Here is a 60,948-nt window from a genome sequence, read left to right as displayed (position 1 = left end):
CACTTCTGTGACGGGTGGGGGTGGAGGAAGGAGGACAGAAGTCAGTGTTCTGGTTCTGCCCAGATGCCAAACAACTCCTGGGTGAGGATGTAAAAAGGGTGAAGGAGAGTAGGAAGAGGCCAAGGTTATCCTTGGAAAAGGGGCTTCAGGAGCCCTGCCCACCACAAACTCAGGCCCGTGCCTCCCCTGCTCCATGCTTCTGCAAAAGTACTACTGCCCCAACTGATTCTGGAATGGGATTCTGGGGTGGTGGGGGGGGGGGATGAAGGCTTGCCGAGTCCAGGGATGGCTAAAGATTCTGCAAGATCTGGCTGGAGTGAACACTGCAGGAGGGTGGGGCGAACTGTGTGTGTTTGGAGGAAAGGTGGGGGGTGGGGGCAGAAAGGCCGCCTGCGGGGGAGCAGGCTTCTTGGCAAACGCCCCAGTTTCCTGAGCTGATCCCTGCTCCCTGCCACTGCTCCCAATTCTGTTGTTTCAATAACATCATTTTTATCCACCCCACAGAGAGACTGTGTCTTGGGAAGGAGAGACAAGGGGCAGGACTAGGGCATGGGGGTGGGGGAATGGGGAGAGGCTGGGGTCTGGAGTCAGCAAAGAGTCGGTTTGGGGCGCTCCCTCTTCAGGCCGAGGCTGGGCGATCCCAGAGCCCAGGTCCCCTGATGACAAAGACAAATACATTAAAATTCTTGCCTCCGAGAAGAATGCAGGACTGAGAAAGCATTTCATAACCTGCAATAACAGTAGCAGGGTGGGGGCAGGGGGCTTGGAACCCAAGTGCTGGCTCCCAGGGGGTCTGGTCATTGGGCACCTGCACCCTCTAGGGACCCTCAGAGTCTTCTAGTTGTCTGCTTGGCACCATTTGGCCTGGGTGTGTATGCAGCCTGAACCTGGATGTGTCTTTGAACGTGCGGTGCCTAGGATTGGCACTGTCCAGAAAAAGGAAAAGCAACTGTGCACAAAGTTCCTAGTGTTTGCATTGGGATGCTGTTAGAGGTTAAAACAGGAGGGGCGCAGAGCTGGGACCATTATCTCCGAGACCCACTGCCCGCCTCTGCTAGTTCTCCTTCCCCAGAATGCCCCACACCCTTTTCTCTCTCAGCACCCAGTTCAAGGACTGCACTGACCTGGGTCTCCCCTAGGCCAAGGCTTCTCCATTTCTTTTCCTCTTTACCATATATCGTCTTTCCTCAGATAGTCCCCTGTCCTGAGGTAGGTATCTGTGGTCTTTTTTTTGTCTCTCCTCCCGCCTCCTACTCCAGCGTCATTTCATCCACTTGTCCCTTTTCGCGGGGGGGGGGGGGACGACGACATTTTTTGGTAGTAGTCTCAAACTCCACAGATTGGTTCCTACCACAAATGACAAGTTTTTTTTCCCCCTGTTGCCAGAATGTTCTGGCACGTGGGCTTGAGGTCCTCCTTTTATAGTTGATGGCCCCTCTAAATGGTGGTGGCAGGGAAATTGGCCCTTGCTTCGGAATGTCCGCACCACCTGTTCCTCTGCACTCCTGGGGCACCTCAAGGGCGGGGGGGGGGGGGGCGGGAAGGGCCTCTGCCCCAGGTCGGAGGAACAGGGGTTGAGGCCTGCTGCCAGCTTCTTGGCTTGATGAATGGGGCTGTCCCTCCTCCCCACGGGGCCTTTGATCTCTCCCTCTCCCGTGGGGAGGGGGCCCAGGGGCATCAAAGACATTTTTGTGGCATTACAGAATCAGATAAACGCCACCTCACCTGCAGCTGGTTCTCCCACCCGTCTCCAGTCCTGGCCAAATCTGGGGAGGAACTCCAGGCAGGGGACCTGCGGATAATCGGGGCTGGGCTACAGTAAATGCGGAGCCCTCATCTCTTCGAAGTTCGCCACCTCACTGTCTGGCTCGCTGGCGCTGGAGAGCAGGCCCTTGCAGAGGCAGAGGCTCCCTTGGCTTTCTGGTCTCCCCCCCCCCATCTGTCTGTCTGGGACACGGGCACGAGGTGGCGGGGGGGCTGGGGGAACAAGACCCCCGAGGCTCGGGGAGAGGCCGAGGAAGGGGCGTACCACGCCGAGTTGGCAGCCTGCGAGAAGCGACCTCCGAGGTCCGCTGGGCGGGCAGTGGAGTTAGACACCCCTCCACGGAGCATCCCTCGCCCCGGGCCGACTTCCTCCCCTGGCCCCCGCCTGGATCTCTCTCCGCACAGTTCCCTCCCCTCCAAACTCCCTCATTCCAGGGAAGTTTTCTCTCTTTACAGTCAACAAACCTGTCAAACGTCTCCCAGCCAGCAACCAGCCCCCCCCCCCACCCCCGTCCTCAGCTCTTCTTCCTCCCTCCGCTCCTTACCCCTCTGGACTCTTCTTCCCGCCCCCTGCGTGCCCTCCACTCCCGACAGCCGGGGACTGCGGGAGGCCGTCGGAGCCGAGGGGCACGGCGGGCGGGCGGGCGCGCGGGCGGGCGACCCGGAGCGCGCGGGCCCCGCCCCAGGACCCGGCTCCCGCCCTCCGCCGCGCTCGCTCCGCGCCCGCCGCCCCGGGGCGCACGGCTCCCTCTCCCGAGAGTCCCGCCGCCTGCCTGTCGCAACTGCCACCCCCGTGGCCTCCCCGGTTCTCTCTTCTCTCCCCCCCACCCCCGCCACCTCCTCCGCCCACGCCCGGGCCCCGCTCCCCTCCCACCTCCGCCCCCGGCTCTGATTTCTTCTCCCGAGCGAGCTCGGCAGGAGACACAGGCGCTGGCTGCCCGGTCCGCTCTCCGCCTCCGCCGCGCCCTCCAAGCCCGGGATGGGCGCCCCCTCCGCCGCTCCAGCCGTCGCCTCCCGGCCGCCCGCCGCTCCGACGCCGCGCTCCGCCTGAAGCCCGGCCGCCGCGCACCCCGCTGCATCGCCCGAGAACCGTCACGATGCTGCCGCCGGTGCCCTCGGCTCTCGGGCTGCTGCTGCTGCTGCTGCTGTGTCCGGCGCACGTCGGCGGACTGTGGTGGTGAGTGCCCCGCGGGGCTGTGCCCCCAGCCAGGCTCTGGGGGAACCCTGCCCCCCCCCCAACTATGTCTCCTGCTGCCTTCGGGCTCTACCTGCTTGGGGATGCCAGCCGCAGGGTAGTCGCTCGAGGTTGTGGGGGGGGGGGGGTTGCTGGACGACAGTGCATCTGTGTCCTCCTTCTGGCTTCCCTTGGCACTTCTGAAGTGCCACTTTGACGTTCCCAACGCGTGGGCACATCCTATTGTGTTTCTCCCTCCCTTCCCCACCACGAAATGCGCTCCGTTCGCATTACCAAGGTATGGGCAGGTAGGTAGGAAAGAGCGGCTGGGGAACCCCGGAGGTCTGGAGTGGGAGACTGGGGGCAGGGAGGACCCTGGGAATGGGGAGCCGAGAAGAGGAACAAGGTGGAAAGCTACATGGCAGAGAGGGACAAACAGCTGCCCATTCTCCGCTCCTCTTTGCCCACCAACCCACCAGCTAAGTCTGGGGGCGGGGGCAGTAGAGAGAAAAGGGAGAAACTGAGTCAGAGACCCTTGGCTTTCTCCACTTCGTCCTCTCCTATCAAGAAAGAAAAAACAGAATCCCCGGGGGGCCAAGCGCCCGGCTTTTCCTTACGGGGGGGGGGTGCGGTAAGGATGAAAACATTAAAAAGTGCAGCTCAGGAGATGGGGCGTTCCGGTGCGAGGGAAGAGGGGCCTGACCAGCCCAGAGGAGAGGTGGGACGTCTTCTCAGACCGGGACTCTGGGCTTGGCCCTAACAGGGCAGACACCTAGACTGCAGAGTTTGAGCCTTGGGGAGTAGGGAAGGTGGGTTCCCAGCCCGGACAGTTCAGATCTAAATCCTGAAGACTTTTTTTTTTTCTCTTTTCTTTAATTTTCCTTCGGAGTTTTCAGAGCTGCAAACACCAGCCTGGAGTAGCTCAGTGTTCAGAGAGGAAGGATTTGGGCAATAGTGCTGCTGGGTGAGCCAATCCTAAGAAGGCAGGGGCTTTTCTATTTGCATATCGGCACGTCATTGGCTAGATTCCTACCCTCCAGCCCTCTCTCTTTCTCTCTCCCTCCCTCCCTCTCTCTCTCTCTCTCTCCCCCCACCCCCAGTTTGGAACCAGGGGTGGGGCAGGTCAATCCCTCTCTTCTATAAGATACAGTACCATGCCCACACAGGAAGCTGCTGGCCGCTAGCCTTCCTTCCGCGATGCCTGCGAGACATCCCTCGTGGGTGTCAGGGAGAGGGCAAGTTCAGGACGACCAGGTCTCCGCTCCGGAACATGCATCCTTGGGTTTTGGCTCAGCACAAGGCAATGGCAAAGCAGCTTTGACACAGACTTGAGATCCAATCAGCCCTTAAATCTGTGATCTTGGGCGAGTTACCTTGCTTTCCTGCCCCACAAGGTCTGCTTTTAAAATCAGAACAACTTCCCTAGTTGGTAAGATTGCTGGGAGAATTTGGTGGGAAAAAATCTATAAAATTACATTAATAGGTATTCTTCCAACTCATCCTGTCCTGCCCACTGCCTTCCCCCCTACCGCAGAGTGAAAAGGGGGATTTATTTTTTGAGATAGGCAGATAGAGAGAGAGAGAGAGAGCTCGAGAAAAGGCACACCAGGGCCTCTAGCCACTGCAGATGAACTCCAGACACATGCGCCACCGTGTGCACCTGGCTCACGTGGACACTGGGGAATCAAACCTGGGTCCTTAGGCTGCCCAGGCAAGTGCTTTCACTGCTAAGCCATCTCTCCAGTCCAAGGGGGATTAATTTAAATTCAAAATCTAATGCCATAAGCAAAACATAACAAAGAGTTCTGGTTCCTCTAACACATCTTTCCTAATTTTGCTCTCCCCCCCTTGCCTTCCCTCTCCTCCCTCCCCATTGGTGTAAATTGTTCTCCTTAGAGTTAAAATACCACTTCCTCCACAAAGCAGTTGTCTTTGTGTTGTGTATGTCCTGATCTCTGGGCAACTATGCAGTTACTGCATTTTATTGGCATCTGTCTTCTCTGGAGTCTCTTTTTTCTGCTCCTGGAGGGCAGAGCCTTTATCTTGAGGGTCTTACAGGCCCAGGATAGTTTAGGTCCTAGAGATAGGTGTAGAGCCTAGCTAAAGGGGTTGATTCACCTTTCTGGGGTTTGTATCTGTGGGGGTTCCTTTGTTCAGGAGGGAATGCTGGGTGGGAGCCAAGCCAACAGAGAGGGGCCTGGTCCCTTGGAGACTGACCCTGAAGCCTGGAGGCAGAGAGTGGGGGAGGAGGTGAGGAGGGCAGGTGTGGGAGAACACAGAGGCCTTCATGACCACAGCTGCAGGGGGAGCTGGGTGAAGAGTGAGGGGCCCGGGTGATAAGGTGGCCAGCGAATGCTTCTCTCAGATGTGTCTCAGAGAGAACCTGTTCCTCCCACCTGCCTCGGCCCCCTCTCTTTCTTCTATTTCTGACACTTCATTCCTTTGGCTTGAGCCCAGGCTTCCTTTCACATAGTTTTTGACTCTGCTTACAACTCCTCTCTCCATGCAGTGCCATCATTGCCCTCGAAAGTCAGGTTTAGTCTGGTAGGTGGGCTCTTGGCTTGGTCTCCCAAGACTCTTGCCACTTTCTCCCTCACTTCCTCAGCCTTACTTGGACTGGAGTTTCCAGAGTTGATGCCCAGGGCCTGCTTCCCTGGCTCTCTTCTCTCTGCTTCTCGGAGGACGGTGGCCAGGCCAGAGCTTCAGGGGTACACAGGAAAGTGGCAGGACTTGCAACAGTTATTCTGTTTATTTTTTACTAGAGAGAGGGGGGAGAGAGAGGGAGGAGGAATGGGTGTCTAGCTCCTACAAATGAACTCCATCCAGTTGTGTGCACCACCTTATGCATATGGCTTATGTGGGTACTGAGGAATTGAACTTGGGTCCTTAGGCTTCGCAGGCAAGCACCTTAATTGCTGAGCCATCTCTCCAGCCCTGCAACAGCCATTCTGACATTCTAGCCACAGGCAGGCTGGGGTCCAAAAGGACTGTAGGGACTTTGAGTGTCTTGACTGTCTGGGTTAGGAAAAAAGGGTCCTGGGGCCTTGACTAGACCCAGAAACCAGCTCAGAGACCTGGCTCCAGGTCCCAGAGATGTTCCTCTTCCACTGTCCTTTCCTCTCTACTCCCCCCCCGCATGCAATGCGTGATTTCTATTTCTATTTTGATTTTATTATTTTGAGAAATGCATGCTTTTTAAACTCTGCCACCAGCCTCTCTGTGTCTCTCTCCATCTGTAACCATATCTTTATGAATCACAGATTCCCAGATTGCAGGACATTGGCTAGGCCCTTTTGAGGTCATCTTGTCCAGCCCACTGCCTCCAGGCCACCCAGCCTGTGCTGTGCCCTTCCCCCTCCCCTGCAGTCCCTGTCCTGGGAGTGGGGCAGGAGAGAAAGGCTCTGGCTCCCTGGTCACCAGCTCCCCCATCCTTCACTGCTCTCTGCTCCTCCCAGAAGTTCTCCACAATGCCTGATCCATCTTTATTTATACCTTCCATCAGTGGGTGTGGAAAATACCTCACTTTCATAGAAGAGCTAAATCCATCTCCTTTCTCTCTTCCTCTTTCTGCTCTATATTTTCTAAGAAAGAAACTAACTCCCCTCCCCACCCTGCCTTGCTCCACTAGGAAAAATACCACCCGGTTTCTCCCTCCCCCACCCCAGCTTTCCCTGGTCCTCCTTCCTTAGGGAAAGGAAAAGGGAGCCAGAGGCCTAGGGCAGCCTCAGTGCTGATGGGCGCAGAGAGGCAGGGAAGGGACACAGGCATCTTCATAGGTCTCCTAGCTGTGGTGGCTACACATGCCCAGCTTCAGCCTGGCCACCAGGCCATCCTGTCTATCTGAGGCATCTGACCCTTCCTGGACAGTGCTATTGCTGGCTCCCACTAAGCCCCATGGTGGGGTGGGGTGGGGGTGGGGTAGCCATCCATTCCCCCGCCTTTAGGCCTCTGCCTTGGCAGCTTCCTCTCCAGGGAGACAAAGGGGCTGTGAGCTGAAAAGGGCAGGGGCAAAAGAAGGCTGGCTTGATCAGGGCCAGAGCATGCCCTGGGCCTACCAGAGTCCTGGCACTGTGACATTTCCTGGGGGGGAGCAAACCCCTCCTGCCCCTTTCTCATCAGAATTGAGCGTTGATGGGGAGAGGTCAGTGGGAGGCTCCATCACCAGGGCCCTGCAAGGGGCATTCCAGAATGTGTACTTTGATGGGGAAGTGCAGCTGTGGACAGGATGAGGCAGGGTAAGGTTAGCAGTCAGCTCTGGGCAGCCAGCAGGAGGCCTCAGGGAACCAGACCTCTGTCCTCAGCAGACTGGTAAGGACATGAGAGCTCCCCCTAGCCTGGGACCTCCTTCCTGACCCTCTGGCAGCTCTGAAAAGTTAGGGTAAAGACATGTGGCCAGGAGGCTTCGTGGGCCGGTTCCACCTGCTCTGAGACCTCTGTTTAATCTAGAACTAGATCTAGAAAGGACTGGGAGATCATCTGGTCTACTGTGCTCACAGGTGAGGGCAGGAGGTCCAGGGACAGGAGGGGACCTGCCCAGTGCCAGCTAGAGTACTGGTAGCTGACAGTGGCACTATGAGTGAATCTACCTCCTGCTCAGTGCCTTCTCCTTGTGGGTAGTGAGGGTGGGAGGCAGGACTGCCGTTCCAGTACCCCACCCTCAAATGAGTGCTCTCCACTCCACACGGAAGAACAGAAGACCATGACAGCAGCCTACCGGGTGTCCAGTAGAGGGCCAGCCTGCCCATTGCTTTGACACCCAGTATCCTGGCCAGTGGAAGGCCCTTCTGTATGGTGAAGTCTTTCAGGGAAGGGCAAATCCCGGCTTCTCTCAAGAGTGGTAAGAAGAAATTGGGTCCGGGTGGGAATAAGATGGGATAGGGGCTGCAGGTGGGCAGTGGGGAGGCAGGAGTTAATGGAGCTGGGGCATCACTGGCTTTGATGTGGTGGTTGAAGTGGGGCTAGGGGCTGGGGGAGGGGAGCAGTAATTACCGAGTTAGGAGTTAGACAGAGCAGGACAGGACAGGCGGGCGGGCACAGGCCCGGCAGCCTCAGCAGCAGTCAGGCAACATTTTTCTGCCCCTTCTCCACCACCCACCTCCCCCACTCCTGTACACCCCCACTCACAGCCCCAGGGCTTGGGGCTCCCTCTGCTGGCTCTTGGGAGGTGGGGTCAGTCGAGGGACCTTGGGGGTGGGGAAATCGAGAGAGGCAAGCTGTGAGATCTTTCAGAGGAGGCAGGACATTTACATGGACTGTGATCCCTCTGGCCTCAGTATCCAGCAGGGTGCTTCTGGTCCCTGGGCCTGCTGAGTGGAAGAGGAGATCCAGCTCCAGGCTGGGAGAGGAAGACAGAGTTGGACAGAAGGACATCCTGCAGGCCCTAGGGCAGAAGGGGGCGTGTGTAGGGAGAATGAGAGCACTTGTGGAGAGCCACCATTGGGACAGATCTTGCCCACGGAACTAGGGAAGAAGGCAAGCATTAGTATTTCCATTTTCTCATTAAGGCGCCGGAGGCCCGGGAGGCTCATCCGTTCAGCAAACACTAGGTGATGCTTCACATGTGGGGGACTCCCTCAACCACCCACAACTAGCAAATGGCAGAGCCCAGATCCGTTCTAAGCCTGGGATCCCGAAGGCCTTGAGTGTGCTTCACTGATGACATGTCCGCTTGTGAGATTTGTGTCTGCTCTGAGGCTTCTGTCCAATTGAGGGATGAGACACACAAACACCGTGGCAGGACAGTTCCAAACGAGTGACGCCCAGAGGGACGCGTGTGGGCCCAGGGCTGGTGTTTCTGAGGGGCAGCGGGAGCTGAGGTATGCCTGAAGAGATGCTGGCCAAGAGCATGTTAATGACTTGGGGGTGCAGAGGGAGTGGCTCCGAGTCTAGAAATGTAGTGTTTGGTTCTTGGATGGGGTCAGAGCTCTAGAAGGAGGAAGGGACTGCGTGGACCACACTGTGAGAGGCCACTCGAGATCTTCCCATGACTCAGGCAGCCACTTTCTTCTGGTCCTGCTTAGGTTTTATCTTATTTTATTTTAGCAATACTAGGGATTGAACTCAGGGCCTCAAGCATGCTAGATAAACATTCCTTCACTGACCTACATCCTCAGCCTTGTTTTTTGTAAAAATTTTTTGCTCATTTTTATTTATTTATTTGAGAGCGATACACAGAAAGAGGGAGGGAGAGAGAGAGAGAGAATGGGCATGTCAGGGCCTCCAGCCACTGCAAACAGACTCCAGATGCGTGCGCTACCTTGCGCATCTGGCTTATGTGGGTCCTGGGGAATCGAGCTTCGCATCGGAATCCTTAGGCTTCACAGGCAAGCACTTAACCACTAAGCTATCTCTTCAGCTCCTTCAGCCTTGTTTTAACGTTCTATTTTGAGGTAGGGGCTCACGAAGTTGCCAGGCAGGCCTTGTATTTGTAATTCTCCTGCCTAAATTTCCTGAGTTGCTGGAATTACAGGCCTGGGCCACCAGCTCCAGATCCTGTTTGGGTTTTAAAACCACCTAACCTTTTCTGTAATGAGGAATCCCTCTATCAAGTGGCCAGTGTCTGTCATCTCTCTCCTGATAGTGCTCACGTGTGTGACAGGTGAGGTGGATGGGGTGGGGGTGGGGTAGATGGTTTTTGACATTCTCTTTCACCTTCTGAATCCCAAGGTAGAAAGGTAGGTTCGACCAGAGAATCTTGGGGCCTCTGAGGCTCAGGTCTACAGGTGTTACCAGTAGGTAATGACTGGTCCCTGATGCTGTCTTGCAGAACCACTGATCCTACCAACTGTGGTCCTTGGAAGGGAGCATTCAGTGCAGGCCAGGCTGGCTGGAATGGCCAGCTAGACTTATCCCTTCCTGTTTGCATACCGACTTCTTTTAGGACTAGCCTCATTTCCCCATTTTTCTATGCCCAGAAGTGGCACTTTGATTTATTCCCAGACCCTATATATTATATATTCCCTACCACCATGTCAGTGCAACCTCTGAGCTGTGCAAATTGCCGTAGAGGAGCTTGTCTTCTGGGGCTCCCGCGAGACCAATGCAGCGCAGAAGCTCCCACAGCAAAGTTCATTCCTTAAGGAGTCAGAAGGGGAGGAAGGAAAGGGAAGGGGTACTGAAGACTTGGTTCTAGAAGTAAAGTCAACCGTTACATCTGATGGGGAGGGCTTGCATTAATTCAACATTTTCCTAAAGGCAAGAGAGAAAATTGAATTGTCTGAAGGGCCTCAGCCCACCCACAGTTGATAGAAAACAGGGTCAGAAGCGTTGCAGGATGTCTTGCTCAATGCCTCCTGCCATGTTCTTTCTGGAGTTTCATTTCCTATGTATTTAGGGTGGGTGTGAAAACAGGAGGGCAGGGAGCAAGCAGGTCCCTTGGGATCCTAGCTGCTATCGCTGCCCATCCCTCCTCCTGACCAGCTGGTAAACAAGCCTAGTTCCCAGGAAGCCAGCCAGCCCCACTTCCTTGGGGCCCTCTCTTCCTAGCCCCACTGATTCCTCTCCTATCTCTAGTCCCTGGGAAGCAGGCAAGGTCACGAGGTTTCTGCCTCTCTCCCTTACTTGTCCAGGCCGCCTTCCTGCTTTCCTGGGGTGGGGGGGGGGAGGGAGAGGAGAGGGATGGGGCAGAGTGACCTTGGGAAGATAAATCCAGTCAACCTTGGAAAAGTAGGGAGTGTGCAGAGGACGGGGTGCGCTGGGGGTGAGGCTGAGGAATGGGGGGTGGGGGAGATAAGTCTGCAGAGCTCCAGCCAGGAGGACTCAGGATGCACAGGTGGTAGCAGGGGAGCTGGCCAGCCATGGAGAGCCTTCCACCCCAGAGGGGAAAGAAAATGAATTAAGAGTTATGAAATAATAACATGTCCACAGGGCCTGGGTTCAGGGGAGGACCTTCTCCCTGAGTGCCTCATACATTCACTTAGAAACACATGTTAAATATTCACCAACATATTATGTACCACATGTGATGCAGAAGTTCATGATCTGCAAAATGAGCAAATATTGTGGGGAGGAGGTGGGTGTGAATTAGGCGTCTAGAAATCTAACGGAGGAGAGGAAGGAAAAGAAGAGAGTCCTGACTCCCAAGAAACTCATCATCTATTGTACCAGCCCTGAACAGCCGTGCTGGAAGCTTCTCAAATCCTTTTTATAATGAGGTGGATGGAGGGGGATGGATAAACAGATAGTGGATGGACAGAGGCTGACTAATTCTCCGAGGTCACAGAGCCATCAGGAGCCACCTTGGGCTCCCTTAGCTTAGGCCCCACTGCTCACCATTCCATCTGTCTCTTGTCTGGGGCTGGGACTGGACACATTCCAGGCTCAGTGCAAGGAAGGTGCGCTGTGTGTCTCTCCACTGGGATGCTTGGCTCCTGAACTGCATGGGTAGGGATGATGGACGGCCACCTGAGTGTGTGTGTGTGTGTGTGTGTGTGTGTGTGTGTACGTGTATGTGCGCGCATGCCCTTCAAGAATGAAGCTTTCACATCTTCTTGCAAACACCTAATTTTTCAGTGTTGAGCATTCTACCTTAAGACTCAAATTCCTCTTGCTGCTATTTAAGACCATTACATCTCAGGACATGCCTGGGCAGCCTGTACTTGTGGAGCGAATGGGGACAGTGGGGCGGATATGCACTGAAGCAAAACTGAAAAGTAGGCCACCTTGACCTTTCACGCCCATCTGCCAACATTTTCCTCATCCCTCCCATTTCATGACCCCCCCCCCAAAAAAAATCTTCTTCTGCCCTCTGCTGAAGGCTTTTGGGTGGTCTCAAATTACCCCCCCCCCAGTGCTCGGCCCACATATTCCTTCCAGCCTGGGCTCTCAGCTATGTTCAAATAGGAGCCATCTGATTCAAGTGGTTTTCCCCCCAGGTGTGAATTCCTGGCTGACAACTTATGGAAACCAAGTGGCAGCTCTCTCTTCAGGTGGAATGAAGGTGGGGTGGAAAGGTTTCTGACAGAGTGCAGAACTTCCCATGAGTTCTCTACCCACCCCTCAGCCAAATGTCACCCCTCCTCCATTGCTCAATTGGTTAGGTCACCCCAGTGCACAGACTTGGCTTGTCGCCATCTTACTCTGGAAAGCCAGGCACCCTGGAGCAAGAGAGGGCTCAGTGTCCTTTACCTTCCAATGTGCTGAGAAGTTCAGTCTTCAGTTCTTTCCTCCTGCTGTCTGCTCCAAGGCAATAAGGAATATCAGGGTAGGAGGGCCCACCTTAGTGACCTAAGCTGAATTCTCCCATTTGACAGAAAGAGAAAGTTAGGACTAGAGGAGAGGGCTGGAGAGATGACTCAGTGGTTAAGGCGCTTGTCCACAAAACCCAACAGTTCGATTCCCCAGTACCCATGTAAAGTCAGATGAACAAAGCGGCTGCATGCGTCTGGAGTTTGCAGTGGCTGGAGGCCCGGGTGCGCCCATTCTCTCTGTATATCTCTTTTCTCTCTATCTCCTTGCAAATAAGTAAATTAATTATATATATATATATATTTAAAGATGACAGAAGGGCTGTGACTTTTCTCAGAGGTTCTTTTACCTAGACAGTCTAGCATCTCATGGTCCCTGGGAAAGCCCCGGCTTTGCATTAGGGCTGACATGCCTAGCATGTGGTCCACGAAGGCCAGAATCTTTCCTGATAGTACTGCCTGCATCTCTTAGATGTCCCTCCATGGAGTACACTTCCTTTTCTTCCACAGCCTTCCTGATCTTTCTTCTGTTAGTTTCGTCCTTGTCTTTCTTTCTTTCTTTTTTTCCCCTTTGGCTTTTCAAGGTACAGCCTCTCTCTAGCCCAGGCTGACCTGGAATTCACTATGTAGTCTCAGGCTGGCCTCGAACTCACGGAGATCCGCCACCACGCCCGGCCCCTTCCTTGTGTTTTTTGAGCAAGGCCTGTTAAATTTTAATTTTGGCCTACCACTAGGTAGCCCTTCACCTTGAGTCAAGGTCCTCTAAGTATTGATCAATGAAGATGTATGCAGAAAGATAAGTCTAAATCCTTGTAGTAGATGAATTTTCAGTCTAGACTAGTTGAGAAGGAATGCAGATGTAGAATGGTGAGAGACTAAGACAGGACCATTTCAGTCTCTGTTGGGGGTAGGATGGGGGAGGCTTGTGTGGATCCTGGCTGTAGGTTTAGTGGGGTTGGTCTTTCTCTTCTCCACTCCACCCCCATCTCCACCTTTTTGTGAGTTACACCCCTGACCTGCTGTTTTGTTCCCCCAGGGCCGTGGGCAGCCCCTTGGTCATGGACCCTACCAGCATCTGCAGGAAGGCCCGGCGCTTGGCGGGGAGGCAGGCCGAGTTGTGCCAGGCAGAGCCAGAAGTGGTGGCCGAGCTGGCACGGGGCGCACGGCTCGGGGTTCGAGAATGCCAGTTCCAGTTTCGTTTCCGCCGCTGGAACTGTTCCAGCCACAGCAAGGCCTTTGGGCGCATCTTGCAGCAGGGTCAGTGTGGGGAGCAGCGGTCCCCTGAGGGAGGTGCTTTCTCCCGGCTGGAGGGATCAGAGGAGAGGGGAGCAGATGTGAGGAGTCCTATCTCCTGGTCCAGCTACGGGTACCCCGCTCCCTCCGCCCCTCAGCGGAGCAATCTCACACCACCCTGCCCTGCCCACCCCAGCGCAGCCCAGGCCCCAGCGGTGGTCCTCAGCACCCACTTTGCCTTCCTCCGCAGACATTCGGGAGACAGCTTTCGTGTTTGCCATCACCGCGGCCGGTGCCAGCCACGCGGTCACGCAGGCCTGCTCCATGGGCGAGCTGCTGCAGTGCGGTTGCCAGGCCCCCCGCGGACGGGCTCCACCTCGGCCCTCCTCTGGCCAGTCGGGCACCCCCGGGCCCCCAGGCCTAGTGGGCTCTCCATCTGCTGATGCCAGCGCGCCCTGGGAGTGGGGAGGCTGCGGTGACGACGTGGATTTCGGGGATGAGAAGTCGAGGCTCTTCATGGACGCGCAGCACAAGCGAGGGCGCGGGGACATCCGCGCTCTGGTGCAATTGCACAACAATGAGGCCGGCAGGCTGGTGCGTGCGCGCGGACGGGAGGCGCAGATGCTCTGAGTGTGGAAGTGTGTGGGTGAGTGTGAGTTTGCGGGTGTGTGTGGGTGTTTGTGGAAGCGTGGGCGCGAGCGAGGGTGGGAATGTGTGTGGGGATGAGCGGAGCACGGGAGGGCTTGGGGGAGGGACATGGGTACGTGTGGGATGTCCGGTCTAGAAGCGCACACCACTGGGGAATTGGGAGGCTCTATGGACAGGGTTAAGACTCGTGGAATGTCCAAAGTAGGGACGTGACAGGTGAGGCAAAGTTTGGGGTGGTTGGAGAGGTGGATACCACGCAAATGCAGGAACTGGAAAAAAGTAAAAATTATGTAAAGGTCTTGGGTCTGGAGGCAGGGAAGCCAGGGGAAGTGAGGGAGGCCTGGGCAGGGGCTAAAACATGTCTAAGGAAACTGGGCTTGGAAAGAGGTGAAGGACCAGAAGCTCAGGAGGCTGGTATGGTAGGAGGGGGGGCGGTCAGTGGAAGGCTGGAAAGTGATTTTGAGAACTTATTGCCTGGCTGTCTTCAGAGTAGGTCTCACCTGTCCCAAGCCTTGGCCGCTTTCCCAGTCCCTTTGCAGTGAGGAAGACCCAAGGAGCTCTTGGTTCTGGGCAAAAAGTCTCCCTGTGTCAGATGGTTCTAGAAAGGAGCGGTGGAGTGGGGTGGGGGGAGGAGTCAGGTCTGTGAGTTTCCACTGATGACACTCCTGGGTGATCTAATGGGGCTGTGGATGTTAGAGATCCACAAACAAGGGGAAGGGCTCCTGGGTTCTATTCTCAGTGACGCATTCATGGGGAGCCCTCCTGCGCGCTATACAGCGGTTCAGAGACACCCCTCCACACTTTTCTGTGTCCTTTAGGGTTCAATCTAATGCCTTGGGCGGAAGGAGGGGGCTGAGAGGGGAATGTCAGGACAGGCCCACATACCTGTTGAGGGGGCTGGGGAGGAGGGTAGGGGGCTGGCTGAGTCTGCTCAGCTCTGCCTTGGGGCACCACAAGGGACAGGAAAGAGGGGTCTGGGTTGGAAGGAGGGTTATGCTGAGAATCCATTCTATTCTCCTACATCCTCGCTTTGGACCCCGGAAGCTCCGCCCTACCTACTTAATGTCCTACAGTATTCTTTTGTTTTGTTTTTTGTTTTGTTATTGTTCACAAAAACTCCTTCCTCCCTTCTTTCCTTCCTCCCTTCTTTCTTTCCTTCTCATTTCTTTCTCCCTCACTTTTGCTCACTGCCCTGCCCGCTTCTCAACTGTCAATCTTGACCTTTCTCCGCCCTTCCCATCTGTCCACTATCTTGTTTCCTGCAGGCAGTGCGGAGCCACACGCGCACCGAGTGCAAGTGCCACGGGCTGTCGGGTTCGTGCGCGCTGCGCACCTGCTGGCAGAAGCTCCCTCCATTCCGCGAAGTGGGCGCCCGGTTGCTAGAGCGCTTCCACGGTGCCTCGCGCGTCATGGGCACCAACGATGGCAAAGCCCTCCTGCCTGCTGTCCGCACCCTCAAGCCGCCTGGCCGCGCCGACCTCATCTACGCCGCCGACTCGCCCGATTTCTGCGCCCCTAACCGGCGCACGGGCTCGCCCGGCACGCGTGGCCGCGCCTGCAACAGCAGTGCCCCGGACCTCAGCGGCTGCGACCTGCTGTGCTGCGGACGCGGACACCGCCAGGAGAGCGTGCAGCTCGAGGAAAACTGCCTGTGCCGTTTCCACTGGTGCTGCGTGGTGCAGTGTCACCGCTGTCGCGTGCGCAAGGAGCTCAGCCTGTGCCTCTAACCCACCACTTGCCTCTGCAAACTGGACACAGCCGCCCCTGGACACCGCGAGACCTATGGGTTCCAGCAGGGGGCGCTGCATGGGCCCAGTTGCTCCCTGCAAAAAGTCTATCTCTCAGGTCTCGGAAAACTGGGGGGCGGGGGGGGGGGTAAGGGGTCCTCCAGGAGTTTCTGTGTGATACAAAGCAGGCCCTTCCTCTCTCCTTGCGCCTTCCCCCCACCCCCAGGAGAAAACCAAAAAGCCAGTCTATAGCCTCTGGAGACCAGACTCAGAACTGCTGGCTATGGGATGGGTGGGTGAGTTTAGTATCAATAAAGATATTTAAAGCAATAGCACTGGATCCACAAGGGAATATGGAATCTCCTGCCAGCTGTCAGAGGGTCAGAATTTGGAAGGGGTGTGTAAAGGGGATATGTATAGACACAAGTACCACTTTGTGCATCTGGCTTCACAAGGATACTGAGGAATCCAACCTGAGCTGGCGGACTTCACAAGCAAGCACCTTTAACCACTGAACTTTCCGCCCAGTCTGGGAGGTACTTCCAAGGGCACTAACTTCCTAGGATTCATCACCCTGTGTCCTTATCTTCCCCCACACTACAAGGGGGGTGGTCTGCTGGAACCATTTTCTCCCTTGGCACACTTTTATGCACTCTTGTTTCACATCAAGGGCCTGGGTCTGGGGTAGGACTAGAGGTTCATTTTGAAAGGGATGGGGCATGGGGCTTAGAAGCTTCTGACAGTGTGCTCAACTCTCAGAGCAGCCCTTTTTAGGGCATTATGTCTGTTTCTGTAGCTCCTGGAGGAAATCAAGACTTTGGGGCCACCCAAGGTCTATGAGATTAAAGCTTTCTATAAACTGTAGAAAATAACAAAAGTACTTGTTAGGAATGGTAGTTTTTGTTGCCACTAAAACTAACCACACCCCGAAAGCATTGAAAAGGCTGCCCCAAACCAGTATTTCTCCCCACCCCCCTCTGTTGTTTTTTTGTTTTTGTTTTTGTTTTTAGGTAGGGTCTTGCTCTGACTCAGGCTGACCGCTGACCTGGAATCCACTATGTATTCTCAAGCTGGCCTTGAACTCAAAGCAATCTTCCTAACTCTGCCTCCTGAGTGCTGTATTTCTGATCACACCCCAAGGGGAAGCAAGGTTGTCCCAACATCGCTCTTGGCACCCAGCCACATTATGGCCTTCCTTCTGGCTCCTTGAAGGAAGCTGATAGGGAAGGAGAAGGAACATGGGTGGCTCTCTGGAGCTGAAGCTCCTGCCTCCATTTTCTCCCCAAGAGAACAGGAGGGGGAGGATGCAGCCGAACTGGGAAAGCAAAGCCTCAAATTGCCCAAGTGCAAACACCTCAGTGGGGAGTGACTTTCCCCTCAAGGTACACAGTGCAAGGCGTGAGTTCTGAGTTCAGATGATCTGGGCTGAAGCTGACAGACAAGGCAGCCTCAGTTTCTCTACCTGTACAGTGGGGTAGCACCCCATTCAGTTGTCTATTCTGGCATAGCAAGTAACCCTGAAGTAACGACTCAAGATTCTTTTTGGTCAGAAATGTGTTGGAACCTCAGCTGGGTGGTTCTGCTCATCGGGCAGATCATGGGCAGAATGACTGAGGCTGGGAAGTCCATTCCTATGACCTCAGGGCTCCTCTACTTATCTCCTGTCTACGTGGCTGGCTTGGGCTTCCTTCCATCATGGTGGCCTTATGGTGGCAAAACTTCTTCCCTAAGGCTGCTTGAAGGTGGCCCATGTCTTTTTGAGGTCCAGCTATAGAAGTGACATATCACACTCCGTGGACTGAAACAGGTTACAGAGAGCCAAAATCCAGAGAGGGGAATAGACTCCAGCCCTTAGTGGGAGGAATGGCAATCCCATCTGGGATTCTCCTGGGTGGCACAATTTCTTTTTCTTGAGAAATGAAGAGCACTTAGCATGGGACACATAATTATGTCATTTACATTTAATAAATAGTAATTCTTGTGAGAATGGGCTAGACTGCTGAGGCTCTGCAGGTATTGGGCAGCTCCAATTGCAAAGATGTCTGACTGGTAGACTAGGCAAGAAGGAAGTAAAGAATGGGAAGTCCAGGGCTAGAGAGATGGCTTAATGGTTAAGCGCTTGCCTGTGAAGCCTAAGGACCCCGGTTCGAGGCTCCATTCCCCAGGACCCATTTTAGCCAGATGCACAAGGGGACACACGCGTCTGGAGTTCCTTTGCAGTGGCTGGAGGCCCTAGCATGCCCATTCTCTCTCTCTCTCTGCCTCTTTCTCTCTCTCTCTGTCTCTCTCAAATAAATAAAGTAAACCAAAAAATTATTTTAAAAAAACAGGATTGTTTAAAAAAAAGAATGGGGAGTCCATTCACTCAGTTTAAGTTTAGCCACAACTTACCCCAGAGGCTCAAATGGTGTAAGTGCCCTCGGTCTCATCCCTCCCTCCCTACTTTACACCTTTCTCTGTTACACCTTTCTTTGCTTTTATATTTTCTCTGTGTGATATCTCTGTGCCTAAGTGCTTAGAGATCACGATTAGAAAAAAAAAAAAAAAAGAATAGCTTCTGAAGTTATATCCAGCAACAGTCCCAAGGAAGATGCTAGCTATTTGCCTAGCCCAGAACCAGTTATGGCGTCCAGAGAGATCTATTCTCATGACTGAGATGGCAACTCTTGGGACTACGGGGACTAGGGAGACACAGACTTCTTCAAATGGAACAGAGACTTCAGCTGTGACAGACCCAAATGGTGGCTTCCAGTACATGCATCTTCTCCTAGTGTCTTTGCATCCACTGGATGACATCGAAGGGCTCAGTCCCCAGGGACCACAGTGGGCAGGGGCTATCTGGCTGTGGTGCAAGGAGGGAGCATTGGTCCTTTCCTTCCTGCCTTGTCCAGGCTCCCTCTGATCAAATGCCTGGGCTTCCGGTAAAGCACGCTGAGAATTTAGACTCGTAACTTCCCAGCCGCAGCAGGTTCTTTTAACTTTTCAAGGCGGGGGAGTAGCAATGGCATTATGGGCCACACAAGGAGAATAAAAGGTTTGAGGGACAGGGTTTATAGCCACAGTTTTGTCTTCCCCAGAACTCACGAAGGGTCCTCCCCTCTGGTATTATCCCCCCACCCCTTCTCCCACTCCTTTCCTCCCCTCCTTCCCCACTCCCTTACTCTTCTACCCTCTCCCTTCCCCAGAGCTGGCAGCTAAATTCTGGGCCTCGTGAGGCTATGGCAGGGCTCCAGCGCCCAGCTACAGATTTTTAAATCTCCCGAACTTCTCAAATACACCACCAGAGGGCGTACACAGTCCAGCTTCTCTATTATCAGGAGTAGGACAGCTAGGGAACTCAGAGCCGTGGATAGCACTGAGAGAAATCAGAGAGGCCCACAGACAGCTTAGGTCAAGCTGCAAGGATTCCAGGCTGTCTTTGGGACCTGTGCGCTGGCCAGACCTAGGGCTGCAAGGCCAGGTCCTAGTCTCTATTATGGTCCAGTCCTCCTTGGGAGTACTGAGATGAGCTAGGTGACAGAGGGCATTTTCCTCTGTGATGCCAGAAAAGCAAACTGGGACAGTGGCATGAGCCAATACCATCTCCAGCTATGTTGAAAGGAAGTGTCATGGTACAGAGAAAAGGTCCTAGGCAAGTCAGTTAACCTGAGCCTCAACCTCTCCATCACAAAACAGGCTTTGCCTGGGAGCTTCTTAGCGCGCTGTGAGCACGCGCTGAAGTCATTACATTGCTAGTCACCCAACAGTGATCCATCTTCTGCGACCAACTCCCACCGGGGTCTCGAAGCTGCCTTAACATAAGGGTGACAGTCCAGGAGGCATTGTTGGGACCAGGAGTCCATTTGTCAGAACCCCAAGCTCTGTTCTTGGGAACGGAGGGAGGAGCGGGACCCAGAAGTGCCCTCTCCATCCCCCTCCCTTTGCTCACCCAGATGCGCAGCCCCAGGCACAGGCTGGGTCCCCTGCTGGCTGAGTGGCAGGGGACATGTGGAACTGGGACAATGGGATAGAGCACAGAGGAACCCCAGATGTTCGCGTGACCACACCAAGGAGAGCAGAACAGGCAGCTGGAGGAGGCCAGGTGGAAGGCTTAGAACCAGCCTGGGGCCAGGGGCACCAAACACATCTCCCTGTCCCTTCAGTGACCACACATTAGGAATCTGGAGACAATGACACAGCAAGATGTTCCTTTTACCTTGCTGAAGCCTGGACAACAGGACCAAGGACCCTCTTAACTGTCCGGGGACACCTTCCCTGTTTTCATCACCAAGATCAACTTCTCCAGAGCTGTGCGTCAGGATCAAGCAGGGCTGGTCTGGACTAGGCTGCAGCCTTGAGGGTCCCACCTGTTCTCACCCTGTGCCTCCCCTGGTCCTCCTTCCCTGCGACCTGCCCCCACCCACCCAGTTGCCACAGCTGGAACCATTCTCCAAGATGCCTTTCATCCTCCTGGCTGTCCCCCTCCACCCCCCAGTGGCCCCTGTAATTGTGGTCTCAGGCAGTGGCTGCGGGGGCTGGGGCTGGGCTGAGGCCCAGGGCCTAGGACAGGGCTGGAGTGGGGACTGGAGGATGCTGGTGTTGACAGGGGGCTTGGTCATGGCTTGGGTAATCAGGACTAGGACCCCAGCTGCTCACTGTCGACATATCTCATCTACATACGGGCCATGGTCTGGTGCTCACACACATGGGCAGCCCAAGTCCACCGTGAGGTCAGGCCAGATCCATGGTGGCCCGAGCCACGGGTGTTCCCAGAGAGAAGGTTCCTCTCTTGCCTTTGCTCTGCTGTCCTGGGTCTCACAGACAGTGGGGTGAGGGAGCAAAGAGACTCACACTCTCTGTCCAGGGGGAGGCCAAGAGCAGAAATAACTCAGCATCTCTGCTAGGTCAGCATTTCCCAAAGGTTCTCTCCCCCGCCCTCCAAAACACTTGAGAGAGAGTTAGACATGCAGGACCCTCCAGCTGTTTCCCTGTCTCCTACTATATAGTCCCAAGCTGTCCCTGCTGCATAGTGGGGGAGAGCGGGGCGGACAGGGGGTGGCTAAGGTCAAATAAGGCTCCAGTGACGCAGTCTGCTTCCTGCCCCCGGCTGTTTTCCTGCTGTCCGGCCAGACTTTTCCCCCATGGCCCCACCCCCACCCCCAGCAGCCTCAAGCCCTTAATTCCTGACAGCTGCGGTGGCTGCCGGCAGAGATGGGGGAAGAAGGGGTGGTGTGTCGTCAGCTTGCCTCTCGCTCAGGCCACCCCCACCACCTGATAGTCTGGGGACCAGGAAGGGCCCTCCCCTCCCCTCCATTCCCCAAGGATGTGCAATTCCAGGAAAGCCCCCCCCCCTTTGTCTCAGAGCCCAGTGGCTCTGGCTGTTTTGTCCCAAAGCCAGAGAGGGACCAAGGGGGTGGGAGGGATGTGGGTGTGAAGACTGGAGGGCTGTGCCCATTGCACAGAGAGGAAACCACCGCGGGAGTTCACCGTCAGGGCCAGCGTTCTGCCCAGAACCACAAGCCAGACCCCTCTTTTCCCCCACCTTCGGGTCCTCTAGCCCTTGCCTCAGCCACTTGCCTCTGCCCCGTGTTGAGGAAGGACCCAGTGCTCAGCCAGTGGGAGAGGAAGAAGGGACCACAGAGGTCCGTGCGCAAAGAGGGCCAGGGGCAGTTCCAAGAGCAAGGAGCATCCCTCCCTGGGCAGCTCTCAGTACCTGGGCCACTGGCAGCTTGCTGGGCTGGGAGTCTACTCATTTGCTGAGTGACCTTAAGTAAATCACGGACCTTCTCTGGGCCTCAGTATTTTCTTGTAAAATAAAAGGGGGCGGATGAAAATGTCCTCAGGTCCTCTTCTAGCACTAGGAAACGCGCTAATCCCTCCACCCAGCGTGAGCCAAGGCACTCCCCGGAGGTCAGTGGCTCATGGACTAGATGCGGTGGGCCTCGTTAACCTCTTTCATAAAGGAGCAGAGGGTGTCTCCGTGGAAGGCTGCCAAACCCCTTTCGCAGGACCCCACACCTGCCTCCCAAGGCCGACTGGGGGGAAGTTCAGCCCCTCCCCTCGAGCCCCCGCAGGTGTGCGCCGAGGTGGGGTGAGACGTTCCCCAGCAGCTGCGTCCCGGGCCGGCGCACGGGGCACGCACACCTCGCGGTGACACACTCCTTCCCCACACACAGCGGCGCACACGCACGCATTTCCAGGGGCAGGTCCCAGCACCTCGCCTTGCTCCCTCTCTCCCACCTCCAGTCCAGAGCGATGGACGCGGTGGCCTCGGGACGCGAGCGCGCCTCCACTCCCCAATCGTGACGTCACGTGGGGTAGAGCCCCAAGACACTACATGCAGGGTGGGGTGGGGTGTGTGTGGGGGGAAGCCACAGAGCTCCCGGAGCCGGGACAGTCACTTACTCCCCGGGCTGTGGGGCCGGGCCAGACAGCGCCGCCCTCACCCCCACCCCGCCCGCCTCGCACACCCTCGGAAGCGCAGGCTCGCGGGCGCGGCGCTGGGGGGGATCCCCCGCACCCCAGTCTCGCGTCCCCAGCCCGCTGCACCTCTGGAGCTCTCCCCCCCACCCTTGAGAGGCACCAGAAGTTGTCGCAAGGGGGCCTCGGGAAATTCCCTGGACCCCTGTGCCAGGAGGTGCCCGGTTCGCCAGCTTCCCCCCCCCCCGAGGGCGGTGCCCGGGGGCGCTGCCCCATGGTACGGAGAGGCGGGCGCCGTCTGCTCCGGGAGCCGTGACCCGAGTTGGAGCAGTGTGTCGCAGCCGCCCTGACCCCTGCCGATCATGCGCCGGCGCCCCTTGCTCGCCAGTCCCACCGGGCTGTGAGCCCCCCACTCTCGGCCTGTCACGGCCCGCGCGCCATGGGCAGCGCCCACCCTCGCCCCTGGCTGCGGCTTCTACCCTGGCCCCAGCCGCGGCCTGAGCTCTGGGCGCTGCTGTTCCTCCTACTGCTGCTGGCTGCCGCTGTGCCCAGGTGAGCCCTCACCTCATGCTCCGCCCTCCAGAAGAGCTGGGACCCTCGCCTGGGGAGCTCCGGTGCCTAGGGCAGGGGAAGGGACTTTGGAATGAGGGAGGGACAGGGACCCAGGGAAGTGCTGATGTCCCCACCAAAAGACTTGGAGCTCCTTCCAAGGAAGAGGTTAGACCAGTGACAGGATATGGGCAATCCAGGCAGTGAGGAGGGAAGTTGATGGCAGCTAGGAGGGGAAGTAAACAGATGTGTGTATGGGGTGGGAGAGTGGCAGATTAGAGTCCCTGTCACCCTAGGGCAATATGCCCCCACCTCAAATTGCCTCCTTCCACCTTGCAGATCACCCCCAAGAAAGAGCATAAGTGTGTGTGTGTGGGGGGGGAGTAGAGTGGAAGACCCATCTCAGGTGAGGTCACGCACAGCGGTGTGTGCGTGTGTCCCAGAGGCTCAGGGCTGGGTGAGCAGCAGTTTGCATGTGTATCGAGAGCGCATGGGTTAACCCACGTCATGGCAAGCACATGTGTGCACTGTCTTTGTGTCTGTAACTGTGCCTAATGAAGTGTGCATGGATGCAAGTGGTCCACACCGTGTGCAGAGCGTGTTTGCGTAAGCACCGCTTACTGAAACATGGCTTTGGGGTGGGCTCCTGGGGCACCCTTTGAGGCATCTGTGCCTGGGGGGCTGTGCTTAGGAAACGCTGTTTGTGCAGGCATAGCGGGTGTTTACCTGTGTGGGTGTGCAGCTGGGTGGGTTATGTGGGAGGGCATGAGGAAAGGAGTGTACTGATGGCCCTGCTTTCAGAATCAGGAGTTGGGGTAGAGAGTGATTATGGCCTTTGAGACAGAATGTGTTATTAAATAGAGCCCTCATGGTGCCCCCCCCCCCACACACACCCTACCAAATGCTTATCCATCCTGTCTCCCATGCCTGCAGGTCAGCACCCAACGACATCCTGGGCCTCCGCCTACCCCCAGAGCCTGTGCTCAACGCCAACACCGTGTGCCTGACGTTGCCCGGCCTGAGCCGGCGGCAGATGGAAGTGTGTGTGCGTCACCCTGACGTGGCCGCCTCAGCCATCCAGGGCATCCAGATCGCCATCCACGAGTGCCAACATCAGTTCCGGGACCAGCGCTGGAACTGCTCTAGCCTCGAGACTCGCAACAAAATCCCCTACGAGAGTCCCATCTTCAGCAGAGGTAGCTGCCCTCCCCTTAATCTCTGCCAGACTCCAGAAACCCTGCATCTGCAAGCTATGAAGCTTTCCTGCTTTCTCTCTCTTTCTCTTTCTCTCTCTCTCTCACTCTCTCTTTTTAAAGATTAAAAAAAATTTTTTTTGTTCATTTTATTTGAGAGTGACAGTCAGAGAGAGAAAGAGGCAGATAGAGAGAGAGATAATGGGCACACCAGGGCCTCCAGCCACTGCAAACGAACTCCAAATGCTTGCGCCCCCTTGTGCATCTGGCTAACGTGGGTCCTGGGTAGCCGAGCCTGGAACCGGGGTCCTTAGGCTTCATAGGCAAGCGCTTAACCGCTAAGCCATCTCTCCAGCCCTTAAGGTTTATTTATTTAAGAGCGAGAAAGAGAGAGAGGGAGGAATGGGCATGCCAGGGCCTCCAGCCACTGCAAACAAACTCCAGATGCATGCACCACCTTGTGCATCATCATCTGGGTTACATTGGTACTAGGGAATCAAACCTGGGTCCTTAGAGGCAAGTGCCTTAACTGCTAAGCCATCTCTCCAGCCCTCCTGCTTCTTCTTCTTCTTCTTCTTTTTTTAATCTCAGAAAAGCAAGGGTTTAGGAGCAGACCCAAGTGACTGAAGGTGGCAGGTTCCATGCCTGAGCCCCTGGCTTATCCCTCCCTGTCATGTACCTCAGGCCCAGGAACTACCCTTGTCACTTGCCTCAATTTACCCTATACTTAAGCAGATCACTTACTATGGAGAGCCTCTGAGAAGGCTCCCAGGGCCTGCTAGGGACTTCCTGGTGCATGGTGCGGGTATGTAAACCTGGGCCCGCAGAAGTTCTGCCCACTGTGGTGGGGTCTGCACACCAGCCTGTGTGTCATGCTCACTGCCCCCCCACCCTTTCTGTATCAGAGCTCTGGGTGTGTGCGGGCTTGTGTACAGGCCTGACAGCCCTGTCGACCCTTGCTCAGAGGAGCCACAACCCTCCCTTTGCTCTCTCCCCAATTTTTGGGTGGACCAGGGCCCACCTAGACAATCCCTTGGGAGGTCGAGGTGGAGACTGCGGGAATCTGTGTCACTCCATTCCAATGCCACCCACCTCTCAGCCTCATCTAGGCCTTAAAGCGGGTTTCTGGAGCAAGATGGGCGCCTTGGTTCTTGGCTTTGCTACGCATTACATGCCTGCAGGTCAGCCCCCAACGACCTACCTCTCCTCCTCTCAGCTACTTGGGTGGGACAGTTGTGGGGACCAGAAGATCCTGGCTCCTAGGGGCTGAAGTGACCTTATTTGATCCCGGAGGACCCCAAGAAGCCTCTGAGCCTGCTGGCTTCTGGTGACTCAGCTAGGCTCCTTTGGACTCCAGCTTCCGAAAGAACTCCGCCAGGGCCTTTACCTTTCCACCGGGATCTTTGCTGCTATCTCTAGAGACCCCCCCCCACTCCAAGCCAGGGAGCCACCCCACTTTCCCGGAGCCCAGCCCCAGGCCGCCGCCCCGCCCCCGCGCGCTCCCTCTTCCCTCCCCCGCGCGCCCCGGGCGCTGTTTCTACCCGGCCGAGCCCAGCCCGACGCGTGTGGCGGCATGCAGCCGCGAACTAATCCCCGCGGGCCTCGGCGGACGGCTCGCGGGCCCAGCCGCGCGGCGCTCCGAGAAGGCGTCCCCGCTGCTCCGCGCTCCCGCCTCTCTGGCCCCACGTAGCCCGATCCCTTCTAACCCACCCCCGGGAAGAGCGACGCTGCCCGGATCCCCCCCCCCTCGCCCCCGCCCCAGATCTGCCGGCCGACCCCCGCACAAGCCGCCAGCGCTCGCTGACACCAAGTGGCAGACAGGCCCGAGCATCATCCAGGCCCTGTTGGGCCGGGCCCGGCCGGCGCTCACCGCCACCGAGCGCCCCGGGGCCACCCTCGAGGGTTTGAGGTCACCCGCGCTCCCCGCAGCTCCGGATCCCGCCGCTTCTGCTCTCTTGGGGCGCAGGCCCGAGCTTGAGATTGTCCACAGGCTTAGCTCTTCAGCCCTCTCCTCGGCCACAGTATCCCCTCTCACCCTCCTGTTCCCTCTAGGCTGGACCCCAGGCGTCCTGATGGGCCCAAGCGGCCCCGGAAGGACCTGGGGGTCTTTGAAAGCTGGGGGCGAGTTGGGAGCAGTTGGAGCCTGGCGGGTTTGGCGCAGGGCCAGGTGCTCTGGGTTCACCTGCAGTTTAATAAGCGGGAGGTGAGCTGGGGGGACCTGGAGGAGAGAGGTTAAGGGTGGAGGGGGAGACTTGCCAGGGCTAGCCGGGGCGGGGCGGTGCCCAGCGGGGGAGGAGGCGGGACAGCGACTCCTGGGCAGCTGGGCTGGGTTACTTCCCTGGGCCTAGGAACTCCGCCTATCTCCGTGGCTTTTGCTCCCCCTTTTCGTTGCAACAGCTCATTTCTACCTCTCCCTCCTTAGAGGGGTTGACTGTAGCTTCTGGAAAGACAACTGCCACTCCCCACACCTCCGCCTTGCCACCACTGCGCCCCTGCCTGCCTTCGCTTCTGGGCTCCTCTAGACTCGTTTACGGGCCCATCTGGGTCCTTTCTACCAGAACTAGCTAACTTTGTCCCAAGAGGCCACTCTTGGTAGAGGCTCTCTCCTGGTTGTCTGGTTTCTTTCCTGAATCACTTCAAGCTAAAAACTGATCCTTATGGGACCAAGTGACCTGGTTTTCTTCCAAGTGGAACGTCAGGGCACTGACCCTTCGGACCCAGGCTGTTAAAGAGGTTCTCTTGAAATGTATTCTGCCATGTTAATTTCAGAGACTGCTGGAGGAGACATATTTTCCCTTGGGTCTTGCTCCATGTTGTTCATATCATAGACCCCACACCTCCCCAGAGATGGGGTTGAGCTGGATGGATATGTTTGGAGAGGAAAGGAGGGCAAAAGGTGGTTGAGTTCCTGGGGTGTACAAGCTGGGGAATAGCCCTTACCTAGTCAAAGAGACGCTAGGAACCAGAAGAAAGGTGGGAACATGGACAGGAGTCTTCAGGGTGATAGAGAGGGTCGGAAACAATCGTGGGAGGGTTCTAAGGCCATTCTAGATGTTTTGCCCAGCCCAAGGGCAACAATGGCCTAAGTGCCAAGGGCATGGTAGCCTCAGCTTATTGTACACGTTGGTGGCTGAGCTGGGTACTGAGCAGAACATGTTAGAAGAGGAACAGAGAACCCTTCTATCTGTCACTCAGGAGGTAGGGGACAGGGAGGACATTTGGAGAAGGGGCACCAGGGCTCAAGCTGTGGTATGAACAGGAATGGGAAATCAGGGAGAGGCTGGAGGAAGGGAGCATGGTATATGGACAAAACAGATTCTGGGAACTTATAATATTTAGGTGTTGCCCTCTCCCAAAGGCCCGGATGTATTTGAAATGGATGGAAAGTGGGAGTCTGCCCCCTCCAAAACCAGCAGTTTCAAGGGTTCAGCTTCTGCTTTCTCACCTACCTTTTACCTTCATTCTCTTTGGGAGTTATGGTTTTAGAACCAGGCATCCAGAGCTTGGGGTATGTGGTGGCACTTAGATGGGGAAATTGAGGCACATCCAATTATATCAGAATCATATAAAATTCTACTATTCTAGGGCTGGAAAGATTGCTTAGTGGTTAAGGCCCTTGCCTGTAAAGCCTGAGGATCCAGGTTCGATTCTCCAGGTCCCACATAAGCCAGATGCACATGGTGTCACTTGCATCTGGAGTTTGTTTGCAATGGCTGGAGGCCCTGACATGACCATTCTCACAGTCTCTCTTCCCCTTTGTCTCTTAAAAAAAAGAGTCCTTATTGCTGAAGACTGCACATGCTTGATGTGGTGGTTTGATTCAGGTGTCCCCCATAAACTTATGTGTTCTGAATGCTAGATTTCCAGCTGACGGAGATTAGGGAATTAATGCCTCCTGGAGGGAGTGTATTGTTGGGGGTGGGCTCATGGGTTTTACAGCCAGTTTCCCCTTGCAAGTGTTTGGCACACTCCTCTGTGCTATGGTCCACCTTATGTTGGCCAGAGGGTTATATCCATCCTCCTCTCATGCCATTGTTTTCCCTGCCATTATGGAGCATCCCCTTGAGCCTGTAAGCCAAAATAAACCTGTTTTTTTTTCCCCACAAAAAAGTCCTACTATTCTAATGACATTCAAGGAATTAGCAAACAAGTATTGCATATTTTGTATGTGTTGGGAACTGTTCTAAAATATACTCACCAAGCAAGGCGTGGTGGCACACGCCTTTAATCCCAGCACTCAGGAGGCTGAGGGAGGAGGATCCCTGTGAGTCCAAGGCCACCCTGAGACCACATAGTGAATTACAGGTCAGTCTGGGCTAGAGCAAGACCCTACCACAAAAAACCAATATGTATATTCTCCATACTTTAGGGTCCTCAGATGATCCCCATGCAATAGATTCTATTATGATCCTTATCTTTAAACTGATGCTTAAAAAAAAAAAAGAAAGAAACTGATGGTATAAAAAAATGATGCTGAAAGCTGGGCATAGTGGCGCACACCTGTAATCCCAGCACTGGGGAGGCAGAGACAGGAGGATCGCTGTGAGTTTGAGGCCACCCTGAGATTACATAGTGAATTCCAGGTCAGCCTGAGCTAGAGTGAGACCCTACCTCAAAGGGAAAAAGAAATGATGTTGAGAGATTGGGTAATTTGCCATTAACCATATTTTTGCTTTATAAGTGAGAAGGAGAGCCATAATCCATGCAGACCATCTGACTTTAGAGCTTGAAGCCCATTCTCTGCTGTTCTGCCTCCCAAACTTCAAGGCCAGTATGAACACCCACCATGGGCCCAGAGGTGGGCTTGTGCAATGAGAACATTCTCCAAAAATAAAGCTGACATGCACACACAAACACACAAACCTACCCATGTTTGTGCAAACATGTAGACCCAATAGTGTCATGCCTAAGTGTTCTGCAGGCACACAACTCCCCCGCCCTTCAAGCACAAGGAACACACAGCACAGATTCTTTTCCCAGAGGGAATGGGGACCAGACCTCTCTCCTTTCCTCCCTCTTTGACTCTTATGGGAAGGGCTTCATCTTCTCTAACCCCTCCTGGTTCCCAGGGGCCCCCCAAACGTTTCTTCCTCCATCCTCCCCTGCCCTTCAAGCCTCCCCCCCCCACCCCAGCCCCGTCCTGGCCGTTGGCCGCAGCCTGTAGCAGCTGACTCCACTTAGATGCTGGCAGTCCCTGTCCCAGATCAAAGGCAGGGCGGCTAATTGTGCGTCTTAACAAGCCCCCCCCCTCTTCTGCTCCGGGCAGCCCAGCTGGCCATGGCCCCACCCCTTTCCCCCTCCAGCTGGCCAGATGGCACACTGCCTGCATCTGCCCCAGACAGTCGGGGCCAGGACCGAAACTGGGGCCCTGAACAGGAGCTGGGGGAAGACCCAGTGGGCAGGACTTCGCTGAGCCTGGATGCTTAGAGTGGAGGGTGGCCACACAGGCCCAGTCACCTCTACACGTGGCTGTCACAGCTGTCAGGTGCCATGGGGTGGCATAGGAGAAGGCATCTTGAGCTGTATGGTGTAGGGTATTCTTTATGGCTGTGTAGGGCTGTTTTAACCGTGACAGAGCCTCAAAGATGGTGGTTGGTCCCTTGTACCTCCCTACCAGGACCAGCCTTCTGCCCTTGCCTGATGAAAAGTGTGGACAGGAGCCGGGTGTGGTAGTGCACGCTTTTAATCCCAGCACTCAGGAGGCAGAGGTAGGAGGGTCACTATGAGTTCAAGGCCACCCTGAGACTACATAGTGAATTCCAGGTCAGCTTGGACTAGAGTGAGACCCTACCTCAAAAAAAAAAAAAAAAAAAAAAAAAAGCTGAAAAAGAAAAGTGTGGACAGGGCTATAAGAACTGGAAACTAGGATACCTGGGTTTCTTTGTCAGCAGCAGGATTCTCTTGGAACTGGTGTCCTTCAGTAGAAAATTGCTGGCCCTGGGAACTAGGAAAATTGGGTACATGTCCAGCTTTATAATCTTTGTGTCCTTGGATTTCCCCAGTTTGTGCAGAGTGTGTGTGTGTGATGATTTCTGATGTTCTAAAGCAGGCAGGAGGATGACTCTTGCAGCAGTAAGAGAAGTGTGTGGAGCTTCCAGGATAAAAGGGAATGGATAAGTGCAGGGTGTGCTTCCTGGGGACTTGGGTCTACCCTTAGGCCCCAGAACTCTGTGGCAGCTTCTATTCCCCTGGAAGCTCCTGCCAGTTCCCAGCATCCTTTTTGAAGGCTCCAGCCTCATCCTCATGCCCCTCTTGTCTGCTCCTAGCTGGGCTCTTTATGCACAAAGGTGTCACAATGCCATGGGCTGGAAAGGGAAGGCAGAGGAGTGTCTGCTTCATAGGCTTCTACTAACCCACATGGTTATTTTAGACATGGGTCAAGAGCTGCTGTGCTGTCTTTGATCAGGGCGCAACAGAAAACAATGACCTCAAAAATTCAGCAGGATTGAATGAGCTGACAGCAGGAAGAACTTCTCAACGAGAGCTGTGTTTATGTAGTACTTACTAAGGCACTATTTCAAGCATTTTAAATTTAATAACTGATTTAATTCTTGGAACAACAATGAGGCAGATGATAATAACATTGGTTTATAGATGAGAAACTGAGGCATGGGGAGGTTAAGTCACTTGGCCAAAGTCACATAACTATTAAGGAATCAGTGGAAGAGCCAAGATTTGAACCCTGGCAATTTGACTCCAGAGATCAATTCTTAGTTATAAAAGAGCTTGTATCATTATTGTAATTTGTCTGGGCAAGAAAAGGACAGGCGTCTATGAAGTGGGGTGGGTGAGGATTAAAGCAGGAATGGGCTAGGGCTTCTGTCCAGTCTTAGATAGCTCTCTAGGGCGCAAGAGGCCTCTGAACGCAAGTCCTCCCAGGCTTTGATGCTGGTAAGGTCATAAGCCTCCAGCCAGGTTCTGGGCTTCTCCCACAAGCACTCCTGGCTCAGGCAGAGTCTCCTCATTGCATGGGAGCTGACCTTCCTGGCTTCTCTCCTGCCTGCCCTCTTAGGGGTCCAGAGATTGCTCAGAGATTTGTACTGCAAACTGCTCCTAGCAAGTCTTTTTCTCAGTTGCAGAATAAGCATGAAGTTGCCTGCAGGAGCTGTGGGAGCTGGATACACCTTCATAACTAGACCTCCTCTGGCCCCGGGGCCACAGCACTGGGCCCACCTGTGCCATAACTGAAATAACTTCAACTGACCTAGACAGAACCAAGGCAGTGCGTGTGTGCGTGTGTGCAGTGGAGGACGCTCATTTCTGAGTGGCTTTTAGCCATGTCCTGTGATTAAGGATGGGAACATCTGGGAGGGTACTGGGCTGGGCCTAAGGTGGGGGCACACAGTAGTAGGCAAGCTTAGGGTAGTATAGATTAGGGTAGATGATCTTGTCTTACCCTCCTGCCCACTGGCATCTCCGAAGGCCTGGAATTCCACCACTCATAATGTGTCCTTTGGGTAAAACGTTACTTTCCTTCTTCAGGCTATTTTAAAATAATTGCAGATATCACCATGAAAGGTAATAGATTAAATCCCTGATCTTAAAAAGAATGTGTTTACCAGGTATTTTCTGCCCTAGAGGAGAGATTTAGACACACAAATTCTGAGCTTTGCTAAGGGGTATTAATGAAAAAGAGAAAGGAAAGGGAGTTGCAAAAAGAAAATTGCTAAGGGGAGACCTCCCCTATATTCTATGTGCAGAATGATCCCCCCTCTTTCTCTCCCTCTCTCTCTCTCCCCCCCCCCTCTCTCTCTCACACACACACACACACACGCACACGCACACCCGTTTGGTATTGAACCCCTTGCAAACAGCAATCCATCTATCATTTCTGTCATTCAAGTGCATTTCTCGCCTCCGCTCCCTCCCCACTCTGGGTCCTTAGTACGCGACCTTCCCTACGTTGGGTCTCAGTTTCTCCTCCTGGGTGTGATGGCAAGGTTGAGCGGGCTATCAAGGCCTCTCCAGAGTCCCTGTTTTCCTGGTATCTAATTGTAGGTTTCCGAGAGAGTGCTTTCGCCTACGCCATTGCGGCTGCAGGAGTGGTGCACGCTGTGTCCAACGCGTGCGCTCTGGGCAAGCTGAGGGCCTGCGGTTGCGATGCGGCGCGGCGAGGGGATGAAGAGGCCTTCCGTCGGAAGCTGCACCGCCTGCAGCTGGATGCGCTGCAGCGCGGTAAGGGCCTGAGCCACGGGGTCCCAGAACACCCTGCCCTGCCTCCCGCCAGCCCAGGCCTGCAGGACTCTTGGGAGTGGGGCGGCTGCAGCCCAGACGTGGGCTTCGGAGAACGCTTCTCTAAGGACTTTCTAGATTCCCGGGAGCCTCACAGAGACATCCACGCGCGCATGAGACTCCACAACAACCGAGTGGGCAGGCAGGTGAGAGTCCCCTAGGCTCAGTCCACGTCGCTCTGGCCAGCCCACCTCTTTTGGGGACCACATCGCTCTTTCCATTCCAGTAACCTTCTCACTGCCCCCTCTTAAAAAAATTATTTATTTATTTGACAGAGAGGAGAGAGAGAGAGAGAGAGAGAATGGGTGCGCCAGGGCCTCCAGCCACTGCAAACGAACTCCAGACGCGTGCGTCCCCTTGTGCATCTGGCTAACGTGGGTCCTGGGGAATCGAAGCTGGGTGCTTGGGCTTCGCCTCAGGCAAATGCCATAACCACTAAGCCATTTCCTCAGCCCTCACTGCCCCCTCTGAATGCAGTTAGCAAGCATTCTTAGCCAGGACTGGACCTGGGAATTAGGAGTTGAAACAATCCACGCTGGGGTCAGTGCACACCCTGCTGAGCAGCCTGACCTTTCCACTTTCTCTGCCAACCACGGGAGGAAGGAGCAGGCTCGTCGTCAAGATCTGGGCTGCTACACTGTCTCCCATCCTGTAGAGCCGGGAAGTTGTCAGGTCCCCTAGCTCTAGTGAGGGGACTAAAGTGAGGTACCTAGAGGCATTGTAGATCTATACTGTAGAGCCTTTCTTCTCTCCTCTTTGCCCTTGAATGCTCATGCTAAAGGTCATCCGTGCAAAATAAAGTAATACCTGCATAGAGACTTAGAAGGCACGCTGGACTGCATTTGTGGAGTGTCCACCATGAGTTCTGAGCATCTCACTCCATAGCAACCTACTTTGGCCTTACCTGTGACGTGAGCACTCATTCATCATGTGCTCACATATGGAAACTGAGGCACAGCTTGACTAAGGAGCTTGCCCGAGGTGGTGCAGGTAGTGAGAACGTGGTAGAGGCAGGCTCTGTCTCCAGGCAGTGTGGCTGAGCACTTTCCATTCCTGGCGATCCCACTCTCATCTTTCCCTTGACCCAGCCCCCACCTGCTCAGGCCCTGCTCCTGGGGCTTCCTCTCCCAGCATTCTCCTTTCCCTTGGCCTTCTTGCCCACCTCTCACCATCTTGACTTAGAGGTGGGGTAAACTGAGGCGCCCCCTCTTAGGTCTCATCTAGCTGCCACCCAGCCCTGCCCTGTACATGGGACTCTTTCCCTAAGTTTCTGATACCATCCCAGCCAGGACCGACAGTGCCTCCTCCTCGTCCTCGTTAACTGGTTAATTAATGGTTGCAGCCTGTGGGAAACAGATGTTCTGGAGCTGTTGGCCCGGGGAGGCCTCAGGCTGGTTCCCACGTGGTGCTGACACCGCGGACCGCGCATGCAAGCTGTGCAGCCCCCCGGGGCCCAGGGCAGCCGGGCTCTGCCTCTTATGCCTCTCTCAGTTTTGAGGGCCCCAGATCCTCTCATAGGGCTGACGGTCTGGCTATCTGGGTTCTGTCTCTAGGGAGTGCTTGGCCCCCGTTGTCATTCAGCAACAGGCAGAATAGGCCCCAGTTACCATAATGAGGACAGGTCTCTTTGGTTTCTGTCTCTATAAGAGGTTGCAGGCCTTTCTCAGACTCTTTGGAAGCTCCCCCCCTCCCCCCACAACTCCTTTACGTCCTGGAGGGATGCCAGAGGGTTTGGGGCGGGGCTATTATGGCATGTGCACCCCCTCCCCCATCCAGGAGTGGGAGAAGAGGGAATTTCCCTAAAGACCTGGGATCCGCCAGGGCTCAGGAAACAAGAGCCCCCAACCTCAAGGGCCTCCTGCAGCTGCTACTAAAGCCGTCAAGGATAAGGCACCCAACAACCGAGCAGGAAGGAGGGAATTCCTCCCGGGCTTAGCCTGGTGGGAGGTGGATGGGAGCCCGCAGGAATTCTGACTGCGCCCCCTACGCGGGCCTCAGTGTTCGCTTCTGCTCAATGGGAGCTGGTTTCCAGCCTCGGTGTCAGTAAGGAGAGGGCTAGGGCGCTGGCCCGCCAGCCTCAGCCCTCACCGGCGCCTCCCTCCGCAGGCGGTGATGGAGAACATGCGGCGAAAGTGCAAGTGCCACGGCACGTCGGGCAGCTGCCAGCTCAAAACGTGCTGGCAGGTGACGCCCGAGTTCCGCGCGGTGGGGGCGCTGCTGCGCCACCGCTTCCAGCGCGCCACGCTCATCCGGCCGCACAACCGCAACGGCGGCCAGCTGGAGTCCGGCCCCGGCGGGGCACCGTCCCCAGCTCCGGGCACCCTCGGACCTCGCCGCCGGGCCAGTCCGGCCGATCTGGTGTACTTCGAGAAATCGCCCGACTTCTGCGAGCGCGAGCCGCGCCTGGACTCGGCGGGCACCGTGGGCCGCCTGTGCAACACGAGCAGCGCGGGCCCGGGCGGCTGCGGCAGCATGTGCTGCGGCCGCGGCCACAACATCCTGCGCCAGACGCGCAGCGAGCGCTGCCACTGTCGCTTCCACTGGTGCTGCTTCGTGGTCTGCGAGGAGTGCCGCATCACCGAGTGGGTCAGCGTCTGCAAGTGAACGGCCCAGGCTCCCCCCTGGTTCTCAAGGAAAGCCCCCAACCTCCAGGAGCCTCTGGCAACCTCAGCCAGGCACAGCGTCGCTGTTGGTTGGGCCTCCCAGCTCTGAGGGTCTGGAATCACTGGCGTAGTCCAGCCAGTGTCTGACCCCCATCATCACTTTTGTGGGCTCTAAGGTCGACCGGCCTCTTCTTCCTGCTCCGAGCTCCGACAGCCAAGGGGCTAGAGACTGCCCCGCGCTCTTAGGACGCGTCAGCAGAGCAGCTCTGCCCTCCAGGCCTATCTCCTGTCATTCTCTCATTCCTTTGGAATGGGCGCAATGAACTGAAGCCGATGGACACTGGGGAAGATTAAAATGAAGAAACGGGCATGATCGAGCTGCAGGGATTCCATCAAGGCCCCAGAGGCCCTCCCCCACTGGCTTTTGCCTCATATCATCCTTTCACCATTCATTTAAGGGATATTTATTTTGCACTCTCGTTGTGACACTGGGGGCGGGGGGGGGGGACAGGGGAGAAGCACTCTTGGAGTTTACATGCTTGCTGAGGGTGATGGACAATAAACCAGTAAATGTATAAACAAAGCCATTTCCGACATGGGCCATGAGGAAAATAAAGCAGGGTACTAGGCGTACACTGATTTGTGGGGGATGGGACCCTTTCAACTAAAACCACTGGCCAGGGAAAGCCCGATCTGTGATACGCATGCTGAGACCTGCCAAGGTGGGAAAGCCGTGTAGAGATTGAGAGGAAGGGCTTTCCAGACAGGCCAGAGAAGCCAAAAGCTCTGGAGGAACAGAGAAGCCACTCTGACTGGAGAGAAGTAATCTAGGGCTGATTGGCCAGAAAGGAGCATAGAGGGCGGGCAAAGGTTATATGCTAAGGAGCTGGGGTTTTTTGAAAAATATTTTTATTTATTTATTAGAGATAGAGATACAGAAATAGGCAGGGAGAGAGAGAAGAGCAGAGAAAGAGGGAATGGGCTCGCCAGGGCCTCCAACCCCTGCAAACGAACTCCAGATGCATGTGCCCCCTTGTGCATCTGGTTTACATGGGCCGTGGGGAATCGAACCTGGGTCATTTGGCTTTGCAGGCAAGAGCCTTAATTACTAAGCCATCTCTCCAGCCCAGGTTTTTATAAAATTTATTTGAGAGAGACAAAGAGGGAGAGAGAGAGAGAGAGGGAGGGAGAATGGTCACACCAGGGTCTCCAGCCACTGCATATGGCTATGTGTGTAGTGGGGAATAGAGCCTCGAACCGGGGTCCTTAGGCTTCACACGCAAGCGTTTAACCGATAAACCATCTCTCCAGCCCAGAAGCTAGGATTTTAAGGGAAATCTGCAGTCTTAAGCAGGGGTGCGTTTTGCTCTGATTCTCACATTGATGGTGAACATATGGGAACTGGATGAAGGGAAACAATGTGATACCTTGAAGGACAGTTGCAAACACCCAGAGACAGGTCTGGATTGGATTGGGTGGTGACAGTGGAGAAGGGACGGGAACCATGTCAAGAAGGGTGCCAGAGCTCTAACCGCCCACTTGGTGCCTGAGACCTCTGCCACAAGCCGGGACGAGTGGCCGTGCCCAGCAGCAACTGTCGGTAGAGACAGGAGGCACTCTGAGGAGTAATCCTGGGCAAGACCCAGCTCAACCCAGCCCAGCGCCTGGGGGAGCAGGTGGGGCCGGGAGGTGCGGCTGGGAAGAGGTGAGTGGGGGAGGGTGGCAGACTCACTGTCTGGAGCTGGGTTCTGGAGTCCGGGCAGAAAGGCTGTGTGTGTGTGTGTGTGTGTGTGTGTGTGCGCGCGCGCGTGCGCTGGAGTAATTTTCCTGAGCTTCTTGTGCCCCCCAGAGCCCCACATCAGGGTACTCCTTAGGAGGTCAGTGATCCCTCTTACCCTTGTGCCCCCACCAGGTCACCGCTGAGCTGGAAGTTTGGGTCCGGGTTGGCTTCTCTTTGGCTCAGGTTGGATGCCTGTCTGGAACAGATCCTGGGGATCTGAGTGAGGCGGTGGGTGGGAGGAGAGCACCCCAAGTGCTTCACGCAGGCCCAGGCCTCCTATTTCCTCCAGGCCTCCTGCTACTCGCACTGCTGGCTACCTCAGTTCCTGAACTAAGGGCATCCTTGATAAACCAAACGTGGACAGCCTCGTTCCTTTCCACAACGACTAGCCTACACAAACCCCAAATCTTTCCCTGCCCCTGTCCCATTCTCCCTACCGCTGGGTGGGGGGGGGGTGAGAAGAAACAAAGGAGACTCTGGGATGCTGCACCCCAGTTGTCCCTGCAGCTGGGGGGATTTACCTCACTAGCTGCCCCTGGCTCCCTGTCCTCTAGCTGTGGCAGGCACACCAAAGGCAGCAAGCCCTCTCACACAAGCAGGGTGCAGCCTCGGTAGAGGACAGTTTTTCTCCCCCTCCCCCAAAAGACAGCCCCAAAGGCAGGCGGAGAGAGGTTGAGAGTCCCCGGGAAGGGAAGGAGGGGTGGGCAGGAGCAGTCAGACACACCTGCCTCATTCCTTTCCTCTTGTTCACCTAGGAGAGAGCTGTGGGGGCTGGGTTCCCCGCCCCCTTCCTGCCTCCCATCCTCAGGAGGAGGAGAGGGGTGCTGGGGGAACTGGGACACCTTGAGGGGGGTAGTCCCATCCCCAGCAGTGTCCATTACAGCATCAGCCCTGACCTCACCCTCTGCTTTCCAGGCTTGCCAAGGACAGGGCTGGGGGAGGGGAGACTGGACATGAGCGCTCTAGGATCAAGTTGATGGACTACGACGGGGGTAACCGCACAGCACAGGCGTTGGGAAAGGAGGGTGGGTGATGAGGTAGGGCGGGGGCTGGACACTGAGGAGGGGAGGGGCATGTTTTAGTGAGTCGTCAGTGATCTGAAATATGCCAGCATGCCCAGGAAGGAGGAGGAGGAAAAATTGGGAAGGGGGTCAGATCGAGTGTTGCCCGCTCCCCAGCATCTCCTAGAACCAAGCAAGTTGAGGCTTTAGGTCAAGGGGGTCCCACAATAAAAGGGGTGTATGGGACACTGTAAGGGCTCTAAGGGACACATGAAGACGATGGAATTGAGAAAATGGGGCCCAAGAGGTGCTGGATTTATGAATACTGACTGAAGGGCGCTGCAAGGAATAATGTGCTGGTTGGAGACAGGGAAACTGAGCTAAAAATAAGTTGCAGCATAGAGTTGAGGTGGGCAGGAGAACTTGCCAACAGCTGGGGAAGCATGAGGTGAGACACGGAATGTGAACAGAAAGTGGCAAGAGTTCATTTCGAGGAAGATAGGCCCTCTCCTGTCCCCCCTGCACCTCTGACCTGATGGGCACTCGATTACCTCTGTATAGGCAGACATAGAAGTAGGGTCTAATGGAGCCTAGATAGTCCCCCAAGGAGAGAGGTAGTAGGGAACCAAGAGAATGAAGGTGGTGGACCGATCGGAAGAGGCAGTCAGTCAGACTAGAATGGGATGAGAAATCAGGCTGCCTGCATTTCAGACGACCCCGCAACGTGGGGTGGGCATTCAAAGGTGCACTTGGGAACTGCAAAATGCGCCCTTGTGGGAAGCAAGGCCAAAACTATCCACGCGTTCCCTCTTTCCTCCGAATTGATGCGCCCCGAGCTAGCCCCCGGCAGGGGCCCTTCCACATTGGACAATGGCCAGGCCCCCCTCCTCCCCTCCTACCCCCTCTCATGTGGTTGCCGGCAGCTGCCTGCGGTCGCCGCAGCCCCTGCGCTCAAGGCACGGGGACTTTCCAACAGGGGAAAAAATGACTTAATGAGAGTGGGAGCCGGGGGCGGGAGGGACAGGTCCCTGTAATCACCGCTCGGCAGTGGGGCCTGCGCGCCTCCGGGTCCTGGCCCGGCTTCCTGCTGCCAGCGCCCCCCGTGGGTTTTGCTGGGGGAGGGGGCAGGTTCCCGGCTCTCTGAGGCCCTCGGGCTGCCTTTTTCTTCCTGGGATTGCTCTGGTGTGGAAGCTGGAGTACCCCAGGATCCCTCTTTGGACCCCGTCAGGTCCCTTGCTGGTGGATCGGCGGGGTAAAGGGTCGGAAAGAGAACATTTTGCCACTTTGCGACTGCGCATTGCGAAACGCCCGCGGTTGCTAAGGCAACCAGGGCAGCCGAGGTGTGTCCGCGGGGTTGGGAGGCGTCCCCCCCTTTCTCACCGCCGCTGTGGTGCGCGGGGGTGGGGGTGTGCCGTTACCATGGCAAGGGTGAGCTAGGAGGGCACATTCTTCCCCAGGGTGGGAGCGCCCTGGGGACACGAGAAGGGGGGTGACGGGGGCGGCAGCAAGAGGAGCTGGGGATGGTCAGGACAAGGGAGGAGTCTCGGACGAGACCGAGGTTGGGACGGGGGAGTCTGGAATTCTGTCTTCCACCTCCCGTAGCTCTCCTCCAGAACCATTGCTGGGGCTTGACGCCCCCAACCTCTAGTTTCCAGGGGAGAGACCCTCTCCTTCCCCAACCACCGACCCAAGGCCCTGTGGCTGCTTGCAGGTCCCTGTCTGCCGACCTGAGCCGGGCCCGCCCCGCTCCCAGACAGTGGGCCAAAGCCCTGCAATTAAGCCCCTCGCCCGCCCCTGCGGCGAGCACGGGTCCTCCGCCGGCCCGGCCCGCACCGCCAATTACCGCGGCGCGGCGGCTGATTACTGCCGAGCCCAGGGAGCGGCCAGGGGTGGGGAAGACGGGCAGGTCAGGAGGGTGGGGTCGCTGGGGGTTGTCTACTGACCCCGGGGTCCGTAACTGGCCTGCAGCTCTGGACCCTACGAGGAGATGGGTCTACTGGGGGACAGTCATGGTGCGCCTCAGTTGCTCACTCTTCGAGTGCATACCGCGCCCAGGGCAGTGAGAGCCCGGGAGGATCTGGTGTGTTTGTGTGCATGCGTATGTCTATATGTGTGTATATGTGTATGTGTGTGTTTGTGTGTGCATGTGCATGTTTATGTGTGTGTGTGCGTGCATGTGTGCATGTGTGTATATGTGTATGTGTGTTCGTGAGTGTGTTGGAACGTCTGGAGGCCAAGGCTGTGTACTCTGAAAGTTCAAGGCCTTCAAGGCCGGCTGATGCCTGGTCTCTCGCAGCCCCACGCCCGGCTCCACGGTCCCAGCTCTGTCTCGGGGCTGCAGATGTAGGGCCACCGCCAGTGTCCATCGATGTTTTGCGGGTTTCGGAAAACGGCGCCCCCTCTGGACAAAAGAAAAGTCATCCGGGAGTCTGTAGAGAAGCGGCCGTGGAGCATTCTGCCACCACCCCGGCCCTCTGTCGTTCCTTCTTCGCTCTCCGCAGCCGGCTAGTCTGCAGGGGATCGGGTAGAGCCTCGCGCCTCCCGCAGTCCAGCTGCCCACATCTGGCCAGCAGCTGGAAACCGCCGGCCGCAAACTGCTGAGGACAGCGCGCCCTCTGTCGGTGCGGCGCGGCGGCGCACCTGCTTTCTGGCCTGGGGCCGCCTGCCACCGCCGAGGTCTCGGTGCAGGAGTGTCCCGCCCCACCCACTAGGACCCTCTGCTCGTGGAAGCCACCGCCCTGTGACTCGCGTGGCTCCTAAACCGATTCTTCAGGCCCGCTGCTTTCTACTCTCCGAGGGCTGGCTGAGCCTCCTTTCTCCACCCCTGCGCGCCTAAAACCGGGTCCAGAGACTTCGCCGAGCCGAGACCTCCCATTTTCTCTAGGCCGCAGGTTCTGTGAGCGATCCCTCCGCGCCTCACAATCACTCCGCGCCCATTAAGTCCTAACATAGGAGCACTGTTACATAAATCATCATCCAGCTTGCTCAATGAAATTCCATACCTTGTCCTTAAAATAAATGAGGTACTTGAAGTATACTTAAGTGTCTGAGACGGCGCCTGCTCTACACCGAGGAGGAAGGATGGCAAACCGCAGGATGGTGAGGGGCAGGGTCCCTCTTTCACTGCAACAAAAATACGCAGATGTGACCTGCATTTTAATAGTCTCAAATAGGCATCGAAGAGCTAACACATTATTTTGGATAGGGGATTGCTGGTGATTGAATTTTTTATTCTCTGATTATCTGCATTTTCCATTTGCATGCAATGAGCATGGTAATTGGACATGGTAATGATTTTATGAATGGAACATTTTGGCTCAAATGTGAGCATCACATTATATTATTAAATATATTAATTTTGAGGCTGGGTGTGGTGGTGCACGCCTTTAATCTCAGCACTTGGGAGACAGAGGTAGGAGGATTGATGTGAGTTTGAGGCCACCCTGAGACTACATAGTGAATTCCAGGTCAGCCTGGGCTAGAGTGAAACTCTACCTTGAAAAACTATATATATATAAAATGAGAGAGAGAGAACTCTTTTAAAACTAGGAATTGGGAGACCTTGCCTCCTCACAAGAAGTCATAGGATTATGTCACTGGGATTTTCTTTTAAAAATTGTAATGGCTTGTAGTTGGGACAGGTTTTCAATATCTGAATCTCTAGCCCTAGGAAAGTCAATGGGCAATAGGTTCTTAGAAGGGTCCTTAAGTCTATGCATTGAGTGTTGTTTGTAGATGGGACAACTGATTTATTTTCCATCACAAGTCTTACATATTTCGAGACTACCCTAATTAACAATATAGAAAATTGATTTTAAAAGTTTAATTCCTTCTCAGTCTCCACCCTCCTCTGTCCCTATATATCAACTACCTGTTCATATGACCTTGTATGTGTCCTTGGATGGTTACTGTTCTGTCATTCTCTCCTGCCTCAGCCATTACATTCTTGGTTTTGTTTTTTTTGCCTCCTCACCTCCCATACTAGGGGTTAAATCCAGAGCCTCAGGAATTCTAGACAAGTGCTCTATCACTGAACTACATCACCATTCATACCCCTTTAAAAATTTGTTTATTTATTTACTTGAAAGAGAGGAAGAGTGAGAAGGAGAGAGAATAGGCACACCACGGCCTCTAGCCACTGAAGATGAACTACAGATGCATGTGCTATCATATGCATCTGGCTTACATGAGTCCTGGAGAATCGAACCTGAGTCCTTTGGCTTCACAGGCAAGTGCCTTAACCGCTAAGCCATCTCTTCAGCCCCCATGCCCTTTTAAAAGATCATTTTTATTTATTTACTTGAGAGAGAGAGAATGGTATACCAGGGCCTCCAATCACTGCAAACAAACTCCAGAGGCATGTGCTACCTTGTGCATCTGGCTTATGTGGCTCCTAAGGTATCAAACCTGGGTCCTTTCACTTTGCCGGAAAGCACTTTAACAGCTAAGCCATCCCTCTGGCCTCCCTTTTCTTTTGAAATAAATTCAAAGATTACAGAAAAGTTTCTACAAATGTACAAAGAACTTCGTTTGTTGAACCATACAAGTCAGCTGACTACATGCTGCCCCATTGTTCCCTAATGCTTTTGGATGTGTTTCCTACAAACGGGCATTCTCTTTCTACCCAACACAGTGCTCACAATCAGGAAATTAACAAGGATGCATCAATTCTATCTAACTTATCTAACTTTCAGCCCCAATTAAACCTACATCTTTTTGGCTGATGATACCTTTGTAACAAAAGGATCCAGCTCAGAATTACTCATGGCACCTAGTTATCATGTCCTTTTAGTGTCCTTTCTTTTCTTTTTCTTTTTTTCTTTTTTGATTTTTCAAGGTAGGGCCTCACTCTAGCCCAGGCTGGCCTGTAATTCACTATGAAGTCTCAGGGTGGCCTCAAACTCACAGTGATGCTCCTACCCCTGCCTCCCAAACGCTGAGATTAAAGGCATGTGCCACCATGCTGAGCTCTTTTCTCTTTTCTCTTTTCTCTTTTCTCTTTTTTCTTTTCTCTTCTCTTCTCTTCTCTTCTCTTCTCTTCTCTTCTCTTCTCTTCTCTTCTTCTCTTCTCTCTCTCCCTCTCCCTTTCCCTCTCTCTCTCTCTCTCTCTCTCTCTCTCTCTCTCTCTCTCTCTTTCTTCAAAGTAGGGTCTCACTCTGGCCAGGCTGACTTGCAATTAACTATGTAGTCTCAGGGTGGCCTCAAACTCATGGTGATCCTCCTACCTCTGCCTCCCAAGTGCTGGGTTAAAGGCGTATGCCACCACACAGGGCTCTTTCTTTTCTTGTCTTTTTTTTTTTTTTTTTTAAGTATTTGTTTAAGGGACAGAGAAGAAGAGAAAAAATGGGTGCAACAGAGTCTCTTACCACTGCAAACAAATTCCATATGCATGCACCACTGTGTGCATCTGGCTTTATGTGGGTAATGGAGGATCAAACCTAGGCCTTCAGGCTTTACAAGCAAGTACTCTCCTTCAGTGTCCTTTCATATGACACAATTTCCAGGCCTTTTCTTTTATGACTGGGACAATTTAGAAAATTCAGACCAGGTGGACTGTAGAATGCTCCTCATTTCGGGTTGATCTGCTGTTTCTTCATGATTAGATGTGGGTTATGCATCTTTGGCAACAATACTGCAGATGTTAAATCTCTTCCTTGTTGCCTCATTATTTATTCTGATGCTTAAAATTTCCCAGATTTGATCCAGCTGCCAAGCTGGTTTCTATCTCTGTAATTCATTGAACACATCCCTGCTCTCTGACATGACAAGATGTTCCAGTCTCATCTTGTACGTACTCTGTCCCAGCCCCGACATCAGCGATTTCTGCAAGGGACTCTTGTTTTCTGATGAAAGATAAATGTAGAAATGAAGATTTGGATGCTAGATAATTCATTGTTCTTGGGGGTTTCATAATATGTTGTCTTACACAAATATCTATTTATCCACCCAACCATCTGTCATTATTGATCTATGTAGGAAAAAAAAATGATTTCACTTTCAATTCCAATCACTCACCATATAGTTGATTTTCATTTTCTCCTCTTCCATTTTATAGCTTCCTTCTCCATTTTTTTCCTTTGGCTTTTTGAGGTAGGGTCTCTCTCTAGCCCAAGCTGACCTGGAATTCACTATGTAGTCTAAGGATGGCCTTGAACTTGTGGTTATCCTCCTATTTCTGCCTCCCTAGTGCTGGGACTAAAGGTGTGTGCCACCATGCCCCACTCTTCTCTATTTTTTTTTTTTAAAGAATTTATTTGGCTGGAGAAATGGCTTAGTGGTTAAGCCCTGGCCTGTGAAGCCTAAGGACCCTGGTTCGAGGCTCCATTCTCCAGGACCCACATTAGCCAGATGCACAAGGGGGCACATGCATCTGGAGTTCCTTTGCAGTGGCTGGAGGCCCTGGCACACCCATTCTCTCTCTCTCTGCCCCATTCTCTCTCTGTCTGTCACTCTCAAATAAATAAAAAATTTAAAAATATATTTACTTATGTGGTGTGTGTGTATGCGAGAGAGAGACATGCCAGAGCTTCTTGCTGCTGCAGATGAATGAATTCCAGGTGCATGTGCCACTTTGTGCATCTGGTTTTACATGGGTACTGAGGAATTGAACCCAGGCCATCAGGTTTTGCAAGCAAGTATTTTCCAATCTCTCCAGCCCCCTTTTCCATTCTTACTCCTGTAGACACTAGCTTTAATAACTTCTACCCACCCCACATTCCCTCCATCCCACATGGATGCCTCATTATGGCTTTTTGTTTGTTTGTTTGTTTTGAGGTAGGGTCTTACTCTATCTAGCTCAGGCTGACCTGTAATTCATTATGTAGTCTCAGCGTGGCCTCCAACTCACGGCAGTCCTCCTACCTTTGCCTCCTGAGTGCTGGGATTAAAGGCATGCGCCACCATGACCGGCTTTGGGCTTTTGAATGAAATTATGCAGAAAGAAAGTCAGAAAGAGAGGACAGCTAGAAACAATTCCACTCACTCTTGAAGCTTTAGGGAGATGTCTCAACTCTTCCCATTTAGTAAGGGACAACTGCTCTTCTAGATCTTCCCATCGAAAGCCCTGGAATAACAGATTCCATTATTTCACTGATGTTTCACATCTAGTCCACCAGCAGATCGTGCTGGTTCTCCATTAGTTTTTATCTGTTCACACATCATCTCCTCCACCACTACAACCCTGGTTCCAGCCCCATCATCTTTAGCCTTGATTGACAAGGCAATCATCTCCTAGTTGACCTCTCTGTTTCTGCCCTCAGTCCTCCACATCTATCCTATACCCAGCAGCCTGAGGGATTCTTTTAAAGTGTCAGTCATAAGGGTTCCTCCCTCTACTCAGGCTTCTCTGATGTCTTCCTGTCTCACTCAGAGTCAAGGCCAAAAGTACTCATCATGATTACAAGGCCCCACAGATGTGGCTTCTGCTCTCATTCTTCATTTATCTTCTACTACTCCTTCCCTATTCTGTTTGCTTCAGCCCCAAAGGCTTCCTGAAAGTTCTCTGAGCTGGCCTGCCTCAGGGCCTTTGCACGTATGATTACCTTTGTCTGAAACAGGTTCCCTCCAGATAACTATAAGGATGTGCTTGTAAGAGGGCCTTTGCATAAAACCTTACTTAAAATAACAAGCTGGGGCTGGAGAGATGGCTTAGTGGTTAAGCACTTGCCTGTGAAACCTAAGGACCCTGGTTCGAGGCTCTATTCCCCAGGACCCACGTTAGCCAGATGCACAAGGGGGTGCACGTGTCTGGAGTTCATCTGCAGTAGCTGGAGGCCCTGGCGTGCCCATTTTCCTCATCTGCTCTTTCTCTGTCACTCTCAAACAAATAAATAAAAATAAACAAAAAATTAGCAAGCTTCCTCTTACCTTTACTTTGTTTCAACTTTTCTTCATACTACACATGTTTATGTATTTGTTTACTATTTGCACTCTTTGCTAGAGACACCATTAGTGCTCAATCTCTCTCTTTCTCTCTCTCTGCATTTTTCATGTCACAAATGGTATTGAGTACACAGTAGTTGATTAGTAAATACAATTGAATAACGAATGGATGAATGAATGTCTATGGGATGATGGACTAATCTCTGCCTTCAGCCAAGATGTTTTTCCTCAGCTCTTTCTTGAAGTTCCTAGCGTCTAGACATGTTTTGCTGTGAGTCTGTGACATCAAGAACCAATTATTAACATGCACTTATTTCCCATGCGTGTATTTGTTTGTTAATTGAAGCACTGAGACTTTGCTTGCTCACTATTTTCTCAGTGCCTCTCCCTTCCTGGCATACAACAGGCATTTGATATTTGTTGAATGAATGAATGACCTTTGTCTTCAAGCCCATTCCCTCTCCCTTGTTCATTTCTTTGTAGCTTCAATGTGTAAGTTACCAAGTCTTCAAAACTCCTGTCAACTTGTTCTCCCCATCTCTTCTCTTTTTCATGTCGTCAGTGGCCAAGACCGTCCCATTCTCGCATTTCATCCCAAAGTCGATGTCCCAGTTGTCCACAGCCATCAGATGTCACCATGGCCTCCTAACTGGCTGTCCTCATTCTTTTCTCCATCTCCCATTCATCTCTATCATCTATTTTCCTGTCCCATGAAGTGCTCTGATGATGTCACTTCCTCTGACTGAAGCTTTCAGTTGGTCTTTGTATCAATTAAGGCTCTTAATTACGGACTTGAAATGGTTTCTGGTTCACTTACATGGAAGGGAAATTTCCTGAATAATATCAGGGAACTCCCCGAATTGACAGGAAGTTTCAAGAATCAAGCTGGGTGGGGGGTGTGTAGGCAGGAGTGCCCAGAAGCCAGACAGCCAAACTCCGGCCAAGTCCTATCTGGAGAGCAGCCTGAGTAGGGACAGCTCTGACAGGGGCCTGTTGCTGCCTCCGAGGTGAACTGTGAACATTTCTCACCTTCATGGGTCACTTAGTGAAGACCCCCAAGTCTGAGTGCAGCATTGATTTGGGTGTGATTTTCCTGTCAAGGGTCAGGGGAGCAAGTATCTGGTTTCTACTGAGGCTCACACCAGGGAAAATTCTCCAACATAGAATGGGGCTCAGATACAGGGCAGCTAAAGGCCCCCAGCGAGTATCTACACACAGGTTCCTCCTGAGCAAGCCACTGGGACTCTCCCATCATCTGCACTGTCACCTTGGATTTTCCCCCTTCCACACCAGGTTTTACTGAAGCATAGCGCCATGTGATTTTTTTTTTTTCTTTCTTTGCTGCTTTGGCCTCTGCACCAGCTGGTCTCCAAAAATTGGCCCCCCAACTGATAATGATTCCCAGTGCTACGCAGTGTCCTCTCTGCTTGGATCTAGGCTGATCCTGTAATTCGTCTTCACTGACAGCATGCTGTGGAAGCAGTGTCGCCTCACTTCTGAGATTGGCCACTAAGAATGCTTGTAGCTTCTGCTTTGGTCCCTTGCAGTGCTGCAAGCCAGCCACTGGGTGTGAGATTTATCTGACATCACGGTACCACAAGGAAACCTAGGCAAGTCACATGGGAAAGCTGTACAGATCGAGAGAGAACAAGGCCTGGGGCGCCCCCACCATTCCAGCCAATTCAGGTGATGCACCACACATATGAACAAGAGCTGTCTAAGCCAGGTGCGGTGGCACCCACCTTTGATCCCAGTACTCGTGAGGCAGAGGTAAGAGGATCGCCGTGAGTTCAAGGCCACCCTAAGAATACAAACTGAGTTCCGGGTCAGCCTGGGCTAGAGTGAGACCCTATCATGAAAAACTAAAAAAAATAAATTAAAAGCTACCTAGGGTCTGGGGAGATGGCTCAGCGTGGTTAAAGGCATTTGTTTGCAAAGGCTTACTAAGCTTGCTTCCCAGGTTTGATTCCCCAGTACCCATGTGTGGAAGGACTCAGGAACCAGAGGAACGCCATGACAGGCTTCAGAGTCACCAGTAGGCCTAAGTTTCTGTTTCCCAGAAAGGTTTAAATAAGAATTTAACAGTTACTGAAAAAAGATCACAAATTGCTTATGCCATACATTTCTATAGTCATAAGACAAGTTGCTTAAGTTCTTCAAACACACATAGCCAATCACAATAAAGGTTACCTAATCTGCTTGAAATTCCCCTAGCCCCCTGCCCACCAGCTCTGCCCCCCAGCAGCCTAAGCCTATCAGAAAAATACAAGTGCAGTTACTACTTAAATCTACCAATCATGGAACCATTCCCCTACTTCTTTGTTCAAATCCATAAAAAAAAACCTGCCCCCCTGCTGCTCAGGGCTCTTGTATGGATCCACGGCACTGGTGAAGACAAGAGTCCGAGCTTACGCCGGAAATAAAGCGCCTTGCCTTTGCATACGTGTTTGGTTCTCCTTGGTGGTCACGGGGGGCCCAGAGAACTGGGCATAACAGTGTGTAGTTTGAATGGATGTCCCCCAGTAGATACAGGAGCTTTTGTTGTTGTTTTTTAATGTAGGATTTTGCTCTAGCCCAGGCTAACCTGGAATTCACTATGTAGTCTTCTCAGGGTGGCCTTGAACTCAAAGTGATCCTCCTACCTCTGCCTCCTGAGTGCTGGGATTAAAGGCATACACCACCACACCCGGCAGATACAGGAGTTTTATTCAAGCTTGTCACTTAGATCTTTAGCCGCCTGCCTAGAGAAGGTGTCACTATGGGCAGATCCTAGGGTCCGGCCCCAAGCTGTATTTGGGGGTGCATCTGTTTCCAGACAAAAGACATGCAGGGTGCTGGAGTTCTGCCACCATGGGTTCCTGGAGTGTGCTTTTTTATGATGGTGGTTTTTCTCTCGGCCTGGACTTGTGAAAGTGGGCTACCCTTCTTCCACTATTGTGGAACTTCCCCTGGATCTGTAAGCTTCAAATGCCATTCCCCCTATAAACTGAGAGGCTGACTCTACACCACGTAAAGCCAGATGCACAAAGTGGTACACGTATCCGGAGTTTGTCTGAAGTAGCAAGAGGCCCTGGTGTGCCCATATTCTCTTCTCTCTCCCTCTTTCTCTATACACACACACATACTCTCTCTGCTCACAAGTAAATAAATTATTTTGTAAAAAGAGCTATCTTGTGGAGTTTGCTGGAAAACTCACCAAAGTGCTGAGAAGGGACAGTGGAGTGTTCCCTAGGTGAGACATCTCTATCACACCCTTCGAGGCTCAGGGACTATTGCTGAAGAGGTGGCAGAAAGAATGTAAAAGCCAAAGGAAGGGCAAGAGTGCTTACAATACTGTCTTCGGGGCACAACGTGGCCTTAGTATTCTCAGTGGCTGATGCTACCTACACAAGATCTGCATAACAGGAGGGAAAAATGATGACATCAAAATAGAAGAGAGACGAGTTGGAAAGAAGTGATTCAATGGAGGATTTTGAGAGGGAGAAAAAGGAGGGTGGTGGAAGGGAATTTTGATCATGGGTTGTTGTCTTTTTTTTATGGACATTGTCAATAAAATGTTTTAAAAACTAACTAAATTAATAACTAAAAAGAGCCATCTTGGATGCCCAGTCCAGTCAGACCTTCAGATCGTATCAGAGCCAATCATTGAGTGATAGTCCCTGGGTGACAGCAATCCATCCAGCACTGTGAGAGATAATGAAAAGGTATTTCAAGCCTTGAAGTTGGAGATAGCTTGTTACTCAGTAATACAGAGCAGACAAACCCCTTAGTGATATGTTTGGTTTGTTCTAGAATGCTGCCTCCCATTGTCCTGTCTTGGACATATACCTACCCACCTTTTCTGTCAAAATCCCTATCACAGGGGCTGGAGAGATGCCTCAGTATTAAAGGTGCTTGCTTGCTAGCTTAACAGCCTGGGTGTGATTTTCTGGTACCCATGTTAAAGCCAGGTGCACAAAGTAGTTCATGCTTCTAATGGCAAGGACAGAGGTACAGAGGCACAGACAGACCTGCTGTAGGAACTCCTCATGAAAGCACTAGGAGAAGAAGCTACCAGATGTGGTAGCACCTGCCTGCATTTCCAGTACTCAGGAGGCAGAGGCAGGAGGATGGACACAAGTTCAAGGACAGCCTGGTCTGCACAGCAAGTTCTAGACCATCCAGAAGTGTACAGTGAGACCATGTCTCAAACATACCCAAAAGAAGTGACTGCAAGATATAGCTCAGTTGGTAAAGCATTTGCCGAGCATGCACAAAGCTCTGGGTTCCATTCTCAGCACCAGATAAACTAGACACTGTGGAAAACCCCTGTAATCCCTGAATTCAGGAGGTGGAAACAGGAGGATCAGAAGCTCAAGGTCATAGTGAGCTTGAGCTTGGACTACATGAGATCCTGTCAAAAAGAAAACAAAGGAAGGAGGGAAGGAAGGGGCCTAAGGTGCATTTATTTTTCCACCTCCAACAAGGCAAGGTGGCAGATCATAGACCAGAGCAGCTGAGATGGGTGTCACTGGGTAGCCATCCTGGAGACCTGAAAGTTAACTCTGTGACTCCAAACAAAGACAGGGATACACACAGAGATCTAGGAAATCATGGGAGAGTGCTCACTGTAAGATTCCAGTTAAATCCAGTGTAAATACAGACATCACTAATGCATGCTGTTTGCAGGCAGTGTAGTGGTTACCCCTGTTTTGTTTCCTCCTAGCTACATGATTGGAAGGAATTTGTGAGCCCTGGCAGGTTCCTTCATCGGGGTCGGAGTCTGTTTCCCCAGCATGTAACAAAGATTTAAAAAGCAAAAAAAAAAAAATGTTCTCCAGCGGTTACTGTGGGGACTAAGTGACTCTGGTAGAGACCAGTGTGCAACACTCAAGAACGCCTGCGGGGGGCTCACCAGCATCTTTTGCTTGGCATACAAGGGAGAAGCTAGGAGGACCAAGGTCAGGTTTGCAGGTTCCCATCCTTTGGCCTCCTGATCTCAACCTTTAAGGCTAGCTGTATTGAAAAATGGACAAGCGGGTTAGAGAGATGGCTCAGCGGTTATGGAGCTTGACTGAAAAGCCTAAGAATCCGGGTTCGATTCCCCAGTACTCATGTAAAACCACAAAATGACACCATGCATGGAGTTTGTTTGCAAGTGGCTGAAGACCCTGGCATGTCCATTCTCTCTCAAATAAATGAAAGTTTTTTTTTAAAAAAATGAACAAGTATTCTTCTTCTTCTTCTTTTTTTCCGAGGTACGGTCTCACTCTAGCTCAGGCTGACCTGGAATTCACTAAGTAGTCTCAAGGTGGTCTCGAACTCGTGGCGTCCCTACCTCTGCCTCCCGAGTGGGGAATTAAAAGCGTGCGCCACCACGCCGGGCGAACAAGTATTCTTAATAGCTCTGTTCGTGCTGATCTGAAACAAGCCAGTCCACAAGCCCCGACCCAAACCGCAACACCAGAAGCCTATGCGTAAGAGAAGACCAGCGAGGCCACCGGCCCGGGTTGACTCCGGCTGGCGAGAAGACGCGCTATCGCGAGATCTCGCGGGGCTCGCGGGCTCGGCGGCCGGAAGTGGTGGGCGGGCCCAAAGGGGCGCGCTCCTTTTGAAACCTCGCGCAGGCCGGGCCGAGGTCGCGGGAGAGGAGCCGGGGTCGCGCGAGGGCAGAGTCGGATCAGCAGGGACCTGGGTGTTCCCCGGGAGCTCCGGACCTCTGGAGAAGTCGGACAGCTCGGCCGAGCCCCCTTTCAACCCCGGAAGACACTGTTCTTGGGACTGGCCTTTGTGGGCATAGGTGACTTGACCCTCCCATAGGGCCCAGGCCCCTTCTGTGACCTTAGAATACAATTATATATATGTATTTTTAAATTATGTGCTTGAGCCGGTCGTGGTGGTGCACGCCTTTAATCTCAGCACTTGGGAGGCAGAGATAGGAGGATCTCCATGAGTTCAAGGCCACCCTGAGAATATAGAGTGACTTACAGGTCAGCCTTGGCTAGAGTGAAACCCTTCCCTGAAAAACTAAAAAATGGGCTGGAGAGATGGCTTAGCGGTTAAGTGCTTGCCTGTGAAGCCGAAGGATCTCGGTTCGAGGCTCGGTTCCCCAGGTCCCACGTTAGCCGATGCACAAGGGGGCGCACGCATCTGGAGTTCCTTCGCAGTGGCTGGAAACCCTGGCGTGCCCATTCTCTGTCTCTATCTGCCTCTTTCTCTGTCGCTCTTAAATAAATAAATAAATAAACAAAAAACTTTTAAAAATAATATTAGTTAAACAGACACCCCAAAATCTGTTTTTCCCTAGCTGGGACATTGGAGTGGCTGTGGGCATTTTTAGGTATTTTTGGAGAAAGGAATTCTATAAGTGAGTTTAGTGGTATGTATTTATGTAGCACAGGTGTATAGTTGTTATAATTAGCCTTCTCAGTGTAGGAGTGGCCTATAGAAACATTCCTTCATCTGTGCTGCTCCTAATTACAAATGTGACTTGAATATGCAGGAGGTCCTGTGGTCCTAGGATTTCCAGCATCAGAAGGCTGGGAAATACAAACTATTAACTGCTGCACAAAGCAATGTAGAATTCCGTGATATCATGAGTCATAGAGAAGCCTGAAAAAGATTTCCCCAAATTGAATCCATTCTAAAGATAGGGGCTGAGGAGCTGAAAAAGAAAAATCTAGCCACCCCACCCCTTATCTTTATTCAGTTTCAGTTACCTGTGGCCAACTGTGGTCTCAGGCTGACCAGGAATTCACTATGTAGTCTCAGGTTGGCCTCGAACTCATGGCAATCCTCCTACTTCTGCCTCCCAAGTGCTGGGATTAAAGGTGTGTGCCACCACATCTGGCCTTTTATTAGTTCTTTTTTATCAGCTATTGTTAATCTCTTCCTGATGTTACCCATCAGCTGGCTGGGGGTCCTTTTGCACAAACAGATAGAAATCATAGATAGGGCTGGGTATGGTGCCATATATCTATAATCTCAACACCCTGGAGGTGAAGGCAGTAGATTCAGGACAATTTTGGCTCCATAGTGAATTTGAGCATAGCCTGAGCTACATGAGATGAGAGAGAGAGAAGAAAAGAAAAAAGATAGATTGGTTAATTGTGGCTAGGTGAGGAGAAGTTTTTCCAGTGCTGGCAAGTAGATTTTGAGAACCTATAGTTTTGGTGCTTGACTCAAAACAGCACCAAACCGAGGCTAATGGTTCTAGGCACTGAGGTTGGAGGCTTCTTGCTTTGGGTTTAGCCAAGAGTGGTCCCAGTATATTGTAGCTGTTTAATCCTTGACTTCCATTAACAATGAACAGCAGTAGCAGGCAGCAAGCAGGCTTCTAGTGTTAGAGCTCTTGAACAGGCCTCCAGTGCTGGACCTCAGCTCTATGGCAACAGCGGTTATAGCTCTGGGGCCTCAAGCATCTGAGACCCTTTGCCCTTAAGTCTTAGCAGCTCCCTGGCCTTTAGCTCAGCCCTTGTCTGTGTTACCTCTAGTCCCCACAGCTTCCGCCCTGCCCACTCTCCAGAGCTCTTCAGCGTCCCTCTCCTGGCTGTTGCCACTGTTGCTGCTGCTGCCACTGCTGTGACAGTTGCTAATTCTTCTGCCATCCTATCTTTGTCTTTTCTTCAGGTTACTAGGTCACTGCATTGTAAGGATACAGCTCAGAAGTAGGTAAGAAAAGACCCCTGGAGAGAAGCCTTTTGTTGGGCCCTATGTTGTAACACCAGAAACTGTCTCCCAGCTGACTCAAAGTGAGTGGAACAGCTTGCTTATGTAGCTAGAAAGGGGGTGTGCTGGTTTCTTTCCTCTCCAGTGTGACTAAATACCTGACAGAAACAAGGAAGGAAGGTTTTTGAGTATTTCAGTACTGAAGACATGGCCGAGTGGCTCTGTGGTGACAGGTGTGTATGCGCAAGAGACAGGTTTCTTCACGCTGGCCGCGGACCAGAAAGCAGAGAATGGGACTGGAAGCAGGGCCAGGCTACAACTTTCAGCCCCCCCACTCCCACTAGCGATCTGCTTCCACAGCCAGGCCCCACCTCCTCAAGGTTCTATAAATTCCCCACGTCTTGCCTCCAGCTGGAGACCAGGTCTTCAAGCACACGAGCCTTTGGGGGACAGTTCATATTCATTCATATCAGAACATGGAGTGTGGCAAGGATATCTCTGCACCAATTTATGGTTTCAGTAATCTACTGCAAGTCTTAGAATGTAGCCTCCAGGGCTGGAGAGATGGCTTAGCGGTTAAGCGCTTGCCTATGAAGCCTAAGGACCCCGGTTCGAGGCTCGATTCCCCAGGACCCACGTTAGCCAGATGCACAAGGGGGCGCACACGTCTGGAGTTCGTTTGCAGTGGCTGGAGGCCATGGTGCGCCCATTCTGTCTCTCTCTGCCTCTTTCTCTCTCTGTCACTCTCAAATAAATAAAAATAAACAAAAATATTTAAAAAAAAAAAGAATGTAGCCTCCAAAGATATGGGGGGGGGGACACACCATTGAAATGAATTTTCATCAACCATGACCTAGGAAAGCCTGAATGAGTTTCCTGGTCTTTCCACGGAAAAAAATGTTACAAAATCATTGCTGTTAAGGAGGTTGTCAAGAATATGTACTTAGGTGTTGGGGCAATGGCTCAGTTGGTAAAGTGTTTTCAGGCACAAGCAGGGGAGCTTTAGATCGGATTCCCAGCAGCCATGTAAAAATGTGGGCCATGGTGGCACGTGCCTGTAATTCCAGTCAGAAGATGGAGATGGGTAGATACCCCGGGGAAGCTGGCTAGCTAGGCTAGCGGCATTGGTAGTCCTTGGGTTCGGTGAAAGACCTTGTCTGATAAGGTGGAGAGCATTTGAGGGAGACACCTGAAGTCTGCCTCTGGACATTACATGCGTGTGTGCACATGAGCTATACACATGCACACAATACACACAGACACACATTAAAAAAAAAAAAAGAAAGAAAACAAACAGCCAAAACAACAATGAATGTGCAGCTACGCCTGTGCAGTGGGGTGGGCCTGCAGTCCTGTCTTCTCGCTTTTTGGGAGGCTGAGTCAGTAGGACCACTTGAGCCCAGGACTTGGAGGCCAGCTTGGACAACATAACTAAACCCTGTTTTATACTAAGATTGCACAATGTTTTGGATATATAGTAAATTCAAAAATTTGAACTTGAATGTAATTCTTTTCCTCATTATAAGTAAATATTTCCATTTGTACCAATTTTTTCCCCCAAGGTAGGGTTTTACTCTAGGCTAATTTAGAATTCACTCTGTATTCCCAGGGTGGCATTGAACTCATGGTAATCCTCCTACCTCTGCCTCCTGAGTGCTGGGATTAAAGGTGTGCACCACCACGCCTGGCTCATTTGTACCTATTTAAAATTTTTTTTTAATATATATGTTCTTTTTCTTAAGGAGCTCTTTGAAATTCTATAAACTCTGGCCTCACAGCAATCTAGGTCTGTCTTGACTTGGTTGTGTCCTCCTGGCTATTATGGTGAGGATGGAGCTTGTGTTTCTTCTCCTAACTGTGGAGAAGATGGATACACCCACAGAGCTTAAGTTGCTTGACAGTGGCTTTCCTAGTGACTGACAGACCAACAACCTGGCTCTTTGGGTACTTAGTTCAGACATCTAGTCAAACCACTGACAATCTTATTCCAAAACCTCCCACTATGTTCTTGGCCTGTGCTGGGTTCTGGCTTGTCCAAGTGAGAGGGCCTGGTAAGCTAGAAGGGAACAAGTTTGTGTCTTTGTTATTTGTCTGAATCTCAGATAATAGCAAGCCAGCTCTGTCCTCTCCTCCAGTGAAGAAAGGCAAGCCTGTGGTGGGAGCTCAGGGCTGAAGAACGACGCAGTGATCCTGCCTCTGTGTTAGAATGAGTCTTGTTCAGTCCTTCAACAGACTCAGAATGGACCGGTGAACCGGCTGTGTGTGAATATGCATGGGAACATGTCTTTTGTTACTTTTCAGCCAAGTGTATTTTTGGTCTGTCTCCCTGGAGACTTACAGGGAGTAGGGAGAGACCTTACCAAGGGTAGTGTGAGTTTGCCAGTTGTACTTCCTTTCCATCTCCCCAGATTAGTCATTCCAGGCTCCACCTGCACTGATTTTTCCAAGGTCACCAACCAACTTTTAAGTCGTTATGTTAACAGACTTCCTCTGCTGCCAAGTGTTCTTTTCAAATGTAAATCCGATCCACCTCCATTTGAAATCCTCTTGAGGCTCCTCACTGCTTTTGGATTCAGACTAAAACAATTGGATGCAATTCCAGTGTCATTCCTTTCAGCATGGAGATCCAGTGGCTCATGTTTCCTGACACTGGGCTGTTGCACATTGTATTAGTTACTTTCTCCTGGCTGTGACAAGTACTTGACAAGAAGAAACTTAAGGAAGGCTGGCCCAGAGGGATGGCTCAGTGGTTAGTGCACTTGCTTGCAAAGCCTGATGGCCTGGGTTCAATTCTTCAGTACCCACATAAAGCCAGATGCACAAAATGGTGCATGTGTCTGGAGTTCCTTTACAGTGGTTATAAACCTTGGCAACACCCATTCTCTTCTTTTTCCTTGCCAAAAAAAAAGGAAGAAACTTAAAGAAGGGTTTAGCTGGGTGTGGTGGCGCACACCTTTAATCCCAGGACTCAGGAAGCAGAGGTAGGAAGATAGGAGGATTGCCGTGAGTTCAATGCCAGCCTGAGACTACATAGTGAATTCCAGGTCAGCCTGGACTAGAGTGAGACCCTACCTCTAAAAAAAAAAAAAAAAGAAGGAAGGGTTTATTCTGTTTTATTATTACTTGTACGCCATGCACTCACTTGCCGTGGGGTATGAAAGAGACAGAGATGGAGTGAGAGAGAATGGACACCCTAGGGCCTCCAGCCACTGCAAACAAACTCCAGAGACATGTGCCACCTTGTACACCTGGCTTATGTAGGTCCTGGGGAATCGAACCTGGGTTCTTCAGCTTGGCAGGCAAGTGTCTTAACCACTAAGCCATCTCTCCGGCCTATCTTTTCTCTTTTTCTTTTTTTCAAGGTAGGGTCTTACTCTAGCCCGGGTTGACCCGGAATTCACTGTGTAGTATAAGGGTGGCCTTGAACTCACAGTGTCCTACCTGTCTCCCAAGTGCTGGGATTAAAGGTATGGGCCACCATACCTGGCTCATTTTCCTTTCTTACTATTTTGAAAATTTATTTGCAAGAGACGGGGGTCAGGGGGATGAGAATGGGTGCACTAGGACCTCTTGCTACTGCAAACAAACTCCAGATGCATGCAACTTCATGCTCTACTTTGTGCATCTGGCTTTACATGGGAATTGGGGAATGGATCCTGGGCCATCAGACTTTGTAAGCAAGTGCCTTTAATCACTAAGCCATCTCTCCAGCCCCATGGTCTTTTTTTTTTTTTTTTTTTTTCCCAATTGGGCTAGAGTGTTTTACTGATCCTGGAACTTGCTGCTTTTTTCACAAGCCCAGGAGATTCTCTGGACAGGACAGGGTTACAGATGCATGTAGCCACACCCCACTGTTTATATAGGTCCTAGGGCTGGAACGCAAGAGTTCTCTCAGTCCACCGCAGGTCCTCACGCTTGCACCGGCAGCGCTCTTTCTCCAGCCCAGAGGGGTTATTTTAATTCATAGTTTGAGGGTTTCCTCCATCAGGGCGAGGAACGCATGGTGGCATTAGTATGAGACAGTTGGTCACATTGTATCCGGTTGGGAAGCAGAGAGGGATTAATACTGGTGCTTAGCTAACTGTCTTTTTCTTTTTAAATTCACTCCCAGACTTCAGCCCCTGGAATGGTGCTAACCATTTATGGTGGATCTTCCCACCTCATTAGCCCGGTCCAGAAAGTCCCTCATAGACAGGCCCAGGGATTTGTCTTCTAGATGATTCTAGATTCTATCAACTTGACACCCAAGCATGTCATTTTCAGGTAGTAACCTTGCACTTCTTGTCCCCATGGGCTCATTGCCATCTCATAATGCAATATGCATTCAGTCTGACTTCAAAAAGCCTCATACTCTTCAACAGTTTCAGAGTTCCAACAGTTCAAAGTTTAAGTAACAAAACGCTTCCGAGGCTTAACAATGAGCTCTTATAACATTAAACAGGAAGGAAGGAAAACAGAAAGAACAAAATGAGAAGAAAAAAAAACCCAAGCGTGGTGGTTTGATTCAGGTGTTCCCCATAAACTTACATTTTTCTGAATGCTAGGTCCCCAGCTGGTAATAATTTGGGAATGGAAGCCTCCTGGAGATGATGTATTGTTGAGGACAGTTTTATTAGTTTGTGAGAGCCAGTATCCCCTTGCCAGTGTTTGGTATAACCTGCTGCTGTTGTCCACCTGATGTTGGCCAGGAGGTGATGTCCACCCTTTGAACATGCCATTGTTTTCTCCTGCCTCATGGGCTTTCCTCAAGTCTGAAGCCAAAATAAACCCTTTTCTCCCATAAGCTGCTCTTAATCAGATTTTTTTGTTTTTTGTTTTCCCAGCAACCTGAAGCTAACTGTGACAGAAAAATAGGCACTGAAAAATAAGGTTGTTGCTGCTAGAAACCTGACTGTGGCTTTTAGAACAGACTTGAAGGAGGAGTGTGGAAGGATTTGAAACCTTGGCCTAAGAGACACCTTACAGTGATGGACTATTAGGTTTGGTTTATGAGGGTGAGAAAGAACTTTGTCAGGGCTGGACTAGGAGAAGTTTGTGTGAGAGGCTTACTGTGTTCTGCCTGCTGTCTCCTGAGAACTTGTGCAGGGTTGCATTGCATAGAAATGGACTGGTGTGAGCAGAATGATATGGCACAAAAAGAAATGAAATCTTTGCGCCAAAACTGCTGCCCACTCAGCTGCAATTGTTTAAGAGATTACAGCTATTGAGATTGGGCCAGCTGATCTGCATTGGGACAACAGGAAGAATGCAGACTTTTGGAGGGGCCTGAATGCTGACCAAATGTCCCATTCTTCAAAGTCTGCTTTATTCCTTCCCCTCCTGGATTAGCAAATTGGTAGCCTACCTGGTACTATGGAGTATGACAAATTCAGGAAATGGAGGAGCATTCAATTTGCAACACAGTTTTGTATTTTGGAAATGGCTATGGGCAATGTGAAGTAGATTTGTTGGACTACCTGCATGGAGGCCCAATGGAGCCATGAGGCTGAACCGTGGGTTGTAGTTGGAGACCCACTGGAGATGCCAGGAATATGAGATGGCTGCCAAGGAATGCTTCCAGCACTGGATAAAGGTTTCCTGGACTGTGAGTAGCCTAGCTGGAGGGGTGGAATTAGAACACCATGGACTTGTCACTGGTTAGAATTGGATTTGGTGACTTGTCACTGATTAGTGTTGCCAGACTTGGAGCTACAGAGTCTAATGTTTGACCTGTTTTTAATTAATTTATTTATTTTATTTGCTTGAGAGAGAGAGAGAGGCCCAGAGAGAGAATGGGTGGCCAGGAACTCCAGCTGCTTCAAATGAACTCTAGATGTGTGTGCCACCTTGTGTATCTGGTTTATGTGGGTCTTGAGGAATTGAACTTTGGTCCTTTGGCTTTGCAGGCAAGTGCCTTAACCACTAAGCCATTCCTCCAACCCGTTTTCCTGTTTGTTTTAAATGTTGTATTTTTGTCTGGTATACCCAGTACCATCTTTTGCAGTGTGAATTTTTTTTTTTTCTGTGCCATTATGTGTGTGTTTTTGTTTTTTTTTTTTTGTATTAGAATTCAGTTAAAATTCCTTGGATTATGAGGATGTTTGAACATCATTAGAATTGATCAAATCTATGGGGACTTTTAAAGTTGGACTGACTGCATTTTACATCATGGATGGTTATCAGTTTATGTGAGCTGGGGTGCAATGTGGTGGTTTGATTCAGGTATCCCCATAAGCTTATGTGTCCTGAATGCTAAGACCCAAGCGCTTGGCACTTTGGGAATGGGAGCCTTGTTGGAAGAGGTGTATTGTTGGGGGCAAACTTATGGGTGTTATAGCCAGCTTCCCCTTGCCAGTGTTTGGCACAGTCTTCTGCTGCTGTTGTTCATCTGATGTTGGCCAGGTGGTGATGTCCACCCTCTGCTCTTGCCATGTTCCCCCTGCTATCACGGAGCTTCCTCTGAGAGTCTATAAGCCAAAAGAAACTACTTTCCTCCTCTCTGCTACTTTTGGTTGGATGCTTTCTGTCAGCAACAGGAAGCTTACTACAACAGACATCTTTCCTTTTGTCCCAGTACAGAGCAGGAGGTTTTTCTTTAATGGTGCTAATCTCTTTAACAATTTCAATTACAGCTAGTTTCTCTGTACTGTCTTGTCTGTACCTTGAAATTCACTCATACTTTCTTTCTCAATAAACTGTACATTTAAAAAAAATTTATGTTATACTTGATTCTATCTACTATCTATCATCTGTCTATCTGTGATGATTAAGTTCTTTTGTCAATTTGATCAGATTAGGAATCCACAGACATTCCTCTTGGTTGGGTCTCTGAGGTTTTGCTTCCAGGAAGGAATAACTGGAGAAAGCCCTTTCCTCCACAGTGAGCCCTTCCCCCAGAGTGGGTTGCCTTCCCAGAGGGGGACTTTATGTAAGAAAGATCTGGGAGAAAAGATTCCCCTCCTCCCACTGGCTGCCAGTGTTGCCGGCTGCCTTCCAGCATGGGCTGAAGACCAGCATGGGCTGAAGACCAGGACGCCTCCTGGCCTTCAGTGCTGGATTGGGACTGCTGAGGCATCCACCCTCATGGACTGAGCAGCTACCGGGTTCCTTGACTCTCAGGTTTGCAGGCTACTGTTGGATTGCCATAAGCTAACCCAGCAAAGTCACTTTTTAATACAATTTATTCTATAAGTTCTGTTCCTGTAGAGGACTCTGACTAATACATTCTGTCTCTCCACACCTGGATAAAAGTTGTAACCAGTGCCAGGTGTGGTGGCGCACGCCTTTAATCCCAGCACTTGGGAGGCAAAGGTAGGAAGATCGCCATGAGTTTGAAGCCACTCTGAGAATGCAGAGTGAATTCCAGGTCAGCCTGAGCTACAGTGAGACCCTACCTTGAAAAAAAAAAAAGTTGTAACCAGTAACCATGACACAGCTTGAAGTCTGTCCTTTCTCCCTCTTTCTCTCTTAAGCAGAGGCACCGCCACACTGGCCTCTATCCTGTCTTAAAATTTTAAGGGGAGCAGGAGGTCCTGGTGCAACCATTTTATCTGTCTCTGTTTTTTTCCTCTCTCTCAAATAAATTTAAAACTTTAAAAAAAAATTTCCTGGGCTTAGGATGTAGCTCAGTTGGCTGACTGCTTGTCTAGCATGGACAAAATCCTGAGTCTCATCCCTAGCACTGCATATACTCAGTTTAATGGGATAGTCCTGTAATCACAGCACTCAGGAGGTAGAGGCAAAGGTTCAAAGTCATCCTTAAGTACATAGCAAGTTTAAGGCCAGCCTGGAGTATATTAAGTCCTGTCTCAAACATACTCATTTTGGGGCTGAAGAGATGCCTGAGCAGTTAAGGCACTTTCGTACAAAGTCTAATGACCTGGGCTCAATTCCATAGTACCCACGTAAAGCCGGATGCATAAAGTGGTGCATGCATCTGGAGTTTGTTTGCAG

General features: G+C 52.4%; 2 protein-coding genes and 1 long non-coding RNA gene across 3 annotated transcripts; 2 read left to right on the top strand and 1 right to left on the bottom strand.

The window, feature by feature from the left end:
- Nucleotides 1-1,194: 1,194 nt before the first annotated feature.
- On the bottom strand, nt 1,195-2,384 carry LOC123460064. The gene is made up of 3 exons (XR_006636773.1): nt 2,310-2,384; nt 1,726-1,792; nt 1,195-1,280 (listed from the first exon to the last, which is right to left on the bottom strand). It is a non-coding gene; the product is annotated as an uncharacterized LOC123460064 (long non-coding RNA).
- Nucleotides 2,385-2,822: 438 nt separating this feature from the next.
- Nucleotides 2,823-16,063, top strand: Wnt6 (Wnt family member 6). The gene is made up of 4 exons (XM_004662923.2): nt 2,823-2,941; nt 13,160-13,380; nt 13,607-13,950; nt 15,270-16,063. The coding sequence occupies exons 1-4, from the start codon at nt 2,862-2,864 to the stop codon at nt 15,729-15,731; spliced, it is 1,107 nt and encodes a 368-aa protein (XP_004662980.1). The 5' UTR covers nt 2,823-2,861; the 3' UTR covers nt 15,732-16,063.
- A 6,506-nt stretch (nt 16,064-22,569) lies between these two features.
- Wnt10a (Wnt family member 10A) lies at nt 22,570-34,708 on the top strand. Its single transcript, XM_004662922.2, has 4 exons — nt 22,570-22,682; nt 23,613-23,875; nt 31,871-32,250; nt 34,211-34,708. Exons 1-4 carry the CDS (start codon nt 22,570-22,572, stop codon nt 34,706-34,708), a joined length of 1,254 nt encoding a protein of 417 aa, XP_004662979.1.
- Nucleotides 34,709-60,948: the final 26,240 nt, after the last annotated feature.

The sequence above is a fragment of the Jaculus jaculus genome, chromosome 4, assembly GCF_020740685.1.
Source record: "Jaculus jaculus isolate mJacJac1 chromosome 4, mJacJac1.mat.Y.cur, whole genome shotgun sequence".
NCBI classification, from domain to species: Eukaryota; Metazoa; Chordata; class Mammalia; order Rodentia; family Dipodidae; genus Jaculus; species Jaculus jaculus.
The sequence above is the reverse complement of the archived record's forward strand: the minus strand, read 5'-3'. Positions and strand labels throughout refer to the sequence as shown.

Excerpts from the sequence above, each read along its gene's own strand:
- Wnt6 (XM_004662923.2), top strand. The coding sequence starts at position 2,862 with ATGCTGCCGCCGGTGCCCTCGGCTCTCGGGCTGCTGCTGCTGCTGCTG. Across the intron at positions 2,942-13,159 it reads CACGTCGGCGGACTGTGGTG|GGCCGTGGGCAGCCCCTTGG; the intron begins GTGAGTGCCCCG and ends TTGTTCCCCCAG. Across the intron at positions 13,381-13,606 it reads TGGGCGCATCTTGCAGCAGG|ACATTCGGGAGACAGCTTTC; the intron begins GTCAGTGTGGGG and ends CTTCCTCCGCAG.
- Wnt10a (XM_004662922.2), top strand. The coding sequence starts at position 22,570 with ATGGGCAGCGCCCACCCTCGCCCCTGGCTGCGGCTTCTACCCTGGCCC. Across the intron at positions 22,683-23,612 it reads CTGGCTGCCGCTGTGCCCAG|GTCAGCACCCAACGACATCC; the intron begins GTGAGCCCTCAC and ends CCATGCCTGCAG. Across the intron at positions 32,251-34,210 it reads ACAACCGAGTGGGCAGGCAG|GCGGTGATGGAGAACATGCG; the intron begins GTGAGAGTCCCC and ends CTCCCTCCGCAG.